Below are 71,855 nucleotides of genomic sequence, written 5' to 3' on the forward strand. Positions count from 1 at the left end.
CGGAGCTGCACGCGCGCCCCTCCACGGCATCGAGCTCTGCATCAACGAGCCTCCAATCATCCAAGCAGTAAGTAGATGTTGCGTTGAAAACACATGTTGCAAGTGTTTCTTATGGATGTTCTAAAAGTAGATCGAAATATGTTGCAATGGTTGTACACGTATGTTGCAAACGTCTGTTCTCAATGTTTCATCTGTTTTTCAGATGTATGTCGCAAGTGTTTATCTGGGTGTTGCATATGTTTCACACATATGTTGCAAGAGTTTTATCTAGATGTTGTGTTGCAATGGTTTTCAAGTATTTTCAGGTATTTTTGCAATTGTTTCAGACTTATGTTTCAAGTGTTTCATTTGTCTTCAAACATATGTTGCAAGTGTTATATATGTATGTTTCAAAAGTAGATTAGGTGTTGCACATGTTGCAATGTGACCCGCCTGTTGCAACTGTTGGAGGGGGCGTGAGGGGTCGGGCGGGGCGCAGACGCCGCGTGGGGTTGAGCGGGGGCACAAACGTCGTGTCAGGTCGGGCGGTACGTGGAGTTCAAGCGCGGGAACAGGGTGTAGCCGTGTAGGCGTGGCATCCGGATGTGGGCGCCTGTCCGAACGTCCGGGTGCTAGCACTGCTATATATTAAAGGAAAAAAGAGGACGCATGGCATTCTCTCTTGCTCGCCCCGTGTGCACACACAAGAAGGCCAAAAAATTTGCAGGCCAACTCACCTATCGCCGCAGCCGCCAGAGATGAAGCTGGTCACGGCGTTAGGATTTAGAGGTTTCCTTGCTCTCTGGGCTTGCTTTCGGGGAGGACGGCGGACCAACGGCGGTGGCCGGTGATCGAGACGGCAACGTAAGGCGGGACGGTGGGAATGGTCAGTTGGGCGGTGCCAAGAAGAAGCTGAGATTAGCGTGGCAGCAGTGGAAGGTGGCGGCGGAAGAGGCGGGGCACTCGCACTAGATCTAAAAAGCATTAGGTTTAGGTTAGGGTTGGTTGTGGTCGAGGACGGCGGCGGAGGCAACATGGATGTCGCCCGAGGTGGTGGCGGAGTGCGGGAGGAAGAAGAGGACGCGTGCGGGAGGAAGGAGGAGGTGTGCTAGCAGAGTTCTCTAGGCCTGCACATGTGGGCTGTATTAAAGTCCTAAAGTTAATTAAACTGAACCTTTATATATAATTAATTATAATATTAAAATTACCATTGGTATAAGTTTTTGGTAGTTTTAAATCTCTACAGCTAAAACACGTCGAAAACAATCGTTCACCACGAAGTAACCCCCGCCCGATTGTTCACCCGGCAGACTACTTCAATTCGAATTCTACCCCTCCCTCTCGGGGCTCGGTGTGGATTATCTAACTTGGTGTAGTAAAGTCACGGGTGACTTTTCATCACCTGGATGCCATCTATTTCTCATCTAACGGTTGGGAAGCTTCAGTTTAGTAGTGCTAGCCGGGATGCAAATAGCAGCCTAAAGTTCAGTTCCTAGACAGAGCAAGGATAGTTGGCAAATATTTCTTTTTTTCTGTACAACTTATCTTTTCTATATATAAATAAAAACATTTGCGTATGAGCTTGGCTAAAGATAAAATTTATACATTATAGTCCTCAAGAATATCTACAACTTTATAGTATATGACTTTTTCATTTAAATCATTTTGTTTGAATAAATTGACTCAAATTATCTACCGTTACACAGCACTTCTTCAAAAAAAAATATAATTTTTATATAATCTCGGACGAAGATAAAAATTATAAAATAATCTTACTTCTCAATAATATATATAACCTTTTAATTCATTGCTCGTCTAAACAATCGTTTAGCCCATTTACACACCATGTAAACGCTACACAGTGTACACCGTTTCCGTTTAATCAACCGTTTAACCCATTTAAATGACCGCTTTGCCCGTTTAATAGGCCATTTAGGCCGAATAATGGCTAAATGGCAAGTGATCAACTGTTTATCATTTAGGATAACACTGTGAAAAGTCAAATTCAAAATCCCTTGTACTCAAAATTATTTTTAAATTTTATTTCAAAAACTATAAATCATTTGAGCTCTATTTTAATCTCCTTTCAACTCATATCCACCAAATATATTCGTCCCGGACCCCTCACCCAGACATACATCTAGCACACTGTAGTGATAATATCATACTTTTAAAAAAAGTGTATAACCTCTGTAGAGTGTATAGTCTATTTGATAGCCGTGTCTACGGTCTTAGATGAGTTACGGTTTGGTTTCAACTAGTTGGGTTGTAGATGTTGTGTGAGCATATAAATTTTTATCTTTATTTCGGTGCCAAGATAGATTCAAATAGAAACATTGTTAACTAAAAGGACGTATATATTATTGAGAAATAAGATTATTTTATAAATTTCATCTTCATACAAGATTATTTAAAAAGTTATAATTTTTTGAAGTGCCATGTAATGGTAGATAATTTGAGGCAAATTTCACATAAAATGATTTGAAATGAAAAAGTCAGATACTATAGTTGTAGATATTTTTCAGGACTAGAATTTTCAAATAAATTTTATATTTATCCAAGCTCATATGTAAAAGTTTTGAAAAGATAAGCTGCACAGAAGAAAGTAAATTATGCCAGCTATCCCTGTTCCGTACGCATTTCCGTGAACCGGTCTTTGGATGGGCTGCTATTTGCATCCCGGCTAGCACTAATACAGTGAAGAGCTGTTTCTAAAAAAAAAAGTGAAGAGCTTTCCAATCGTGGGATGAGAAATAGATGGCATAGAAAGTCACCGGTGACTTTACTCCAGCGAGTGAGAGAATCCGCAACGCTCAGGGCTGGCCGCTCGCCGCACGCTCAGGGCTGCCTCCAATTAATTTCCCTCCTCGTCGCCACGACCTCCCCACGACGCACGCACGCGACTCCCCTCCGAGCGTCGGCGCGGGCGCGGCGCGGCTCTTCCTCACGTCACGGAGCGACGTCGTGGGCGTGCGCTCAGAAAGAGGCGGCGGCGAGGCGCGACAGCTGCCGGCATCCGGAACCGCGAGGCGACCTTCCTGGCAGGGGAGGCGGCGCGGCATCCCGGTGGCGGAGGCAGCGCGACGTCCCGGCGGCGCAGGCAGCGCGACGTTCCTCTCCTCCCCGGTGTACTCCGGTGCGACGCTCCTCTCCTCCAGTCTGACTCGATCCATAGCGGAGAACGCCAACGCTGATCCTGCGTTACATCCACGCGGACGACGGCGCCGCTCCTGCATCCTGCACCAACGCCGCTCCTGCGTCCTTCGTCTACATCAACGCCGACGCCGCTCCTGCTACACGCGGACGTTCACGGCCACTGGACAGCGAGCAACTCGGCATCAAGGTTTGAACCACCTCGACAACGATCTCTTCCCTTCTTCGCCCATCTAGATTTTAATCGTCACCCTATCCATCCTGATCTCTCCAAAGGGAGAAAATTGCAATTATAGGACTCCAAACAACACGCTTCGCAAATATAGGACTCTAATCGTCGACTTCGTTAAAATGACCCTTCAAACGTTGGCTTCTTGTTTTCCATGACACTAAGTGTATTTTACCTCTTTTTGAATCTTAATACATGTATTTTGTCCCTAAGATACCCCTTTTGCCCTTCTGCTGTCACGAACGTTTCATTCACGTTGGTTGGCTGGTGCAGGGCGCTTTTGGCTGGCTGGCCGCCATGTACGGTTAACGTGATAGTCATGCTTGTCAGTTAACGACATATGAACATTCAGATCGATTTCAGAAGGGAAAAGAAAAAAGTTTTGTTCTGCTGTTCAGTTTACGTGATAGGCATGCTTGTCATCAGTTATCATGTGGTTAGTCAGAATTCGTGAATCGCATCACGACCAAAATGTCACTCAGGTCAGGTGGAAGTATCACGTCTTCCTTGTCTGACAGCACGAATATGCTGCCGTGTCACGGAGCGTCGCGTTTTTCTTCTCTTCTGATTCTGAATCGCTGCTGTTTCATCTATGTGCCACTCGATCTAAGGTTACGGGCTCGCGAGTCCTCTCCGACGCCCGCACATCCCGCCCCCCGTACCCGCAAGGCCACGACGCCGCGACTGCGCCCTTCCGGTCCGCCATCCATGGCCCCGCGCCTCCGTTCTCGTCTTCTCCTCCTCCATGGCTGGTGCCGGCGGGCTCCTCCGCGAGTTCGCGTTGTCCTCCGCGCTCCGCCAACAGTGTCTTCTCCTCCATGGCAGAGCGTCGAGGAACGGCGGCGGCGTCGGGTCGGGGTTAGGGCGTACGAGAAGGGTAGACGAAACGATAGGAGGATAGAACGATCAATCGCGTGCAAAAGGGGCAGAAGGGCAAAAGAGTCACAAGAGAAGAGAAATACATGTATTTAGATTAAAAATAAATTGAAATACACCAAATGTCATGGAAAACAAGAAGGCAACATTTCAAGGGTCATTTTAACGAAGTCAATGTTTGGAGTCCTATAATTACGAAGCGCGTTGTTTGGTGTCCTATGATTGCAATTTTCTCCTCCAAAGGGCCGCGTGGTCTCGTAAGGAAGCAAGCTCTAACTGAGGTTTCACTTTGTTAGACCTTCAAATTTCTGACTGATGTGATATGGTTGCTATTACTTGTTCTGATTACTGTATAAATGTCTGAATCAATGCTGAAAAATCTGAATTTCTATCCTGTCTAAATCCTGTGTGAGCCCCATCGTAACACTCTGATTTGGTCTAAATCCTGAATAGTGGACTTTCCTAAACTGTGATTTGGTACATATTTTTATTCCAGATCTCATGACAATCTAGGTTGCTTTATATCAATATTGGGTACTCAACAAGAGAACACTTGCTTTAATTTGTCCTAAACTGATTTAGCCTTGTAAACCTGCAGGTGCTATCTATTGCAGTCTACAGTGATAAACGGATATACCACCAATCTTTACAATAGGGGTCAGTTTCACTTTGCTGTGTCTTCTCATATGCTTGCTAAATTGAGTGGTTCAGTTATTCTATATGTTTCTTTGCTGCCTATTTGAAATCACTGAATTTTCTGCAAGTTCATGTGTATTAGCCTTTATTGTAAGATTAAAACACCTTCTTCTCTGGTTCATGCTGAAACACCTTCTATATTTGAGTAGATCGAAGAATAATATATTGTTAGGTTGTGACCTTCTTCTCTGGTTCATGCTTCATTTGAACAGTACAATTTTTTTGACGAATCAACATGGGGTGGGGAGAAGACGCGCATTTGAACTTTGAATTAAATCAACGAACGGCCAAAGCAGGGAATATAAATTATAATTTTGTATCGGCGTAGTGTTGCATCTTGTTCCCCTTTTTGTGGCCTTTTTTAAGACTTTTGTTCAAGCAAAAAAGCCTGATTGTTGATTTATGATTTCTGTTTACTTTCATCGTTTGATCTGTTTGTACTCCATTGTCAGATGTCTTGTGATTGAGTTTCAGTATCCATGTCTGCAGGTTGTATTTTTTGCATTTTTCTGTGAATATTCTTTTTCAAGATGAATATCTTATCTATGCTATAACATCAAGGTATTTTTTTAAGTCTGCTTCTATGTAAAAGAAAATGCTCAGAATCATTTTTATTCTGTGTGCTTTTGTGCCTGAATTTTATACTGGAATATTACTGTCTCCAAGGAAATTACTGTCTCCAGGTATCCATTTGAATTACTGGCAGTTTGTAAACTGTATGTCACAATTGGGTTCTGATCTGATATTGTGGAGTTATTCCCTCTGGTTCACTTCTTTTAGGGGGTTGTGTTTGCTTTGCAAACAGGGGTTGTTTTGTAGTTTGGGGGCACACTTTTCGTCAAATGCTCCTGTTAGTAGCTTGTTGGTAGTGGGAACTGGGAGATAAATGCCAGTAGGCAAACTATATAAGAAAATGTACTCCATTCAGAAATATATGCTTCTATAACTTGCATATCAGTTTGACAACCAAGTTTGGCAAACTATAACTTGCTTCTGTAACTTGCATATCAGTTTGACTTTGTACTTCTCATTACTATTAGTTGTATTTCATTGTTGTTCTATTGGTTTATATACACCTTTTCTTCAGTACGATTAGCAACTGGAAGCCATTATCATCAGATTTAATTAAATTGTATAACCTTGGATTGAAATAATACGTACAATGTAGGCTCATACATTTAGATATTTTTTGCAAGCTATTTATGTAAGTGGTGGATGAGAGGGTCTATTCTATCAGTCATTGGTTCATTACTATTCATGGGCAGACAATATATTAGCCCAAAGAGCTGCACCTACAAATCATTGTTTTTTTTATGGGATTTCTTTTGCTGTTTGTGTTCAGGTGGATATTAGCTGAAGGAGCTGCACCAGATACAGGAGCACAAAAGACACTTGATCACCTGCACACTCAGGAAATCCAATTTGGGTCAGTATGCACATGTTCCTCTTGCCTCTCTACTCATATGAAAATATCAGATTTGGTGGGATAGTGGCATCTTGACGCTTGTGCACATGAGAATGTGTATGCATTCAGAGTTTACAATACACAGTTACCTAGCTGAACACATATTCACTTGATTTGAATACTGATTTTCATTATGTGGTTTAAGTGCTATAATTGCAATTTAATGTCATGTTAATGGGGCCTGCTTGCTCTGCTTTGGTAAGGCATTTGCAACCATTTAAAGCAATGTGCTGACGCAGACAACAATGTGCAACCATTTAAAACAATGATAACTCAAGTCAAGAAGGAGGCCCGAGGCTAATTCGGTTCGAGTCCCCGAGGTGGAGGCCCAAAGCAACTCAAGTTCGAGTCTACCTCGGAATCCAGGACCAGTCTGCCTTAAACTGGTCATCTAGGATCCATCCGGACTCCGTTTTCAATGATCCACATATGGATGGAAAGCTAATTTGGTAAGGAAGCCAATCCAAGTGGTTTCACATCAAAATCTGTTCGGAATCAACGGGAATCGTCGAAACAATTCAGCGTCCAGAATCTGCCAGGGTGCTGCGACACCGTTTTTTGGTCCGTTGGACCATGTATCAAGTTTGGGCCCAATAGGGGCATGTCCAGGGGTCTTGCATGACCCTAGAGTCTTCATAAACAGCCGCCGCCCCTCCATTAGGGTTCGGGTTTTGCTTAGATTATTCTGTCAAGAACAGTTTTGCCGTTCATCGGTTTGTGAGACCCCAACTTCGTGAGTTTAATCATTCATCTGCAATTTGGTTGCATTCTTTCTTGTTCTTGCTTGTGTTCTTCGTTGCACAGGCAGGGATTAGCCTTCTTGGCGAGGTCAACTTGGTCCATGACTCGGTTGATAACTAGAGGAGCTGTGGTGCTAAGATTGTAGGGTTCGATCTTTCGATCTAAAGCCGGATCGGTGTGTCATTCTCCGCCACAACGATAGTTATCACCACCTGACGGAAGATCGTGATCTTGTTCTCATCCAAGTGGTAATCAGAGCTAAGGTATACCATCAGGTTCACTTTTATTCCCTAGTTTGAGTGTTTCGCATTCGTCCAATAGTCCAGTGCCATACTTGTTTTTCCTGTCCTAGAACCTTCCGCGTCATAACCTTTGCATATTTCAGTTTCAGAGTCCGTCGTGTTGAGTTTGTGTCCTGGTCGAGATCTTGTTGCTGGTTAGGTCGTGTTAGAGCCCAGTTCGTGTGTTTTTCCCCATCGTTTTCATCAAATCTTGGCTGTTGTAACCAATTTTGCACACATTGTTCCCGTTTTGTCCTCTAATTCGGAGCCAATTCTTAAAACTGGTCTAGTTTTTGCATACGAACTCCGTTTTCGACGTTCCATATATGCAAATCGATCAGAAAATTTTTTTGCACACATTGTGATAGGGAAGGCAGAGTGTAGCCCTGTGTGTGACTTGGCAGTATGTGTGCACGGCGCGGGGCCTACCGACCACCAGGGCTGGCCCGCGGGACTCGGCCACGGCGAGGCTAAGGCGTTGCACGGCACCAAGCGACACGTGACAACGACACATGGACTGACCAGCGGCAGCCACCCGGCCACACCCTGAGCCCGTCACCGGCAGCACACTCGCGCGCGTGGTGACCGCGGCCTCAGGTTAAAAACTGGGAACGATGCCACACACGCTTTTTAAACCAGGCCAAAAACTACTCACTAATTCGACGAAGGCTCAACTAATTCCATGAACCTAAGGTCAACACTACCGCTAGCTAGCGACGCAATCGTCATGACTAGGGAGCAACCAGAGAGGGAGTGAGAGGAATGCCAACATGAGCTCGTCGCGCTGAACGTTAGATCGCGAATAGAGCGCCAACAACACGACTTTGACACGTTTTAACGAAGTTTGGGAAATTTTACGAAGGTATCGTGACACCCAACACCACTACCACTTAAGCCATGCTCAAGTACTTGCCTAGAGGCAACCAACAGTGCAAGAACATGAAGTCAGTGTTTAGACAATTTTGTTAGAATTTGAATGTCAAAACGACATTGTCTACTATCATTTTCAGATTTAGAAAAGGGCAAGGCCCAGTTAGGACTAACAACCATTTGCACTTTCGTCACAATTTTTAATATGTCTAAACCTTATTAATTTCATCCAATAAACATTTCATGCAATAGTCCATACTTTATACTAAACCATAGGAGCAAAACATTTAAGCACCCTTTTACTATTTTGCTCAATATAAATCACCAAAAATGGCATTTGAAACATAAGTTCAATTTCTCGTCGATTCAACGAAACGTTCTAGTTTGAACTTCGGATTTGATTTTTGAGCTCCCAAAAACCCTAGTTAACAATACTCACTTCCCAAAAATTAAAGTTGTATTCTTATCTACACTATTTGCTCACCATTTTTACAAAAACACTATACACAAGTTATATCTTGTTTTTGTTTGCAGAAATTGTTTCATGTGTGTTTTAACTTGTTAAAGTTCGAAAACTCGTTCAACTTGATTTCTCCGAGGCCTTAACCTAGGCGCTAAACAAGTTTGTAATACAAGAGGTGTTACACCCCTCCCCCGCTCCGCCGCTCCCCCGCACTCGTTCTCCTCCGCTTCGCTCCGCCCGCGTGCAAGCTCGCTGCTGCCCCCGCCCGCTCATGCTCCCTCCCTCCGTCCATCCCTCACCCCTCTGCAACCTCCATGCAACCCCGCACTCCCTAGCGACCCGTCTCCCGCTCCATCGACCGGAGACGAGGATGACGGTGGCGGCTCCGACGAGGTAGGTCGGTCCTTCTCCGGATCTGAGCCCTCCTCCTCCTCCTTCTCCTCCTCTGGGTCTGAGAGACACGACAGTGGCTAGGGTTCCGGCGAACTCTGGGGTCCTATTCCCTCCTCCCTCCGGCAAGCTCGAAGGTGATGTGTCAGGGGCTGTTTTGTACGCCTTTTTTGTTGTTTTTTTCGTGTTGCAATGGATTTTTTTGGATGTTGCAACAGATGATTTTCGAATGTTGCAATATGATTTTTGGGTCGTTGCGACAGATGTTTTTGCGATGTTGTAGTGCTACTGCTTGAGATGTTGCAGAAAATAATTTTTGATGTTGCAGCACATAATTTTCGATGTTACAGCACATAATTTTCGATATTGCAGTACATATTTTTTTGATGTTACAATGCATATTTTTGATGTTGCAGTACATATTTTGATGTTGCAGTACTACTGCTTGAGATATTGCAATACATAATTTTCAATGTTGCAGCACATAATTTTCGATGTTGCAGTACATATTTTTTTGATGTTGCAGTACATGTTTTTCGATGTTGCAGTACATATTTTTCAATGTTGCAGTACATAATTTTCGTTGTTGTAGTACATATTTTTTGATGTTATAGTACATGTTTTTCAATGTTGCACTATAAATTTTTGCGATGTTGCAGTATTTTATATCTCGATGTTGGATTACGTAGTTTTTCCATATGTTTACAATGTTGTACCTGAAATGTTTCGTACTTTTTTTTTGGGATAGGGGCGCGGTGGGAGAACAGGATACGTTGGGGAACGTAGGACAGAGGCGCAGTGGGGTGCGGTGTTTTCCGTTCTATACGTGGGGGGGAGGGGGGGGGGGCATGTGGGGTTGGGAAGGGTGCGTCCGGGCGCTAGAATCATGAAAAGCCCTTGGTAAGCAGCGGCTAAAACGTAATCGAAAACAATCACGGGCCATCTTGTCAAGTCCTTCGTCGAGACGCAGCGGGCCGCTAGGAGGATTCGGCCCAACAACAGCCTGCTCTCCTCTCTCTGTGCGGCGTGAATTTCTTGTAGTATAAGTAGGGGGAAAAAACGAGCTGAAGAAGTCCGAACAGGAGAGCGGAATCCGACTCCGAGTCGCGTCACAGCTCCTGCCTCTCCTGCGCTGCGCTACGCCTACATATATCAGGAAAGGAAACGAACCCGAATTACTGTACCACTATAGCGAATACTGTGCCACTTTTGCTGAGTGCTGCTACTCGCACATGGTGGCAGTTTTATTATAAAATAAAGAACCAGTTTAGGAGGAGCTGCAGTGGAACTTCTCCATCTTAAGTGGCTAAATTATTTTAGAGAGCCAGTTTAGATATCTAAATTTAAAGATACTCTTGGAGATGCTCTAATCAGGAGGTGTACTAGCCCTTTTCTTGGACAAGGAACCCATATTTTGTTGAAGGGCGTGGCTAGCGTCTGGGCATCTAGACGGACGCGCGCGTCCGGACGCGAGCTGCCCCAGTCCTTTCTCTCCGCGCGGGCAGGACCCGAGAGCCGGGACGAGGACGAGCACGCCCTTAGTCCGCGGGACCCAAGCACGCCATGCGCCCCGACCGCCGACACCCAACTCGTCGTGCCTGATCCCCCGATGCCCAGGCCGTGCCCCCATGACTCTCTGAACACACATCTAAAACATGAAACACTTGAATGCAACATACTTATGAAGCAGATAAAATATTTGAAACATACACTTAAAACATGTGTGTGATACATAAGCAACATACAAATAAAACACTTGCAACTTGCAATATGAAAACACTTACTGCAACATAAAACTGAAAAAACTGATACCATTGGAACATACTCTTGCAACATGTGTGAAACATATGCAACATACAAATCAAAAACACTTGCAAACATATGTCCGAAAACAGATAAAACATTTTGAACAAATACTTGCAACATGTCTCTGAAACACTTGCAACATCCGGATCTACTTTTGCAATATCCACATGAAACACTTACAACATACCTCTGAAACATCTGGAACACATGAAACATACGCTTGCAACATGTCAGGCGCGGCACTCTAGTGGACGACGACCACCATGTCAGGCGCGCTGAGGAACTCGATAACTGCCTCGATGGACAGATCGAGGCTAGGAGAGGTAGCGGAGCGAAGAGCACCATAGACTTGCCCCCCCCCCCCCGAGCTTCTTGTGCTATTGGGGCACGAGGAGCCTCGAGGCCAGCCGACACGAAGTACGCATGGCCGTGACACCCTCGCCATCTCCCGCTGCAGAAGGAGGTGATGAAGAGGACGCCAGTGCCGACGACGACAATGAGGGCGGGGGCAGGCGGGAGGTGCGATTCCAGCAGCAGAGCCTGGCGTCGCGAAGGCGGGAGAGGGCCATGAAGCAGAGGAAGCAGAGCGGAGCCTGCGGAGAAAGCGGAGCGGAGCCTGCAGCGAGCGCACGAGGAGACGGAGTGGGAGATATATTTTTTTATTTGGAAAGATGGCGATCATTGTCGTTTGTTGAAATCTTCATTCTTGTTCGTCCACTCTACCCTATCCTTCTTCATCTCCGGCGTGTCTCAATGGCAATTGATGTTATCTATGAAAGCCAAGCATTTGGACTCCAATCTTCCTTCTCTTTCCAGAAAAGCCCCTAATATAATAACAAACACAAGTTTACTTTGTGATTGATAAATAAGCAAGCAGCAGCAAAGAATGTAACGCTAACAGTTACGGGCCATCTTGTCAGGGCCTTGGTCGAGACGCGGCGGGCCGGTTGGTGGATTCGGCCCAACAACAGCCTGATCTAATTTGAAACAACTCGAGCGGAATCCGACTCCGCGTCGCGCGTCGCAGTTCCTGCCTCTCCTGCGCCAGCGCTACGCATACATATATCAGGAAAGGAAACGAACGCCGGCGAGGCGGCGACCAAGCAATTCGATCACAACTCGTCGGAAGAAAAAAGAAGGAAGGGAAGGCTGGTTGGAAGAACGAGCGGATCCGACCAGGAAACAAAGAAACCAGCAGGCTCCCGGCGCCGGCGCCGACGAGAGGTAGTAATAATGGAGGCGTGGCGGTTCGGCTTCGACCCGTCGTTGTTCCCGCCGGCGTACAAGTTCGACCCCACCGACACCGACATCGTGGTGCACTACCTCCTCCCGCGCGCCCTGGGCGTCCCCAACCCGCACGAGCACGCCTTCCTCGACGCCGACCCCTGCAGCTGCCCGCCGTGGGAGTTCATGCGCCGCAACGGCCACGCTGACAGCGACCACGCTTTCTTCTTCGCGCCCCCGCGCGCGCGCGGGAAGCGGGCCGTCTGCGTAGTCTCCCCAGGGGAGGAGGACGGCGTCGGCGTCAGGTGGGACGCGCAGAAGAGCACGGAGACCTCCATCGTCCTCGTGCGCGGCGGCGGCGGCGGCGGGCCGGGGGGCCGTGCGGCCGAGATGCCCATCAAGTACAAGCGCTGCAACCTGTCGTACTACCACGGCGACGAGCCCAGCACCAGCGGGTGGGTCATGCACGAGTACCAGATCACCGTGCCGCCGCGGCTCTCCAGCACCGTCCTGTCGCGCGTCAAGGTCACCGACAGGGGCAAGCACAAGCAGCGACTGAAGGACGCCGCCGCTGCCGCCGGCGGTAGCCCGCAGCAGGTTGTTGTTCCGGACCCAGACCAGCCCGGCCCGAGCAACTACGACGACTTCGTCCATGGCCATGGCCATGACGACGACGACGGAAATGCCCTTGGGTTGAGCGGCGGCGAGCAGTCGAGGTTGTCTACCTAGGGATGGTAATTGCAGTGTCATGGCGGAGATGGCTGCCTACTTCGTCGACGATGGCAACAACTAAATGAACGACGGCTCTTGCTACTACCATCAGTACCAGGACGACGGCAGCTGCGGCGACTACTGTTTCAACGTCGGAGACAGCAACGTTGACCATGAGTACCACGACGGCGGCAGCGAAGGTTGAGATGCATTCGAGCAATACTACCTAGGGGGTAGTGTATAAAGTGAAAGTGTACTTCTATTTGGTCTATGTTTGGCAGCAATTTGATTTTGTTACTTTTGTCTTTCTAAACATGAAGCATTGTTGGCATTGATTTATGTAACTATTCAGATTGGTTGGTTATTTACTTATTACACATTCTCTTGGTCCTTCTGAATTACAAAGCATTAAGAGAGCTGTTTTGATTACATTGAAGAAAAAGGCTTATTTCAATCTCGCATGAACAAGACCTTTTTCCCATGTGCTGCCGGCTAGAGGAAGCTAAATTTCCAGTTCCATTGCAACCATTTTATGCAATAATTTGGAATGTCAACAGAATGAGTGCATGCTACAGATGGACGGCTCTAAATTTACACAATCAAAATGATTGAGCTCGTGCTTAAGATAAATCTCAGAAAAAAACAATTCTTTTTATTTATCCAGAACAAATAAATAATTAAGTCTTTATGTACAAGTACAATAAACTGCGGAGTACCTTCTGCACACATATACACTCACTGATGAATCTCTGTTTTTTTGGGGAAGGGATTCATATCAATAGCCATATAATTTGAAATCTCCATATTCTCTTCTATGCTCGTACCAATATTTATTTTTCCTTTGCTTACTGCTATATGGTGTGGCTACTTACAAGGGTGGAACGTACCTAGTTCCTTGCCGTGGACCTTGATCGTGCTTCAGCTTGCTGACACATGCAGTCAGGCATGGGAAGGGTGTACATGGATTCCTGTGGTTTCCTTAATCCGAAACCTTTCATCTCACTATGCCGACGCATGTCCTCCATGTGGTGCTTGAATCGATCCCATCTACATACAAAATTAACTTAGATACTTCTCAATTAGATGATGAGTATGAAAAAGAAAGCATAAAATCTTGCATGTTCTGCCCATTGCAGGTGTTCACAACTAAAAGAGAGTAATCAGCTGCAGAAGATTTAAATGTATGTCAGCATACAGATAAAGCAATTTCTATGCTGTAATTAGATTAGAATGAACCGAGTTTCTTCAAGGCAATCATGTTTGGCGAAACGTTTATGAAACAAGGGTCATCTTGGACACAAAAATGGCTACATGTGAACCAATTTCAGGCCACAACACATTCGTTGATAGTTTATGAAACTTTACGAGGATAACCGAAAATATACCTGATATTTGGATTGTCAAAGAGTTGAACTAGCTTCCGTTTATCTGGTTTTATTGTTTTTGCATGTCCTCCATACATATAACGTCTATGCCCCATCAGAAAGTGAGGGAAATTGCTTCCTTGTGTCATCACAAACACTTCACTGTGAAGACAGACAGTATAGTCCAGTGCTGCTAGTCTTGATGAATGTCCCTACATATAGTGTCAGCAGGCAAACTTATCCTTTGATACCACCTGGCTTCCATTTCTTGATGCAATACAAACGGGATAGAGAAGGGAGGCACACTTTCTAATATTTATTAGAGGACTGGAATAATCAAGGGAAAATGTACCTTGAACTGTGCAAGCTCCTCAGGTGTAACTAGACTTTGTTTTGTTTGTAGAAATGGAAACAGCTGTCGAAGAGGAGTCATGTACTTTTCAGCGTTATATATTTTACCGGATGCAACATAAAGGGAAGTAGTGTTGTCAAATCCCATTCCTCGCAACATCATTCCAACCTTGTATAAACTGAACTAGTAAGAAAATAGAAGTTACATAATACCTTATAAAATGAAGCAAATACAGTTCCCCTAAATTTTAATCAGAGATAAAGTCCAATATTATAAACTTATGTGAGGATAATTATTCTATTCAAGGAGTAAGACAAGACAATCTACAAATGATCTGCCAATATGACCTGGCACTGCAGCACCTCAGAAACATGGCATGGGCTCTAAAAATGACGAAGCAATTCAGAAAAGGCAAGATTGCAAGGAACAAATGTTGCAACCTCCAAAGGTGTCAAAGGGCATCTCCCATTCCTTCGGTTAGCCTCAGGATTTATCACTCGACCAGGTCGGTGGAATTTCCCTCTCCAGCTCCTTTCGCGAGCATTTTCCATTGCATTGTCCTCCTTCAAACCACCATCATATTTGCAGCATGAAAAAGCTACCATGTCCTAAACATAGAACACAGTCATCACAACTTGAGAAAAGTAGAAATGATAGTCCACACAAGATAAACTTTAGTAAAACCTCTTCAAAGCGAAGATGCACTGAGACGTACTTCCCACCAGTTAAAAAACTCCTCTTGATCATTCGGTAAACCATATTATCTGCAAGAATTCTTATTGGTTCAGAAATTCTTAATGCCTCATAGTTTGTCAAACATCTCAATGCCTGGATATTCATAGGAACCGAATGGGCCAGTCTATTTGAGAAAGGGGCAATACGCACAGCCCTGTGTCATAGAACAAGAAATAAGCGAAGATATGGTACTATGGGATGCTCAGTGCAAAGATCTGACTCTACTTCGAGGCAAGGGGGAAAAAAAGGAAGGGAGCACGTACCCTAGCTCCAACAATTTTGGAAGCACCTGTTGTAGGTAGTAACTTGAGGGTGAGAAAGCTTTGGTTCTCATATTTGGTATTATGCTGATATTATGGTCAAATCGCAGAAAAACATCTTCAGGAAGATCTTTTACAACCGTTACATATTTTCTAAGTGACTTAATGAAGTGATCTTCGTCAAAGATATCACCAAATTTGCTGAAAACTTGAAAAGACATCCTCATGAAACAGCGAGAAGAAAACTAACATATATTTCAGGTATTACAGTTTAATTCTCAAACGGACAGAACATGTAGAATCAGCACATTAAAATGATTAAGGTAAAACTTTATATGCTAAAAGGAAAGGCAGCTGAGAGGATACATGGGAGCTTATAGGACCATATTCTTAACAATGACCAAAACTAAGTTGTCAAAATGCATAACTACGTAAGAGCAAATATAGCCTCAAAGGTAGCAGCAACAAGAAAAAAAAAAGGCTGGTGTGCACACAAAAAAGCCTGCGTGCAATATTAACTTATTCACTCCAGCCTCGTTATGAAAGATTAACCAGAAAAACACTTGCAAAAGGAGACTACTAACAGAAGTAAGTTTCCCAACTTAGTACAGTAAAGCACTAGTATTTTACAAAACTATTTTCCGAGAAAAAGAAAAGGAGGAAGGCATATACCATATTTCAGTTACTTGAAATACATCTCTGATTATTATGTAAACATAAACTTTTAGCTAGAATCACGCCAAACGCTATTCAAATGAAATGCTGGTGTCACAAGAGTTGCATTAAGAATTTTGGCCACAGCAATAGCATCACAAATCTGTATTAAGAAATCTCAATCAGATAACCACAAAAAATGCATGCTGAAAAGAGGAAACCTAACTTGAACTTGAGGTGCTATATCAAAAAAAAAAAAAAAATCCATCGATGAAGATTGGTAAGCACATAAAACTCCATTTGTTATTGAGACTTCCACAGAAGATAAGGTACATACATGCAATAAAATACAAACTATCATATTTATGGAAGAGTGAGGTTGAACACATGTATAGAACTGCCAATTTATGATTTGGACCACATAATCAACTATCAGCAAACTTGACACCTTGCTGATTATAAAAAAAACAAAGATATAACCAGGACATTCTTGGCTGAGATTGGATTCCTCTCTCTCAAAAAGCAGCCATCTAGTAAGTGCTAATTACCGGAGTACCGAACAATTATTTTAAACTGAGTAAGAGAGCTAATACGGCTCCTTGAAATCTCATTGTATTTTCACGATGGACTGTTAAAAAACATTTTAATACCAATGGATTTTAGCAGTGCATGCAAATAATGATAAAATGTAGCTTCTAGGTCAAAATGATAAAGTCAACCTATAAAATTGGACTATTCAAATCTAGTCGGAAATGACCGTAGCGTACAACTTACTGAAATGCGTTGTTGATTCAAGCCACCATTTGCCTCAACTATGAGGAATCCATTTGAAGGCGGTAACTCTGAAAAGCGTAAATCTGTGCCATCAATGTCAGCTACCAAGTTATGTTATCTTTCCCAGCTTATATTGACATAGAGGTAAACAAAGAATTGAGTTATGACTTGGATGTTTGTTATGCAAACTACACTCTTAAGGTTCTCTTACCTGAGTGTATCAACCCCTTGCTGATACAAGGTTCCCATTGCTTTCCAGACTTTTTGTAATGAGATGTCACTAACTGTGCAATGGCAAGATAAAAAAGAACTATGTCACATACATGTAAGATACCCTAATTTCTTAGCATAAAGAACAAGAGTTTCATGGTCCTTAAGATTAAAGAAATTAAAAGAGATTCACAGTTGAACTCCAAAGGTTTTTGAGATTATTAGCATAGTATAACTGATCAAGACAAGATCGGCATTGTAATGTTCAACCATGAGCCAAAGTCACAAAGATTTGTTTTGAGTCTTTCAAAGTTTAGAACATAAAAAAAACTAGCACATAGCCCTGAGTTTTTTTTTTTTTGAGGAATCACTACCAGTGAGAGTTCACATTAATAGATATGAAACCAGAGACACCACATCAACAGGATAAAATAAATCATATCGAACACACACACAAAAAACTGTTCTTTTAACTTCTATAGGATTATTCTTCTGCCTCATTTGAGGTCACACAAATAAGGCACCGGAATACTACATATTTCAGGGCAATGTTGTACCTGATAATGATATGTAACAGGATAAGCGGAAGGGTTTTTGATAACATGTAAGAAGTGGCATATAATGCGATAGCAGTAGCTAAGGTCCCTTGCTATGAAACATTGAAACCTTTTGTGGGAACAGGTGGTTGTGCTCTGCTCACTGCTTAGCCTTGTGATCACCAAAAATGTGTTTCACAAATTGTTTCAAATTTAAACTAAAGAACATGGAAATGGGATGTCGTCATGAAAACTGCCTCCACGAACTGTCTACGTGACTCTTTGGTACTGGTTAACATCCTCCTTTTGCAAAATTGTGCCTTCTTTTGATTACTTTATCCTCTCATCTAGCATCACCAAGTTGTAGCGTATACTCTATGCCTGTCATTTATGAAGGGTCATCACCTTTCTGCCATTCAAACATGAAACGAAAAGCAGCACATGCTACAATTTCGCAAGTAAATTACTACATTTAAGGTGGCAAAACATGCTTCTTTTGCCTCATGAAATGTGACTCACAGATTGTCCAAATCCCCTATTTTCTTGTAGAAGGAGCCTAATTTTGAGGGATTCAAGCCAAACTTTGTTGAATTCAAGTGACTGGAGCTGGAGGTAAATTTGTCGTCCTTTTAGCAAAAAGGGAAATGATTGGAAAAAAAATAAAAGGACAAGAAAAGAACACATACTAAGATCAATCTTATAGGATGACAATTTTGATCAAATCGAGCCCCTACATTGCAATTCTGAAACCATAGATGACACATTTAACCAAGCACGGAGGCAATCGTTCGTCCCCCTCTCGAGACAAACCAGGAACTTTGGCATGCAAGAACTCAATTCGCCCCCCAACGAAATCAAGCCACAAGGTCCCAGGGGGCCAAAAAATGCAAACTTAGGGACGCTCACCGGGTTCGGCCGCGAGGCGAAGGCGCGCATTTGCGGGAGGAGCCGTTCGAACACGAGGTGGCTGCGGTACACGGACCCGGGGGGCGCCGGTTGCGCACGCCGCCCCAGCGCACCCGCCACCACGCCGCTGGATCATGAGCATCGCTGCCGCCCATGGCGAGCATGAGCATCGCTGCCGCGTACGCCAGCGCGAGGAGCAGCACGGCGGCCCGCCGCCGGCGCCCGACCAGCACGCGGCCCAGACGCCGCGCAGCAGCAGGCTTCGCGCCAGCCGTCTCGGTGCCGCTCATTGACGCCGCCGCGGCCGCCACTTGCATGTCCTGGAGCGCTCCCGCGGGACCATGCGAGGCGAAGCTGCTAGCCGGTGTGGAGGAGGCGCGAGGTGCGAGGTGGTGGAAAGGCCGGAGAGGAAAGCGTGACCAGAAATGGCAAATGCGCAAATTAAATACGAGAGAGAGGTGTGGGGATGGGCTCGAATTGGAACCGAATGTGGATAGTGTTATTTATTACTCCTGTCTAAAATACGTGTATCTCATTTTTTGAAAAGTCAAAATATTTTACAATTTAGCTACATATATATAGAAATGTATTAATGTTCATGATGAATAATAACTGTCATTAATTAGGATGTATACTTGATTTTGAAGATAATATTTAGATTTTCTTATCGATGGTTTTATAGTAAAATAAAACTACTATACATGTAGGGATTTAAAATATGGTTGTATAGCAGCGGTAGATAATGACAACTAACATATATATTCATAAATATTTCAACAATCAAATATGTAAAAATAATAAAAATGTAGACAAATATTTCAATACCAATAAACATTTATCTATACATAAATTTAAATATATAAATAAACTAAATTACTTAAAATTAATATGATTAGTTATTATACTAAACGGCAATGTTGTGCTAAGGACGTCCGTTCAGACGGACGCTCCCGTTGATGGGCCACGACACCAGCGCAAACGACCCAACTCTCCACTTGTGTATCAGCTCGCCCCCACCATATCTGCTCGTGTCTTCCGTTCCTCTCCATCCACCGTACCACTGTCGCGTCCGCACCGCCGCGCGCATGCTCTAGCACTACCACACCGTCGCAGTGCTCTCCACCGTGCCTGACCAGCCGCCGCCCTCTCTCTCTCCACCATGCTCCAGCGCTGCCGCTTGCCATCCTTCCTCTCTGCCGGGCCATCTACCCGTCACGGTGTTCTCCACCGCGTCGGCCGCCTTCTCCACCGGTGTGCCCTTCTCCACCGGAGCTGCACGCGCGCCCCTCCACGGCATCGAGCTCTGCATCAACGAGCCTCCAATCATCCAAGCAGTAAGTAGATGTTGCGTTGAAAACACATGTTGCAAGTGTTTCTTATGGATGTTCTAAAAGTAGATCGAAATATGTTGCAATGGTTGTACACGTATGTTGCAAACGTCTGTTCTCAATGTTTCATCTGTTTTTCAGATGTATGTCGCAAGTGTTTATCTGGGTGTTGCATATGTTTCACACATATGTTGCAAGAGTTTTATCTAGATGTTGTGTTGCAATGGTTTTCAAGTATTTTCAGGTATTTTTGCAATTGTTTCAGACTTATGTTTCAAGTGTTTCATTTGTCTTCAAACATATGTTGCAAGTGTTATATATGTATGTTTCAAAAGTAGATTAGGTGTTGCACATGTTGCAATGTGACCCGCCTGTTGCAACTGTTGGAGGGGGCGTGAGGGGTCGGGCGGGGCGCAGACGCCGCGTGGGGTTGAGCGGGGGCACAAACGTCGTGTCAGGTCGGGCGGTACGTGGAGTTCAAGCGCGGGAACAGGGTGTAGCCGTGTAGGCGTGGCATCCGGATGTGGGCGCCTGTCCGAACGTCCGGGTGCTAGCACTGCTATATATTAAAGGAAAAAAGAGGACGCATGGCATTCTCTCTTGCTCGCCCCGTGTGCACACACAAGAAGGCCAAAAAATTTGCAGGCCAACTCACCTATCGCCGCAGCCGCCAGAGATGAAGCTGGTCACGGCGTTAGGATTTAGAGGTTTCCTTGCTCTCTGGGCTTGCTTTCGGGGAGGACGGCGGACCAACGGCGGTGGCCGGTGATCGAGACGGCAACGTAAGGCGGGACGGTGGGAATGGTCAGTTGGGCGGTGCCAAGAAGAAGCTGAGATTAGCGTGGCAGCAGTGGAAGGTGGCGGCGGAAGAGGCGGGGCACTCGCACTAGATCTAAAAAGCATTAGGTTTAGGTTAGGGTTGGTTGTGGTCGAGGACGGCGGCGGAGGCAACATGGATGTCGCCCGAGGTGGTGGCGGAGTGCGGGAGGAAGAAGAGGACGCGTGCGGGAGGAAGGAGGAGGTGTGCTAGCAGAGTTCTCTAGGCCTGCACATGTGGGCTGTATTAAAGTCCTAAAGTTAATTAAACTGAACCTTTATATATAATTAATTATAATATTAAAATTACCATTGGTATAAGTTTTTGGTAGTTTTAAATCTCTACAGCTAAAACACGTCGAAAACAATCGTTCACCACGAAGTAACCCCCGCCCGATTGTTCACCCGGCAGACTACTTCAATTCGAATTCTACCCCTCCCTCTCGGGGCTCGGTGTGGATTATCTAACTTGGTGTAGTAAAGTCACGGGTGACTTTTCATCACCTGGATGCCATCTATTTCTCATCTAACGGTTGGGAAGCTTCAGTTTAGTAGTGCTAGCCGGGATGCAAATAGCAGCCTAAAGTTCAGTTCCTAGACAGAGCAAGGATAGTTGGCAAATATTTCTTTTTTTCTGTACAACTTATCTTTTCTATATATAAATAAAAACATTTGCGTATGAGCTTGGCTAAAGATAAAATTTATACATTATAGTCCTCAAGAATATCTACAACTTTATAGTATATGACTTTTTCATTTAAATCATTTTGTTTGAATAAATTGACTCAAATTATCTACCGTTACACAGCACTTCTTCAAAAAAAAATATAATTTTTATATAATCTCGGACGAAGATAAAAATTATAAAATAATCTTACTTCTCAATAATATATATAACCTTTTAATTCATTGCTCGTCTAAACAATCGTTTAGCCCATTTACACACCATGTAAACGCTACACAGTGTACACCGTTTCCGTTTAATCAACCGTTTAACCCATTTAAATGACCGCTTTGCCCGTTTAATAGGCCATTTAGGCTGAATAATGGCTAAATGGCAAGTGATCAACTGTTTATCATTTAGGATAACACTGTGAAAAGTCAAATTCAAAATCCCTTGTACTCAAAATTATTTTTAAATTTTATTTCAAAAACTATAAATCATTTGAGCTCTATTTTAATCTCCTTTCAACTCATATCCACCAAATATATTCGTCCCGGACCCCTCACCCAGACATACATCTAGCACACTGTAGTGATAATATCATACTTTTAAAAAAAGTGTATAACCTCTGTAGAGTGTATAGTCTATTTGATAGCCGTGTCTACGGTCTTAGATGAGTTACGGTTTGGTTTCAACTAGTTGGGTTGTAGATGTTGTGTGAGCATATAAATTTTTATCTTTATTTCGGTGCCAAGATAGATTCAAATAGAAACATGTTAACTAAAAGGACGTATATATTATTGAGAAATAAGATTATTTTATAAATTTCATCTTCATACAAGATTATTTAAAAAGTTATAATTTTTTGAAGTGCCATGTAATGGTAGATAATTTGAGGCAAATTTCACATAAAATGATTTGAAATGAAAAAGTCAGATACTATAGTTGTAGATATTTTTCAGGACTAGAATTTTCAAATAAATTTTATATTTATCCAAGCTCATATGTAAAAGTTTTGAAAAGATAAGCTGCACAGAAGAAAGTAAATTATGCCAGCTATCCCTGTTCCGTACGCATTTCCGTGAACCGGTCTTTGGATGGGCTGCTATTTGCATCCCGGCTAGCACTAATACAGTGAAGAGCTGTTTCTAAAAAAAAAAGTGAAGAGCTTTCCAATCGTGGGATGAGAAATAGATGGCATAGAAAGTCACCGGTGACTTTACTCCAGCGAGTGAGAGAATCCGCAACGCTCAGGGCTGGCCGCTCGCCGCACGCTCAGGGCTGCCTCCAATTAATTTCCCTCCTCGTCGCCACGACCTCCCCACGACGCACGCACGCGACTCCCCTCCGAGCGTCGGCGCGGGCGCGGCGCGGCTCTTCCTCACGTCACGGAGCGACGTCGTGGGCGTGCGCTCAGAAAGAGGCGGCGGCGAGGCGCGACAGCTGCCGGCATCCGGAACCGCGAGGCGACCTTCCTGGCAGGGGAGGCGGCGCGGCATCCCGGTGGCGGAGGGCAGCGCGACGTCCCGGCGGCGCAGGCAGCGCGACGTTCCTCTCCTCCCCGGTGTACTCCGGTGCGACGCTCCTCTCCTCCAGTCTGACTCGATCCATAGCGGAGAACGCCAACGCTGATCCTGCGTTACATCCACGCGGACGACGGCGCCGCTCCTGCATCCTGCACCAACGCCGCTCCTGCGTCCTTCGTCTACATCACCGCCGACGCCGCTCCTGCTACACGCGGACGTTCACGGCCACTGGACAGCGAGCAACTCGGCATCAAGGTTTGAACCACCTCGACAACGATCTCTTCCCTTCTTCGCCCATCTAGATTTTAATCGTCACCCTATCCATCCTGATCTCTCCAAAGGGAGAAAATTGCAATTATAGGACTCCAAACAACACGCTTCGCAAATATAGGACTCTAATCGTCGACTTCGTTAAAATGACCCTTCAAACGTTGGCTTCTTGTTTTCCATGACACTAAGTGTATTTTACCTCTTTTTGAATCTTAATACATGTATTTTGTCCCTAAGATACCCCTTTTGCCCTTCTGCTGTCACGAACGTTTCATTCACGTTGGTTGGCTGGTGCAGGGCGCTTTTGGCTGGCTGGCCGCCATGTACGGTTAACGTGATAGTCATGCTTGTCAGTTAACGACATATGAACATTCAGATCGATTTCAGAAGGGAAAAGAAAAAAGTTTTGTTCTGCTGTTCAGTTTACGTGATAGGCATGCTTTGTCATCAGTTATCATGTGGTTAGTCAGAATTCGTGAATCGCATCACGACCAAAATGTCACTCAGGTCAGGTGGAAGTATCACGTCTTCCTTGTCTGACAGCACGAATATGCTGCCGTGTCACGGAGCGTCGCGTTTTTCTTCTCTTCTGATTCTGAATCGCTGCTGTTTCATCTATGTGCCACTCGATCTAAGGTTACGGGCTCGCGAGTCCTCTCCGACGCCCGCACATCCCGCCCCCCGTACCCGCAAGGCCACGACGCCGCGACTGCGCCCTTCCGGTCCGCCATCCATGGCCCCGCGCCTCCGTTCTCGTCTTCTCCTCCTCCATGGCTGGTGCCGGCGGGCTCCTCCGCGAGTTCGCGTTGTCCTCCGCGCTCCGCCAACAGTGTCTTCTCCTCCATGGCAGAGCGTCGAGGAACGGCGGCGGGCGTCGGGTCGGGGTTAGGGCGTACGAGAAGGGTAGACGAAACGATAGGAGGATAGAACGATCAATCGCGTGCAAAAGGGGCAGAAGGGCAAAAGAGTCACAAGAGACGAGAAATACATGTATTTAGATTAAAAATAAATTGAAATACACCAATGTCATGGAAAACAAGAAGGCAACATTCAAGGGTCATTTTAACGAAGTCAATGTTTGGAGTCCTATAATTACGAAGCGCGTTGTTTGGTGTCCTATGATTGCAATTTTCTCCTCCAAAGGGCCGCGTGGTCTCGTAAGGAAGCAAGCTCTAACTGAGGTTTCACTTTGTTAGACCTTCAAATTTCTGACTGATGTGATATGGTTGCTATTACTTGTTCTGATTACTGTATAAATGTCTGAATCAATGCTGAAAAATCTGAATTTCTATCCTGTCTAAATCCTGTGTGAGCCCCATCGTAACACTCTGATTTGGTCTAAATCCTGAATAGTGGACTTTCCTAAACTGTGATTTGGTACATATTTTTATTCCAGATCTCATGACAATCTAGGTTGCTTATATCAATATTGGGTACTCAACAAGAGAACACTTGCTTTAATTTGTCCTAAACTGATTTAGCCTTGTAAACCTGCAGGTGCTATCTATTGCAGTCTACAGTGATAAACGGATATACACCACCAATCTTTACAATAGGGGTCAGTTTCACTTTGCTGTGTCTTCTCATATGCTTGCTAAATTGAGTGGTTCAGTTATTCTATATGTTTCTTTGCTGCCTATTTGAAATCACTGAATTTTCTGCAAGTTCATGTGTATTAGCCTTTATTGTAAGATTAAAACACCTTCTTCTCTGGTTCATGCTGAAACACCTTCTATATTTGAGTAGATCGAAGAATAATATATTGTTAGGTTGTGACCTTCTTCTCTGGTTCATGCTTCATCTTGAACAGTACAATTTTTTTGACGAATCAACATGGGGTGGGAGAAGAGCGCATTTGGAAACTTTGAATTAAATCAACGAACGGCCAAGCAGGGAATATAAATTATAATTTTGTATCGCGTAGTGTTGCATCTTGTTCCCCTTTTTGTGGCCTTTTTTAAGACTTTTGTTCAAGCAAAAAAGCCTCTGATTGTTGATTTATGATTTCTGTTTACTTTCATCGTTTGATCTGTTTGTACTCCATTGTCAGCTGTCTTGTGATTGAGTTTCAGTATCCATGTCTCTGCAGGTGTATTTTTTGCATTTTTCTGTGAATATTCTTTTCAAGATGAATATCTTATCTATGCTATAACATCAAGGTATTTTTTTAAGTCTGCTTCTATGTAAAGAAAATGCTAGAATCATTTTTATTCTGTGTGCTTTTGTGCCTGAATTTTATACTGGAATATTACTGTTCCAAGGAAAATTACTGTCTCCAGGTATCCATTTGAATTACTGGCAGTTGTAAACTGTATGTCACAATTGGGTTCTGATCTGATATTGTGGAGTTATTCCCTCTGGTTCACTTCTTTTAGGGGGTTGTGTTTGCTTTGCAAACAGGGGTTGTTTTGTAGTTTGGGGGCACACTTTTCGTCAAATGCTCCTGTTAGTAGCTTGTTGGTAGTGGGAACTGGGAGATAAATGCCAGTAGGCAAACTATATAAGAAAATGTACTCCATTCAGAAATATATGCTTCTATAACTTGCATATCAGTTTGACAACCAAGTTTGGCAAACTATAACTTGCTTCTGTAACTTGCATATCAGTTTGACTTTGTACTTCTCATTACTATTAGTTGTATTTCATTGTTGTTCTATTGGTTTATATACACCTTTTCTTCAGTACGATTAGCAACTGGAAGCCATTATCATCAGATTTAATTAAATTGTATAACCTTGGATTGAAATAATACGTACAATGTAGGCTCATACATTTAGATATTTTTTGCAAGCTATTTATGTAAGTGGTGGATGAGAGGGTCTATTCTATCAGTCATTGGTTCATTACTATTCATGGGCAGACAATATATTAGCCCAAAGAGCTGCACCTACAAATCATTGTTTTTTTTATGGGATTTCTTTTGCTGTTTGTGTTCAGGTGGATATTAGCTGAAGGAGCTGCACCAGATACAGGAGCACAAAAGACACTTGATCACCTGCACACTCAGGAAATCCAATTTGGGTCAGTATGCACATGTTCCTCTTGCCTCTCTACTCATATGAAAATATCAGATTTGGTGGGATAGTGGCATCTTGACGCTTGTGCACATGAGAATGTGTATGCATTCAGAGTTTACAATACACAGTTACCTAGCTGAACACATATTCACTTGATTTGAATACTGATTTTCATTATGTGGTTTAAGTGCTATAATTGCAATTAATGTCATGTTAATGGGGCCTGCTTGCTCTGCTTTGGTAAGGCATTTGCAACCATTTAAAGCAATGTGCTGACGCAGACAACAATGTGCAACCATTTTAAAACAATGATAACTCAAGTCAAGAAGGAGGCCCGAGGCTAATTCGGTTCGAGTCCCCGAGGTGGAGGCCCAAAGCAACTCAAGTTCGAGTCTACCTCGGAATCCAGGACCAGTCTGCCTTAAACTGGTCATCTAGGATCCATCCGGACTCCGTTTTCAATGATCCACATATGGATGGAAAGCTAATTTGGTAAGGAAGCCAATCCAAGTGGTTTCACATCAAAATCTGTTCGGAATCAACGGGAATCGTCGAAACAATTCAGCGTCCAGAATCTGCCAGGGTGCTGCGACACCGTTTTTTGGTCCGTTGGACCATGTATCAAGTTTGGGCCCAATAGGGGCATGTCCAGGGGTCTTGCATGACCCTAGAGTCTTCATAAACAGCCGCCGCCCCTCCATTAGGGTTCGGGTTTTGCTTAGATTATTCTGTCAAGAACAGTTTTGCCGTTCATCGGTTTGTGAGACCCCAACTTCGTGAGTTTAATCATTCATCTGCAATTTGGTTGCATTCTTTCTTGTTCTTGCTTGTGTTCTTCGTTGCACAGGCAGGGATTAGCCTTCTTGGCGAGGTCAACTTGGTCCATGACTCGGTTGATAACTAGAGGAGCTGTGGTGCTAAGATTGTAGGGTTCGATCTTTCGATCTAAAGCCGGATCGGTGTGTCATTCTCCGCCACAACGATAGTTATCACCACCTGACGGAAGATCGTGATCTTGTTCTCATCCAAGTGGTAATCAGAGCTAAGGTATACCATCAGGTTCACTTTTATTCCCTAGTTTGAGTGTTTCGCATTCGTCCAATAGTCCAGTGCCATACTTGTTTTTCCTGTCCTAGAACCTTCCGCGTCATAACCTTTGCATATTTCAGTTTCAGAGTCCGTCGTGTTGAGTTTGTGTCCTGGTCGAGATCTTGTTGCTGGTTAGGTCGTGTTAGAGCCCAGTTCGTGTGTTTTTTCCCCATCGTTTTCATCAAATCTTGGCTGTTTGTAACCAATTTTGCACACATTGTGTCCCGTTTTGTCCTCTAATTCGGAGCCAATTCTTAAAACTGGTCTAGTTTTTGCATACGAACTCCGTTTTCGACGTTCCATATATGCAAATCGATTCAGAAAATTTTTTTGCACACATTGTGATAGGGAAGGCAGAGTGTAGCCCTGTGTGTGACTTGGCAGTATGTGTGCACGGCGCGGGGCCTACCGACCACCAGGGCTGGCCCGCGGGACTCGGCCACGGCGAGGCTAAGGCGTTGCACGGCACCAAGCGACACGTGACAACGACACATGGACTGACCAGCGGCAAGCCACCCGGCCACACCCTGAGCCCGTCAACCGGCAGCACACTCGCGCGCGTGGTGACCGCGGCCTCAGGTTAAAAACTGGGAACGATGCCACACACGCTTTTTAAACCAGGCCAAAAACTACTCACTAATTCGACGAAGGCTCAACTAATTCCATGAACCTAAGGTCAACACTACCGCTAGCTAGCGACGCAATCGTCATGACTAGGGAGCAACCAGAGAGGGAGTGAGAGGAATGCCAACATGAGCTCGTCGCGCTGAACGTTAGATCGCGAATAGAGCGCCAACAACACGACTTTGACACGTTTTAACGAAGTTTGGGAAATTTTACGAAGGTATCGTGACACCCAACACCACTACCACTTAAGCCATGCTCAAGTACTTGCCTAGAGGCAACCAACAGTGCAAGAACATGAAGTCAGTGTTTAGACAATTTGTTTAGAATTTGAATGTCAAAACGACATTGTCTACTATCATTTTCAGATTTAGAAAAGGGCAAGGCCCCAGTTAGGACTAACAACCATTTGCACTTTCGTCACAATTTTTAATATGTCTAAACCTTATTAATTTCATCCAATAAACATTTCATGCAATAGTCCATACTTTATACTAAACCATAGGAGCAAAACATTTAAGCACCCTTTTACTATTTTGCTCAATATAAATCACCAAAAATGGCATTTGAAACATAAGTTCAATTTCTCGTCGATTCAACGAAACGTTCTAGTTTGAACTTCGGATTTGATTTTTGAGCTCCCAAAAACCCTAGTTAACAATACTCACTTCCCAAAAATTAAAGTTGTATTCTTATCTACACTATTTGCTCACCATTTTTACAAAAACACTATACACAAGTTATATCTTGTTTTTGTTTGCAGAAATTGTTTCATGTGTGTTTAACTTGTTAAAGTTCGAAAACTCGTTCAACTTGATTTCTCCGAGGCCTTAACCTAGGCGCTAAACAAGTTTGTAATACAAGAGGTGTTACACCCCTCCCCCGCTCCGCCGCTCCCCCGCACTCGTTCTCCTCCGCTTCGCTCCGCCCGCGTGCAAGCTCGCTGCTGCCCCCCCCGCTCATGCTCCCTCCCTCCGTCCATCCCTCACCCCTCTGCAACCTCCATGCAACCCCGCACTCCCTAGCGACCCGTCTCCCGCTCCATCGACCGGAGACGAGGATGACGGTGGCGGCTCCGACGAGGTAGGTCGGTCCTTCTCCGGATCTGAGCCCTCCTCCTCCTCCTTCTCCTCCTCTGGGTCTGAGAGACACGACAGTGGCTAGGGTTCCGGCGAACTCTGGGGTCCTATTCCCTCCTCCCTTCGGCAAGCTCGAAGGTGATGTGTCAGGGGCTGTTTTGTACGCCTTTTTTTGTTGTTTTTTTCGTGTTGCAATGGATTTTTTTGGATGTTGCAACAGATGATTTTCGAATGTTGCAATATGATTTTTGGGTCGTTGCGACAGATGTTTTTGCGATGTTGTAGGCTACTGCTTGAGATGTTGCAGAAAATAATTTTTGATGTTGCAGCACATAATTTTCGATGTTACAGCACATAATTTTTCGATATTGCAGTACATATTTTTTTGATGTTACAATGCATTTTTGATGTTGCAGTACATATTTTGATGTTGCAGTACTACTGCTTGAGATATTGCAATACATAATTTTCAATGTTGCAGCACATAATTTTCGATGTTGCAGTACTTTTTTTTGATGTTGCAGTACATGTTTTCGATGTTGCAGTACATATTTTTCAATGTTGCAGTACATAATTTTCGTGTTGTAGTACATATTTTTTGATGTTATAGTACATGTTTTTCAATGTTGCACTATAAATTTTTGCGATGTTGCAGTATTTTATATCTCGATGTTGGATTACGTAGTTTTTCCATATGTTTACAATGTTGTACCTGAAATGTTTCGTACTTTTTTTTGGGATAGGGGCGCGGTGGGAGAACAGGATACGTTGGGGAACGTAGGACAGAGGCGCAGTGGGGTGCGGTGTTTTCCGTTCTATACGTGGGGGGGAGGGGGGGGGGCATGTGGGGTTGGGAAGGGTGCGTCCGGGCGCTAGAATCATGAAAAGCCCTTGGTAAGCAGCGCGCTAAAACGTAATCGAAAACAATCACGGGCCATCTTGTCAAGTCCTTCGTCGAGACGCAGCGGGCCGCTAGGAGGATTCGGCCCAACAACAGCCTGCTCTCCTCTCTCTGTGCGGCGTGAATTTCTTGTAGTATAAGTAGGGGGAAAAAACGAGCTGAAGAAGTCCGAACAGGAGAGCGGAATCCGACTCCGAGTCGCGTCACAGCTCCTGCCTCTCCTGCGCTGCGCTACGCCTACATATATCAGAAAGGAACGAACCCGAATTACTGTACCACTATAGCGAATACTGTGCCACTTTTGCTGAGTGCTGCTACTCGCACATGGTGGCAGTTTTATTATAAAATAAAGAACCAGTTTAGGAGGAGCTGCAGTGGAACTTCTCCATCTTAAGTGGCTAAATTATTTTAGAGAGCCAGTTTAGATATCTAAATTTAAAGATACTCTTGGAGATGCTCTAATCAGGAGGTGTACTAGCCCTTTTCTTGGACAAGGAACCCATATTTTGTTGAAGGGCGTGGCTAGCGTCTGGGCATCTAGACGGACGCGCCGTCCGGACGCGAGCTGCCCGTCCTTTCTCTCCGCGCGGGCAGACCCGAGAGCCGGACGAGGACGAGCACGCCCCTTAGTCCGCGGGACCCAAGCACGCCATGCGCTCCCGACCGCCGACACCCAACTCTGCCTGTCCCGATCCCCCTGCCCCCATGCCCCCATCTCTGAACATCTAAAACATGAAACACTTGAATGCAACATACTTATGAAGCAGATAAAATATTTGAAACATACACTTAAAACATGTGTGTGATACATAAGCAACATACAAATAAAACACTTGCAACTTGCAATATGAAAACACTTACTGCAACATAAAACTGAAAAAACTGATACCATTGGAACATACTCTTGCAACATGTGTGAAACATATGCAACATACAAATCAAAAACACTTGCAAACATATGTCCGAAAACAGATAAACATTTTGAACAAATACTTGCAACATGTCTCTGAAACACTTGCAACATCCGGATCTACTTTTGCAATATCCACATGAAACACTTACAACATACCTCTGAAACATCTGGAACACATGAAACATACGCTTGCAACATGTCAGGCGCGGCACTCTAGTGGACGACGACCACCATGTCAGGCCGCTGAGGAACTCGATAACTGCCTCGATGGACAGATCGAGGCTAGGAGAGGTAGCGGAGCGAAGAGCACCATAGACTTGCCCCCCCCCCCCCCCCCCGAGCTTCTTGTGCTATTGGGGCACGAGGAGCCTCGAGGCCAGCCGACACGAAGTACGCATGGCCGTGACACTCGCCTCGCCATCTCCCGCTGCAGAAGGAGGTGATGAAGAGGACGCCAGTGCCGACGACGACAATGAGGGCGGGGGCAGGCGGAGGTGCGATCCAGCAGCAGAGCCTGGCGTCGCGAAGGCGGGAGAGGGCCATGAAGCAGAGAAGCAGAGCGGAGCCTGCGGAGAAAGCGGAGCGGAGCCTGCAGCGAGCGCACGAGGAGACGGAGTGGGAGATATATTTTTTTTATTTGGAAAGATGGCGATCATTGTCGTTTGTTGAAATCTTCATTCTTGTTCGTCCACTCTACCCTATCCTTCTTCATCTCCGGCGTGTCTCAATGGCAATTGATGTTATCTATGAAAGCCCATTTGGACTCCAATCTTCCTTCTCTTTCCAGAAAAGCCCCTAATATATAACAAACACAAGTTTACTTTGTGATTGATAAATAAGCAAGCAGCAGCAAAGAATGTAACGCTAACAGTTACGGGCCATCTTGTCAGGGCCTTGGTCGAGACGCGGCGGGCCGGTTGGTGGATTCGGCCCAACAACAGCCTGATCTAATTTGAAACAACTCGAGCGGAATCCGACTCCGCGTCGCGCGTCGCAGTTCCTGCCTCTCCTGCGCCAGCGCTACGCATACATATATCAGGAAAGGAAACGAACGCCGGCGAGGCGGCGACCAAGCAATTCGATCACAACTCGTCGGAAGAAAAAAGAAGGAAGGGAAGGCTGGTTGGAAGAACGAGCGGATCCGACCAGGAAACAAAGAAACCAGCAGGCTCCCGGCGCCGGCGCCGACGAGAGGTAGTAATAATGGAGGCGTGGCGGTTCGGCTTCGACCCGTCGTTGTTCCCGCCGGCGTACAAGTTCGACCCCACCGACACCGACATCGTGGTGCACTACCTCCTCCCGCGCGCCCTGGGCGTCCCCAACCCGCACGAGCACGCCTTCCTCGACGCCGACCCCTGCAGCTGCCCGCCGTGGGAGTTCATGCGCCGCAACGGCCACGCTGACAGCGACCACGCTTTCTTCTTCGCGCCCCCGCGCGCGCGGGAAGCGGGCCGTCTGCGTAGTCTCCCCAGGGGAGGAGGACGGCGTCGGCGTCAGGTGGGACCGCAGAAGAGCACGGAGACCTCCATCGTCCTCGTGCGCGGCGGCGGCGGCGGCGGGCCGGGGGGCCGTGCGGCCGAGATGCCCATCAAGTACAAGCGCTGCAACCTGTCGTACTACCACGGCGACGAGCCCAGCACCAGCGGGTGGGTCATGCACGAGTACCAGATCACCGTGCCGCCGCGGCTCTCCAGCACCGTCCTGTCGCGCGTCAAGGTCACCGACAGGGGCAAGCACAAGCAGCGACTGAAGGACGCCGCCGCTGCCGCCGGCGGTAGCCCGCAGCAGGTTGTTGTTCCGGACCCAGACCAGCCCGGCCCGAGCAACTACGACGACTTCGTCCATGGCCATGGCCATGACGACGACGACGGAAATGCCCTTGGGTTGAGCGGCGGCGAGCAGTCTGAGGTTGTCTACCTAGGGATGGTAATTGCAGTGTCATGGCGGAGATGGCTGCCTACTTCGTCGACGATGGCAACAGCTAAATGAACGACGGCTCTTGCTACTACCATCAGTACCAGGACGACGGCAGCTGCGGCGACTACTGTTTCAACGTCGGAGACAGCAACGTTGACCATGAGTACCACGACGGCGGCAGCGAAGGTTGAGATGCATTCGAGCAATACTACCTAGGGGGTAGTGTATAAAGTGAAAGTGTACTTCTATTTGGTCTATGTTTGGCAGCAATTTGATTTTGTTACTTTTGTCTTCTAAACATGAAGCATTGTTGGCATTGATTTATGTAACTATTCAGATTGGTTGGTTATTTACTTATTACACATTCTCTTGTCCTTCTGAATTACAAAGCATTAAGAGAGCTGTTTTGATTACATTGAAGAAAAAAGGCTTATTTCAATCTCGCATGAACAAGACCTTTTTCCCATGTGCTGCCGGCTAGAGGAAGCTAATTTCCAGTTCCATTGCAACCATTTTATGCAATAATTTGGAATGTCAACAGAATGAGTGCATGCTACAGATGGACGGCTCTAAATTTACACAATCAAAATGATGAGCTCGTGCTTAAGATAAATCTCAGAAAAAAACAATTCTTTTTATTTATCCAGAACAAATAAATAATTAAGTCTTTATGTACAAGTACAATAAACTGCGGAGTACCTTCTGCACACATATACACTCACTGATGAATCTCTGTTTTTTTGGGGAAGGGATTCATATCAATAGCCATATAATTTGAAATCTCCATATTCTCTTCTATGCTCGTACCAATATTTATTTTTCCTTTGCTTACTGCTATATGGTGTGGCTACTTACAAGGGTGGGAACGTACCTAGTTCCTTGCCGTGGACCTTGATCGTGCTTCAGCTTGCTGACACATGCAGTCAGGCATGGGAAGGGTGTACATGGATTCCTGTGGTTTCCTTAATCCGAAACCTTTCATCTCACTATGCCGACGCATGTCCTCCATGTGGTGCTTGAATCGATCCCATCTACATACAAAATTAACTTAGATACTTCTCAATTAGATGATGAGTATGAAAAAGAAAGCATAAAATCTTGCATGTTCTGCCCATTGCAGGTGTTCACAACTAAAAGAGAGTAATCAGCTGCAGAAGATTTAAATGTATGTCAGCATACAGATAAAGCAATTTCTATGCTGTAATTAGATTAGAATGAACCGAGTTTCTTCAAGGCAATCATGTTTGGCGAAACGTTTATGAAACAAGGGTCATCTTGGGACACAAAATGGCTACATGTGAACCAATTTCAGGCCACAACACATTCGTTGATAGTTTATGAAACTTTACGAGGATAACCGAAAATATACCTGATATTTGGATTGTCAAAGAGTTGAACTAGCTTCCGTTTATCTGGTTTTATTGTTTTTGCATGTCCTCCATACATATAACGTCTATGCCCCATCAGAAAGTGAGGGAAATTGCTTCCTTGTGTCATCACAAACACTTCACTGTGAAGACAGACAGTATAGTCCAGTGCTGCTAGTCTTGATGAATGTCCCTACATATAGTGTCAGCAGGCAAACTTATCCTTTGATACCACCTGGCTTCCATTTCTTGATGCAATACAAACGGGATAGAGAAGGGAGGCACACTTTCTAATATTTATTAGAGGGACTGGAATAATCAAGGGAAATGTACCTTGAACTGTGCAAGCTCCTCAGGTGTAAACTAGACTTTGTTTTGTTTGTAGAAATGGAAACAGCTGTCGAAGAGGAGTCATGTACTTTTCAGCGTTATATATTTTACCGGATGCAACATAAAGGGAAGTAGTGTTGTCAAATCCCATTCCTCGCAACATCATTCCAACCTTGTATAAACTGAACTAGTAAGAAAATAGAAGTTACATAATACCTTATAAAATGAAGCAAATACAGTTCCCCTAAATTTTAATCAGAGATAAAGTCCAATATTATAACTTATGTGAGGATAATTATTCTATTCAAGGAGTAAGACAAGACAATCTACAAATGATCTGCCAATATGACCTGGCACTGCAGCACCTCAGAAACATGGCATGGGCTCTAAAAATGACGAAGCAATTCAGAAAGGCAAGATTGCAAGGAACAAATGTTGCAACCTCCAAGGTGTCAAAGGGCATCTCCCATTCCTTCGGTTAGCCTCAGGATTTATCACTCGACCAGGTCGGTGGAATTTCCCTCTCCAGCTCCTTTCGCGAGCATTTTCCATTGCATTGTCCTCCTTCAAACCACCATCATATTTGCAGCATGAAAAAGCTACCATGTCCTAAACATAGAACACAGTCATCACAACTTGAGAAAAGTAGAAATGATAGTCCACACAAGATAAACTTTAGTAAAACCTCTTCAAAGCGAAGATGCACTGAGACGTACTTCCCACCAGTTAAAAAACTCCTCTTGATCATTCGGTAAACCATATTATCTGCAAGAATTCTTATTGGTTCAGAAATTCTTAATGCCTCATAGTTTGTCAAACATCTCAATGCCTGGATATTCATAGGAACCGAATGGGCCAGTCTATTTGAGAAAGGGGCAATACGCACAGCCCTGTGTCATAGAACAAGAAATAGCGAAGATATGGTACTATGGGATGCTCAGTGCAAAGATCTGACTCTACTTCGAGGCAAGGGGGAAAAAAAGGAAGGGAGCACGTACCCTAGCTCCAACAATTTGGAAGCACCTGTTGTAGGTAGTAACTTGAGGGTGAGAAAGCTTTGGTTCTCATATTTGGTATTATGCTGATATTATGGTCAAATCGCAGAAAAACATCTTCAGGAAGATCTTTTACAACCGTTACATATTTTCTAAGTGACTTAATGAAGTGATCTTCGTCAAAGATATCACCAAATTTGCTGAAAACTTGAAAAGACATCCTCATGAACAGCGAGAAGAAAACTAACATATATTTCAGGTATTACAGTTTAATTCTCAAACGGACAGAACATGTAGAATCAGCACATTAAAATGATTAAGGTAAAACTTTATATGCTAAAAGGAAAGGCAGCTGAGAGGATACATGGGAGCTTATAGGACCATATTCTTAACAATGACCAAAACTAAGTTGTCAAAATGCATAACTACGTAAGAGCAAATATAGCCTCAAAGGTAGCAGCAACAAGAAAAAAAAAGGCTGGTGTGCACACAAAAAAGCCTGCGTGCAATATTAACTTATTCACTCCAGCCTCGTTATGAAAGATTAACCAGAAAAACACTTGCAAAAGGAGACTACTAACAGAAGTAAGTTTCCCAACTTAGTACAGTAAAGCACTAGTATTTTACAAACTATTTTCCGAGAAAAAGAAAGGAGGAAGGCATATACCATATTTCAGTTACTTGAAATACATCTCTGATTATTATGTAAACATAAACTTTTAGCTAGAATCACGCCAAACGCTATTCAAATGAAATGCTGGTGTCACAAGAGTTGCATTAAGAATTTTGGCCACAGCAATAGCATCACAAATCTGTATTAAGAAATCTCAATCAGATAACCACAAAAAATGCATGCTGAAAAGAGGAAACCTAACTTGAACTTGAGGTGCTATATCAAAAAAAAAAAAAAATCCATCGATGAAGATTGGTAAGCACATAAAACTCCATTTGTTATTGAGACTTCCACAGAAGATAAGGTACATACATGCAATAAAATACAAACTATCATATTTATGGAAGAGTGAGGTTGAACACATGTATAGAACTGCCAATTTATGATTTGGACCACATAATCAACTATCAGCAAACTTGACACCTTGCTGATTATAAAAAAAACAAAGATATAACCAGGACATTCTTGGCTGAGATTGGATTCCTCTCTCTCAAAAAGCAGCCATCTAGTAAGTGCTAATTACCGGAGTACCGAACAATTATTTTAAACTGAGTAAGAGAGCTAATACGGCTCCTTGAAATCTCATTGTATTTTCACGATGGACTGTTAAAAAACATTTTAATACCAATGGATTTTAGCAGTGCATGCAAATAATGATAAAATGTAGCTTCTAGGTCAAAATGATAAAGTCAACCTATAAAATTGGACTATTCAAATCTAGTCGGAAATGACCGTAGCGTACAACTTACTGAAATGCGTTGTTGATTCAAGCCACCATTTGCCTCAACTATGAGGAATCCATTTGAAGGCGGTAACTCTGAAAAGCGTAAATCTGTGCCATCAATGTCAGCTACCAAGTTATGTTATCTTTCCCAGCTTATATTGACATAGAGGTAAACAAAGAATTGAGTTATGACTTGGATGTTTGTTATGCAAACTACACTCTTAAGGTTCTCTTACCTGAGTGTATCAACCCCTTGCTGATACAAGGTTCCCATTGCTTTCCAGACTTTTTGTAATGAGATGTCACTAACTGTGCAATGGCAAGATAAAAAAGAACTATGTCACATACATGTAAGATACCCTAATTTCTTAGCATAAAGAACAAGAGTTTCATGGTCCTTAAGATTAAAGAAATTAAAGAGATTCACAGTTGAACTCCAAAGGTTTTTGAGATTATTAGCATAGTATAACTGATCAAGACAAGATCGGCATTGTAATGTTCAACCATGAGCCAAAGTCACAAAGATTTGTTTTGAGTCTTTCAAAGTTTAGAACATAAAAAAAACTAGCACATAGCCCTGAGTTTTTTTTTTTTGAGGAATCACTACCAGTGAGAGTTCACATTAATAGATATGAAACCAGAGACACCACATCAACAGGATAAAATAAATCATATCGAACACACACACAAAAAACTGTTCTTTTAACTTCTATAGGATTATTCTTCTGCCTCATTTGAGGTCACACAAATAAGGCACCGGAATACTACATATTTCAGGGCAATGTTGTACCTGATAATGATATGTAACAGGATAAGCGGAAGGGTTTTTGATAACATGTAAGAAGTGGCATATAATGCGATAGCAGTAGCTAAGGTCCCTTGCTATGAAACATTGAAACCTTTTGTGGGAACAGGTGGTTGTGCTCTGCTCACTGCTTAGCCTTGTGATCACCAAAAATGTGTTTCACAAATTGTTTCAAATTTAAACTAAAGAACATGGAAATGGGATGTCGTCATGAAAACTGCCTCCACGAACTGTCTACGTGACTCTTTGGTACTGGTTAACATCCTCCTTTTGCAAAATTGTGCCTTCTTTTGATTACTTTATCCTCTCATCTAGCATCACCAAGTTGTAGCGTATACTCTATGCCTGTCATTTATGAAGGGTCATCACCTTTCTGCCATTCAAACATGAAACGAAAAGCAGCACATGCTACAATTTCGCAAGTAAATTACTACATTTAAGGTGGCAAAACATGCTTCTTTTGCCTCATGAAATGTGACTCACAGATTGTCCAAATCCCCTATTTTCTTGTAGAAGGAGCCTAATTTTGAGGGATTCAAGCCAAACTTTGTTGAATTCAAGTGACTGGAGCTGGAGGTAAATTTGTCGTCCTTTTAGCAAAAAGGGAAATGATTGGAAAAAAAATAAAAGGACAAGAAAAGAACACATACTAAGATCAATCTTATAGGATGACAATTTTGATCAAATCGAGCCCCTACATTGCAATTCTGAAACCATAGATGACACATTTAACCAAGCACGGAGGCAATCGTTCGTCCCCCTCTCGAGACAAACCAGGAACTTTGGCATGCAAGAACTCAATTCGCCCCCCAACGAAATCAAGCCACAAGGTCCCAGGGGGCCAAAAAATGCAAACTTAGGGACGCTCACCGGGTTCGGCCGCGAGGCGAAGGCGCGCATTTGCGGGAGGAGCCGTTCGAACACGAGGTGGCTGCGGTACACGGACCCGGGGGGCGCCGGTTGCGCACGCCGCCCCAGCGCACCCGCCACCACGCCGCTGGATCATGAGCATCGCTGCCGCCCATGGCGAGCATGAGCATCGCTGCCGCGTACGCCAGCGCGAGGAGCAGCACGGCGGCCCGCCGCCGGCGCCCGACCAGCACGCGGCCCAGACGCCGCGCAGCAGCAGGCTTCGCGCCAGCCGTCTCGGTGCCGCTCATTGACGCCGCCGCGGCCGCCACTTGCATGTCCTGGAGCGCTCCCGCGGGACCATGCGAGGCGAAGCTGCTAGCCGGTGTGGAGGAGGCGCGAGGTGCGAGGTGGTGGAAAGGCCGGAGAGGAAAGCGTGACCAGAAATGGCAAATGCGCAAATTAAATACGAGAGAGAGGTGTGGGGATGGGCTCGAATTGGAACCGAATGTGGATAGTGTTATTTATTACTCCTGTCTAAAATACGTGTATCTCATTTTTTGAAAAGTCAAAATATTTTACAATTTAGCTACATATATATAGAAATGTATTAATGTTCATGATGAATAATAACTGTCATTAATTAGGATGTATACTTGATTTTGAAGATAATATTTAGATTTTCTTATCGATGGTTTTATAGTAAAATAAAACTACTATACATGTAGGGATTTAAAATATGGTTGTATAGCAGCGGTAGATAATGACAACTAACATATATATTCATAAATATTTCAACAATCAAATATGTAAAAATAATAAAAATGTAGACAAATATTTCAATACCAATAAACATTTATCTATACATAAATTTAAATATATAAATAAACTAAATTACTTAAAATTAATATGATTAGTTATTATACTAAACGGCAATGTTGTGCTAAGGACGTCCGTTCAGACGGACGCTCCCGTTGATGGGCCACGACACCAGCGCAAACGACCCAACTCTCCACTTGTGTATCAGCTCGCCCCCACCATATCTGCTCGTGTCTTCCGTTCCTCTCCATCCACCATACCACTGTCGCGTCCGCACCGCCGCGCGCATGCTCTAGCACTACCACACCGTCGCGGTGCTCTCCACCGTGCCTGACCAGCCGCCGCCCTCTCTCTCTCCACCATGCTCCAGCGCTGCCGCTTGCCATCCTTCCTCTCTGCCGGGCCATCTACCCGTCACGGTGTTCTCCACCGCGTCGGCCGCCTTCTCCACCGGTGTGCCCTTCTCCACCGGAGCTGCACGCGCGCCCCTCCACGGCATCGAGCTCTGCATCAACGAGCCTCCAATCATCCAAGCAGTAAGTAGATGTTGCGTTGAAAACACATGTTGCAAGTGTTTCTTATGGATGTTCTAAAAGTAGATCGAAATATGTTGCAATGGTTGTACACGTATGTTGCAAACGTCTGTTCTCAATGTTTCATCTGTTTTTCAGATGTATGTCGCAAGTGTTTATCTGGGTGTTGCATATGTTTCACACATATGTTGCAAGAGTTTTATCTAGATGTTGTGTTGCAATGGTTTTCAAGTATTTTCAGGTATTTTTGCAATTGTTTCAGACTTATGTTTCAAGTGTTTCATTTGTCTTCAAACATATGTTGCAAGTGTTATATATGTATGTTTCAAAAGTAGATTAGGTGTTGCACATGTTGCAATGTGACCCGCCTGTTGCAACTGTTGGAGGGGGCGTGAGGGGTCGGGCGGGGCGCAGACGCCGCGTGGGGTTGAGCGGGGGCACAAACGTCGTGTCAGGTCGGGCGGTACGTGGAGTTCAAGCGCGGGAACAGGGTGTAGCCGTGTAGGCGTGGCATCCGGATGTGGGCGCCTGTCCGAACGTCCGGGTGCTAGCACTGCTATATATTAAAGGAAAAAAGAGGACGCATGGCATTCTCTCTTGCTCGCCCCGTGTGCACACACAAGAAGGCCAAAAAATTTGCAGGCCAACTCACCTATCGCCGCAGCCGCCAGAGATGAAGCTGGTCACGGCGTTAGGATTTAGAGGTTTCCTTGCTCTCTGGGCTTGCTTTCGGGGAGGACGGCGGACCAACGGCGGTGGCCGGTGATCGAGACGGCAACGTAAGGCGGGACGGTGGGAATGGTCAGTTGGGCGGTGCCAAGAAGAAGCTGAGATTAGCGTGGCAGCAGTGGAAGGTGGCGGCGGAAGAGGCGGGGCACTCGCACTAGATCTAAAAAGCATTAGGTTTAGGTTAGGGTTGGTTGTGGTCGAGGACGGCGGCGGAGGCAACATGGATGTCGCCCGAGGTGGTGGCGGAGTGCGGGAGGAAGAAGAGGACGCGTGCGGGAGGAAGGAGGAGGTGTGCTAGCAGAGTTCTCTAGGCCTGCACATGTGGGCTGTATTAAAGTCCTAAAGTTAATTAAACTGAACCTTTATATATAATTAATTATAATATTAAAATTACCATTGGTATAAGTTTTTGGTAGTTTTAAATCTCTACAGCTAAAACACGTCGAAAACAATCGTTCACCACGAAGTAACCCCCGCCCGATTGTTCACCCGGCAGACTACTTCAATTCGAATTCTACCCCTCCCTCTCGGGGCTCGGTGTGGATTATCTAACTTGGTGTAGTAAAGTCACGGGTGACTTTTCATCACCTGGATGCCATCTATTTCTCATCTAACGGTTGGGAAGCTTCAGTTTAGTAGTGCTAGCCGGGATGCAAATAGCAGCCTAAAGTTCAGTTCCTAGACAGAGCAAGGATAGTTGGCAAATATTTCTTTTTTTCTGTACAACTTATCTTTTCTATATATAAATAAAAACATTTGCGTATGAGCTTGGCTAAAGATAAAATTTATACATTATAGTCCTCAAGAATATCTACAACTTTATAGTATATGACTTTTTCATTTAAATCATTTTGTTTGAATAAATTGACTCAAATTATCTACCGTTACACAGCACTTCTTCAAAAAAAAATATAATTTTTATATAATCTCGGACGAAGATAAAAATTATAAAATAATCTTACTTCTCAATAATATATATAACCTTTTAATTCATTGCTCGTCTAAACAATCGTTTAGCCCATTTACACACCATGTAAACGCTACACAGTGTACACCGTTTCCGTTTAATCAACCGTTTAACCCATTTAAATGACCGCTTTGCCCGTTTAATAGGCCATTTAGGCCTGAATAATGGCTAAATGGCAAGTGATCAACTGTTTATCATTTAGGATAACACTGTGAAAAGTCAAATTCAAAATCCCTTGTACTCAAAATTATTTTTAAATTTTATTTCAAAAACTATAAATCATTTGAGCTCTATTTTAATCTCCTTTCAACTCATATCCACCAAATATATTCGTCCCGGACCCCTCACCCAGACATACATCTAGCACACTGTAGTGATAATATCATACTTTTAAAAAAAGTGTATAACCTCTGTAGAGTGTATAGTCTATTTGATAGCCGTGTCTACGGTCTTAGATGAGTTACGGTTTGGTTTCAACTAGTTGGGTTGTAGATGTTGTGTGAGCATATAAATTTTTATCTTTATTTCGGTGCCAAGATAGATTCAAATAGAAACATTGTTAACTAAAAGGACGTATATATTATTGAGAAATAAGATTATTTTATAAATTTCATCTTCATACAAGATTATTTAAAAAGTTATAATTTTTTGAAGTGCCATGTAATGGTAGATAATTTGAGGCAAATTTCACATAAAATGATTTGAAATGAAAAAGTCAGATACTATAGTTGTAGATATTTTTCAGGACTAGAATTTTCAAATAAATTTTATATTTATCCAAGCTCATATGTAAAAGTTTTGAAAAGATAAGCTGCACAGAAGAAAGTAAATTATGCCAGCTATCCCTGTTCCGTACGCATTTCCGTGAACCGGTCTTTGGATGGGCTGCTATTTGCATCCCGGCTAGCACTAATACAGTGAAGAGCTGTTTCTAAAAAAAAAAGTGAAGAGCTTTCCAATCGTGGGATGAGAAATAGATGGCATAGAAAGTCACCGGTGACTTTACTCCAGCGAGTGAGAGAATCCGCAACGCTCAGGGCTGGCCGCTCGCCGCACGCTCAGGGCTGCCTCCAATTAATTTCCCTCCTCGTCGCCACGACCTCCCCACGACGCACGCACGCGACTCCCCTCCGAGCGTCGGCGCGGGCGCGGCGCGGCTCTTCCTCACGTCACGGAGCGACGTCGTGGGCGTGCGCTCAGAAAGAGGCGGCGGCGAGGCGCGACAGCTGCCGGCATCCGGAACCGCGAGGCGACCTTCCTGGCAGGGGAGGCGGCGCGGCATCCCGGTGGCGGAGGCAGCGCGACGTCCCGGCGGCGCAGGCAGCGCGACGTTCCTCTCCTCCCCGGTGTACTCCGGTGCGACGCTCCTCTCCTCCAGTCTGACTCGATCCATAGCGGAGAACGCCAACGCTGATCCTGCGTTACATCCACGCGGACGACGGCGCCGCTCCTGCATCCTGCACCAACGCCGCTCCTGCGTCCTTCGTCTACATCAACGCCGACGCCGCTCCTGCTACACGCGGACGTTCACGGCCACTGGACAGCGAGCAACTCGGCATCAAGGTTTGAACCACCTCGACAACGATCTCTTCCCTTCTTCGCCCATCTAGATTTTAATCGTCACCCTATCCATCCTGATCTCTCCAAAGGGAGAAAATTGCAATTATAGGACTCCAAACAACACGCTTCGCAAATATAGGACTCTAATCGTCGACTTCGTTAAAATGACCCTTCAAACGTTGGCTTCTTGTTTTCCATGACACTAAGTGTATTTTACCTCTTTTTGAATCTTAATACATGTATTTTGTCCCTAAGATACCCCTTTTGCCCTTCTGCTGTCACGAACGTTTCATTCACGTTGGTTGGCTGGTGCAGGGCGCTTTTGGCTGGCTGGCCGCCATGTACGGTTAACGTGATAGTCATGCTTGTCAGTTAACGACATATGAACATTCAGATCGATTTCAGAAGGGAAAAGAAAAAAGTTTTGTTCTGCTGTTCAGTTTACGTGATAGGCATGCTTGTCATCAGTTATCATGTGGTTAGTCAGAATTCGTGAATCGCATCACGACCAAAATGTCACTCAGGTCAGGTGGAAGTATCACGTCTTCCTTGTCTGACAGCACGAATATGCTGCCGTGTCACGGAGCGTCGCGTTTTTCTTCTCTTCTGATTCTGAATCGCTGCTGTTTCATCTATGTGCCACTCGATCTAAGGTTACGGGCTCGCGAGTCCTCTCCGACGCCCGCACATCCCGCCCCCCGTACCCGCAAGGCCACGACGCCGCGACTGCGCCCTTCCGGTCCGCCATCCATGGCCCCGCGCCTCCGTTCTCGTCTTCTCCTCCTCCATGGCTGGTGCCGGCGGGCTCCTCCGCGAGTTCGCGTTGTCCTCCGCGCTCCGCCAACAGTGTCTTCTCCTCCATGGCAGAGCGTCGAGGAACGGCGGCGGCGTCGGGTCGGGGTTAGGGCGTACGAGAAGGGTAGACGAAACGATAGGAGGATAGAACGATCAATCGCGTGCAAAAGGGGCAGAAGGGCAAAAGAGTCACAAGAGAAGAGAAATACATGTATTTAGATTAAAAATAAATTGAAATACACCAAATGTCATGGAAAACAAGAAGGCAACATTTCAAGGGTCATTTTAACGAAGTCAATGTTTGGAGTCCTATAATTACGAAGCGCGTTGTTTGGTGTCCTATGATTGCAATTTTCTCCTCCAAAGGGCCGCGTGGTCTCGTAAGGAAGCAAGCTCTAACTGAGGTTTCACTTTGTTAGACCTTCAAATTTCTGACTGATGTGATATGGTTGCTATTACTTGTTCTGATTACTGTATAAATGTCTGAATCAATGCTGAAAAATCTGAATTTCTATCCTGTCTAAATCCTGTGTGAGCCCCATCGTAACACTCTGATTTGGTCTAAATCCTGAATAGTGGACTTTCCTAAACTGTGATTTGGTACATATTTTTATTCCAGATCTCATGACAATCTAGGTTGCTTTATATCAATATTGGGTACTCAACAAGAGAACACTTGCTTTAATTTGTCCTAAACTGATTTAGCCTTGTAAACCTGCAGGTGCTATCTATTGCAGTCTACAGTGATAAACGGATATACCACCAATCTTTACAATAGGGGTCAGTTTCACTTTGCTGTGTCTTCTCATATGCTTGCTAAATTGAGTGGTTCAGTTATTCTATATGTTTCTTTGCTGCCTATTTGAAATCACTGAATTTTCTGCAAGTTCATGTGTATTAGCCTTTATTGTAAGATTAAAACACCTTCTTCTCTGGTTCATGCTGAAACACCTTCTATATTTGAGTAGATCGAAGAATAATATATTGTTAGGTTGTGACCTTCTTCTCTGGTTCATGCTTCATTTGAACAGTACAATTTTTTTGACGAATCAACATGGGGTGGGGAGAAGACGCGCATTTGAACTTTGAATTAAATCAACGAACGGCCAAAGCAGGGAATATAAATTATAATTTTGTATCGGCGTAGTGTTGCATCTTGTTCCCCTTTTTGTGGCCTTTTTTAAGACTTTTGTTCAAGCAAAAAAGCCTGATTGTTGATTTATGATTTCTGTTTACTTTCATCGTTTGATCTGTTTGTACTCCATTGTCAGATGTCTTGTGATTGAGTTTCAGTATCCATGTCTGCAGGTTGTATTTTTTGCATTTTTCTGTGAATATTCTTTTTCAAGATGAATATCTTATCTATGCTATAACATCAAGGTATTTTTTTAAGTCTGCTTCTATGTAAAAGAAAATGCTCAGAATCATTTTTATTCTGTGTGCTTTTGTGCCTGAATTTTATACTGGAATATTACTGTCTCCAAGGAAATTACTGTCTCCAGGTATCCATTTGAATTACTGGCAGTTTGTAAACTGTATGTCACAATTGGGTTCTGATCTGATATTGTGGAGTTATTCCCTCTGGTTCACTTCTTTTAGGGGGTTGTGTTTGCTTTGCAAACAGGGGTTGTTTTGTAGTTTGGGGGCACACTTTTCGTCAAATGCTCCTGTTAGTAGCTTGTTGGTAGTGGGAACTGGGAGATAAATGCCAGTAGGCAAACTATATAAGAAAATGTACTCCATTCAGAAATATATGCTTCTATAACTTGCATATCAGTTTGACAACCAAGTTTGGCAAACTATAACTTGCTTCTGTAACTTGCATATCAGTTTGACTTTGTACTTCTCATTACTATTAGTTGTATTTCATTGTTGTTCTATTGGTTTATATACACCTTTTCTTCAGTACGATTAGCAACTGGAAGCCATTATCATCAGATTTAATTAAATTGTATAACCTTGGATTGAAATAATACGTACAATGTAGGCTCATACATTTAGATATTTTTTGCAAGCTATTTATGTAAGTGGTGGATGAGAGGGTCTATTCTATCAGTCATTGGTTCATTACTATTCATGGGCAGACAATATATTAGCCCAAAGAGCTGCACCTACAAATCATTGTTTTTTTTATGGGATTTCTTTTGCTGTTTGTGTTCAGGTGGATATTAGCTGAAGGAGCTGCACCAGATACAGGAGCACAAAAGACACTTGATCACCTGCACACTCAGGAAATCCAATTTGGGTCAGTATGCACATGTTCCTCTTGCCTCTCTACTCATATGAAAATATCAGATTTGGTGGGATAGTGGCATCTTGACGCTTGTGCACATGAGAATGTGTATGCATTCAGAGTTTACAATACACAGTTACCTAGCTGAACACATATTCACTTGATTTGAATACTGATTTTCATTATGTGGTTTAAGTGCTATAATTGCAATTTAATGTCATGTTAATGGGGCCTGCTTGCTCTGCTTTGGTAAGGCATTTGCAACCATTTAAAGCAATGTGCTGACGCAGACAACAATGTGCAACCATTTAAAACAATGATATTTTAGCTATTATATAATTTTGGCCTTGGTATATAGTTCCAGCAGCCCTTTTCTTATATGCTTGATAAATTGAGTGACAGTGATTGCATATGTTTCTTTGCACTGCTTCTCAAGAGGGTCATTTCTATTTACCGCTCAACAGAGGGCTCCTGTTTGAACTTAACGGAAATGTGTTAACCTTGCAGCTGGAAACTTTCACTGTTTTTCTTAGGAGTTAACCAGCAGCGAGTTGTGTCCTTCTCATAAGGTACTCTTTATGTAAGAACAAAAAACATGTTAGGAGTCAACCACTGGGGTGAAGTTTAATAACTTTGTGTGTTCAGGTCATATGCAAATCAATCCCTTCTCACTTTGTTTCTTTTTGTGTTCCCCTACGTATCTTCCTCAAGGGCCATCTAGCATTGATGTGTAGTCTGATAATTGTAATATCATTACTCATGTCCACACCAATCACATGGAGCATATTCCATGGTCTCACCTATATTTGAAGATTGCAGCAGTATTCCAACAATAATGATGTGCCTTCGATCTAAATTTTCATTTCACCTACTCGATCACTTGTCTGCAGCTGTAACTTGGTTCCATTTTCAGGTAAACAGCACAACAGACCAACTAGGGTGCAGGACCTCAGTTCCATTCAGCACGACGGCACCAGTAGTGCAACAGGTGAACATGTAAGTGGTTAATCCTCTAGCCCGTGTCTTCTTTGTTCAGTCTCTTTGTTCAGTAGCAGCAGATTTGTTGGCATACGATGAGATTATGTTCTCGGTTGATACCGAGGACAGGGTCTCTTCTTTGTGGATGGTCCTGGCGGGACCGGAAAGACTTATCTGTACAGAGCACTTCTCGCTACTATACGCAGTCAGAAAAAGATTGTTGTGGCAACAGCTACATTTGGTGTCGCAGCCTCAATAATGCCTAGTGGTAGAACCGCCCAGTCGCGCTTCAAGATTCCCCTCACCATTGATAATGGGGCCTTTTGCACCTTCATGAAACAGAGTGGTACTACCCAGCTGCTTTGAGCATCATCTCTCATTATTTTGGACGAGGCTAGCATGACAAAGAGGCAGTCTGTCGAGGCGCTAGACAACAGTCTCCGTGATATAATGGACCGACCAAAACTGCCGTTCGGAGGGAAGACCGTGGTGTTCGGTGAAGATTTCAGATAGGTTCTTCCCGTTGTTCGGAGAGGGTCGAGGGCTCATGTGGTCGGTGCCTCGATGCGTATGTCGTACCTTTGGGATTCCATGCGACATCTAAAACTGGTGCGCAACATGAGGGCAAAGAGCGACCCATGGTTTGCAGAATACTTGTTGCGCGTCGGTGGAGGATATGAGGAGGTGAAAATTGATGATGAAATCTATCTTTCTCATGATATATGCATACCGCACACCGAGGAAGATAGTGACTTTGATACTCTAATTGATTGCATATTCCCTAACCTCAATGCGAATATGTCAAGCAAAGATTATATCACCTCTCGAGCGATCTTATCTACGCGAAACGACTAGGTTCATATGATTAATATGAAGATGATAGGTCATTTCCACGGGGATAAGATGGTGTACCATAGCTTTGAGTGTGCGATGGATGATCCACACAACTACTACCCTGAGGAATTTCTTAACACTTTGACACCCAATGGTCTACCTCCACATGTGTTGAAGCTGAAGATTGGTTGTTGGGTCATATTGCTTAGGAACATTGAAGCTGCGAACGGACTTTGTAATGGTACTAGGCTTATCATATGGGGGTTCCAAAAGAATATCATAGATGCAGAAATTATGTTGGGACAACACGTTGGAAAGCGGGTTTTTTCTACCTCGCATACCCTTACGCCCGTCAGAAGACGAGATGTTCCCTTTCTAATTTAAGCGAAAGCAGTTCCCTATTTGACTTAGCTTCCCGACGACCGTTAACAAGGCACAGGGGCAAACCATCCCTAACGTCGGGGTATACTTGTCGAAACCAGTGTTCTCGCACGGCCAATTGTATGTGGCGCTATCAAGAGCTACGACAAGATCGAACATCGGGATCCTAGCCGTGCCGGCTGTTGAGAAGGGCGTGAACAAGGGGAAGGGAAAGGGAAGGGGAAGAAGAAACCGACAAGGATATATTCACAAAGAATATCGTATATAAAGAGGTTCTAACTCCATGAAAGATGTAATGCATCACACGTCGATACGTAATTTAACTTTAAAAATTAACAAACAACTTATATGCAGGATACTTCTAAATACAGCTTGAACCATCTGCATGCTTCAGCTGCACAAAGTCAGACGCCGCATCTTGGACTTGAAAATCTTCTGGATCATCTTTGATTGGTGACCAGCTGTAGCTTGGTGTCCGTGCAAAGCATGTTCTTTTGGTCGAACTATTGAGAGATTTTTCAGTTTCACATTCAATTTTGGAGTTATATTTTAATTATCTATCTTTTCTGAAGACTTATGTAATATTGATGTCCAAACATCATGATTGCAGTATCAGTATAACATACGCTCATACATATGTTATCGTGGTATATGTGTTCTCGTTGCAACGCACGGGTATTTACCTAGTTATCATAAAAATAAGTTTTAAAATATCCTTCAACCTTTATGATTAGGCATATTAGCCATAGAGATAACACGTACTTAAATAGTTTAAACCGAGTTATACTAAAATAATTGTCATTTACATTGTATACTAAAGTATTTATACCACCCAAATATGCAGAGGGTTTGCATGCAAACTTGTAACCTTGGGCAAGCTGGCGGTCTTGGCCGGTAACAAGCACGGCGACAGGGCAGTTCGCCCATGATTATAGCAAGAGATCTTTCTTCATTTTTCACATGGTACCCCTTGTCAGGACTATAGAGCTATATTTATTTAGATTGAATTAGACAATAAATTACTTAAAATTTTAGTTTACAGTTTGATTAGTTAGACCCTCAGATAATCCAATTTTCTATTCTAAAATTGGGTGCAACTTCAATACTCATCTGCTAACAAATCGTTAGCGACTATTACACGCACACTCTCGGAGGTGAAGCTTATAAATAATCTGTTCCTCCCCCTCGGCATAAAGAAAAACCCAACGCGGCCGGCTCATGAGCGACTTGACAACATTCTCTATCCTTGAAGAGACATTCAAAACTAAGGGGCTGTTTGGCACAGCTCCTTGCAGCTCCGGCTCCTCCACTATACAACACAGTGATGCTACAGGAAAATGAGAGGAGGAACTGGAGCCACCCGGAGCTGCACCAAAGGGGGCCTAAGAAAACTTGAGGCTACTAAGAACATCACCTCCTCTAATAGGTGCCCAATTCCCAGACCGATGGTTGTCTGTAGCCCTGAAGACAGGCCCCGCATGAAATGCGTTCAGCAGTTATCCACCTTCCCCCTTCCCGTCATTACCACATCTCCATCACTGTCTCGATGAAGAACCAGGCATGAATATTCTGTTCCTAATTAAAACTATATTAACAATTTGATGGTAGAAAACTTTGTTTGTTAGGAAAGATCAATAGTAATATAATATTATCAATTGTCTAACAGCTCCCCACTGCACCCTGCTCTCTTCTAGGAATTCAATAGAATCACTCCATCGGAGAATCAAGAAGCAGAGTTAGAGAATAAGTGGAGCTCTCCGAAACGGGGCCTTAGACACTAGTAGAGAAATGGGTTGTAGTCCCGGTTGGAAACTGGCTTTAGTCTCGGTTTCCCAACCGGGACTACGAATCCGGGACTAAATGTCCTGACCTTTAGTCCGAGGTCACATAATCGGGACTAGAGGATGGAAACCGGGACTACGAATCCGGGACTAAATGTCCTGGCCTTTAGTCCCGGGTCACATAACCGGGATTAAAGGTCCATCCTCAAGAGAAAAATAAATGAAATTGTAGGGAGACCTCTCTTGCGATGTGTGAGATTCGAACCCAGGACATCTTTCCTCGCGCATAAACTCCTTACCAATTCAGCTGTACACCACATGTGACAGGGTCCTGGACACTCTCCTTTTGAATTGACCTGTGGGGTACCTTTAGTCCCGGGTGGGAGACCTTTAATCCGGGTTGATGACACCAACCGGGACTAAAATGTCACCCTTTAGTCCCGGTTGATATTACCAACCGGGACTAAAGGTTGAATGACCTTTAGTCCGGGTTGGTAACACCAACCGGGACTAAAGGTAGCCTGCTTTGAAAGCGTGCCAGGACAGGGGCCTTTAGTCCCTGTTGACAGCTCCAACCGGGACTAATTCTTCCTTTACTCCCAGACGCAAAAAATACCGAGACTAAAGCCCAAAATCGAAGCGGATGAAATGTCATTTCTCTACTAGTGAGATTTGATGAACTTTATTTTTAATTAAGGATCAGTTTGGTAGAGCTTTCTTTGCGTCTTGAGCTTCACTTTTTGCAATGGAACGATTCTGATGGGGAGCTGGTGAGAATCAATTCTGAAGTGATTATAGTAGCGATTGAACGGGAGTAGTGGGGATTGGTGGAGAACATGGTTTTTTTTAGCTCCCAACTCGTAGTGCAAATGGAGAAGTGATTCTCGCCGGCTCCCCACTAGAGTTCAGTTACATTATAAGTGTTTGGTAGGAATCCACATACCCGCCCGAAGAAACTAGGAGTGGAGCTCTTGCCAAACTGCCCCTAAATTATAAGGACCATAATAAATGCTTTCTAAAATAAAAGACTAATCTTGTACAAAAAATTCACCAAAGAATGACTCAATTTAAATAGGTGACTGTTGTATATATACGTTGTGAGGTTAGAAAATATACAAAGCTAGCTATACATATGGGGCAAGTTGTGACAGGCATAGATTTGGACCCTCGATCAACGGCTAGGCTAGGACATGAGTGGTGCAAATAATGCCAATAAAGTTTTGCAACTCCCAAGCTAAGCGATAGATGATAAACCAATGGACTAAAGAAGAAGGGCACTCCCTTTATTCTAAATTATAGGCTTTTCTAGATATATTACCTTTATTATGCATCTAGACAAATTTTTAGGATCATACCTAGATACGTACCGAAAGTAATATATCTAGAAAACCAAAATGTTTTATAATTTAGGATCATATAGTCATTTAAAGGAAGGTGGATAAAAAAACTAAGATAAAATTTTTGGCTCTCTAATGTTAGGTATAGATAGACATCTGAATTAGGTAGCAGAAAAAAAATAGAGGTGGATAAAAAATGAATAAAATTTTGTCTATTTAACGTTGGGTATAGATAGACATCTGAATTAGGTAGCACAAAAAGTAGATTTATTTTTATTATTTGTGGATAAAAAATGAAATAAGTTCTGTCTATTTATTAGTGTTAGGAATTTAGGTATAGATAGACATCTGAATTAGGTAGCAGAAAAAACAGATTTATTTTTATTTGTGTATGATCGTAGGTAGCAGCAAAAAGCCAAACACACGATGTAGTGTGTGAACGCCTCGAAACCTATAGACTTTAATGAACAATAGTTTAGTTGCTCTCCACGTTTACCACGTGGCAAGTTAAGGATTATCGTAATTGTTTATCATTTGGTCTGTTTTCATTTTAGCGGACAAGGTGGTACTAAACAGAACTCTGCTTAATTCATCATCCACCCAAGCGGTGCACGTTTGGTCCACTCAGGCCCAATCGTTAGGCAGAGGCGCAATCGTTAGGCGGAGGCAGGTCTATGAGCCGATCCTACAGTTTCACTTGAGCTGAAAATTCGGGGCCCCAAAATGTTCGGGTGTGCCTGTCAGTGGCAGGCGCAGTCTCGCCCAATAGCAGAGGGCCCAGACTCGAGACTCAAGAAGCGGAATATTCTGGATTTTTTTTCTACCGTTTTCATTTGAAACTAAGAACTGCAGGATTTAGGTTAAAAAAAAGAACAACAGGATTTTCAACTTTTAAATAAATGATATAAAATGCAGCCTCTATATCCACATGGAATATATATAGCAAAAATGTACACGAGCTCTTAGACTCAGCCTCAAACCTAAGGAGCATAAAACAACATCTAAACTTGCCTATCATCGTCCAACTGCGACATCTAAACTTGCGGTCGACTTTGCATGAAGATGGACCTATGAGGCGATGCCTCCAAGGAGAAAAATGACGAGTGTCGCCTTCAAGAAGGAAAAATGACGCCTAGGTGTCGCTGTTGCCGAGAACGACAATCCCTGTCAAGACTTCCGCTAGCACCCCCACATCATCGGAACCACTATCTACAAAAACAGTCCACCACCAACACATCAGGAGTCATGCACGCCTCAAGTAAATGTCCTAGCCACCCTTGAGGCCGGTGGCTCTGTGGGGAGCACGAGGCCGGCGCGGTGGCTCTATGGGGCGCGTGCGTTGGCGCGACGACAGTGGCTTGGCGGTCGCCCGGGGCCGACGCGCGGGGTGCACGCATGGCTAGAGGGGGAGACATCCAAGCTCGGGTGTTTCGCGTGCAGAGAAGAGAAAAAATTAGAACAAACCATTTTTTGGGCGCAAACTCAATTAAGCGACAAGTCGCCTGCGACCCATCTCTTCCACCTCGCGTTGCCTCCTCTCCTCGCCCACTCGCGCTCCCAACGCCCTCGTTCGCTTCCGCGGCCCGCGCGATGCACACGCCCGCGCCCGACCGTGCCCTAGCCTTCTTCTTCCCCAACTCCGCCTATGGTTCTGGTGACCAGCGCCGCTCTTTCTTCAACAATTCTGACGGGCATAGAAGGGGCCGGCCGGGGGGAGGCAGGGCGGCTAGACGGTGGGGAAGGAGGCCGGGCGGTTCGGAGCCTTGGCGGCGGTGGAGGCGACCGGGCCATGGCGGGGTGGGGGCATCTCGACATCACCGGCGAGCATGGCAATGGCGGAGCTTCGGCGAGAGGGGGGAGGGGAAGAAGGCAGCCGCCGCGGGCGCTAGGGTTCGCTAGAGCTCTGGCGTGCTATGGCAACAATGAGCTGTTTTTCAACTCCCCCGTGCACGCCTCCAACGGGTAAGTAGCCCCTGTCCATAGATTTCTCAAGTGCTCCCCACTAGGGGCACCTGAGTTGTCTGGTGGCTAAAAGGCACGGTGCACATGCCGCTTTCTCCGGTAGGTGCTCAAATAGCTGCCGAGCACGTTTCTCAAACTTTTTTTTTCAAATGGCTTCATATCGCCCAACGTGACAACAACTTCTTTACCACTGAGTTAGCATTTTCAAATAAGCATTTTTAAAGGTTTTTTCTTGCTCCATTCAACGCCACTCGATCTACATACAACGTGAGTTAGATCTCACATAGTGGCACCAAATAACCGTTTAGCTCACAAGAAAGACATAGTACGCTTATTTATTCTAAACGTAGCTCTTCTCAACTTTTGATCAGTGAAATGAAATGCCCTACAAATATAACTTTGCTTTGCGCATTCCATTCCATCTCCATGTCGATAATGCCACACAAGCATCCAACCTCCATCTTCATCAAATGATGAACAATGGTCATCCATATATGTAGCAAACCACGATACCTTGACCATTCCCCATAGCATGAAGCTCCTCCATCATTCTTCCACCAAGCCACTTGATCATCAACACAAATTAACACTTAGCTTGATCTTCCATGAATGATATTCTCAACTTCATAGTTTCACATGGCCTTATTGGTTCATCGATCAGAGCCTTGCTTGATCTTCACCGTCGTCTCGGTCCATTGGCACCAAGCCCTCTACTCAAGCTTCACTGCCTCGACGGTCCACCGCACCCAAGCCTCTAGCTCGCCCTTCACTCTCACAACTCAGTCCTTCATAGCCAAACCTCGCCTTGATCTTCTCCACCTAGCCATATGAGACTATGTCATACCTCGTATTTAACAAGCTCCTTTATCTTACTAGTTGAGCACTTTCATCACATGCACAAGCCATCTCTCCACCATGGCTATCATGTTTTACTCAACCTAGTGTTGTGTGTGGTCTAAATACCTATCATCTCACATGAAACACATTAGTCCACCTAAGTTTGACACTTAATTACCAAAACTAGACTGTGACTTTCAGTGGGAGAGGATAGACTTAAGTGTGGGAGGGAGAGGTGGCGGAGGTGTGAAGGAGAGAGAGCAGGTGACTCGGGTAATTAGTTAGGGTTTTTAATGAACCGGGTGGGTAATTCCATAGGCAGCCCGTGTAGGATACCTACCTCTAAAAAAATAGATTTTTAGAGGCAGACATATTTTTCAGTCTCCTATAAAACCTGTTGCCTTCTAAAATTATTTATAGAGGTGCTAGGATGAGAGTACCGCCTATTAAAATAAAACTTTGTCTCCTACAATCATTATTGTAGTAGTGTCATGTCGTGCATACATTTTGCCATTCATGATTTTTGTCAGTTTGAACGGCTCCTCTCCTATGTCCACACCCTAGCTCCATCCATTTTTTAGTCACTCCTTTTGTTTTGACCAATTAAAGCTTCAAACCTGAAAGCAAAATAATGCAGTGTTTTGCTACTAACTGTCCACCTACAAAATGCGTGATAGCTAAGTGGTGTGGCTGGTGGTGGTTGTGCCCACCATTCAGGGTTTGAACCCTAGTATTGCACCCAAACGAAGCCCCCTCGTTGTGCTCACTGGCTAGTAGTCACAGTGCATCGTCGGCCTAGGTTATGGTGCGCTGCGCCAGCCTGGGTAACCGTGTATGCCAGGCCAAGTTCAGTTTGGTCCTATAAAACGGCATGGGCCAAGGTTCGGGTTTTTTTTTGTTACCGGGGTTATATGGTCCCTTACCCCACCAGTCATGTTTTTTTTACTAATCGACCACCTCCATGAATTAATTTTTTTAACAAATAGAATTGGCAAAGCCCCAACTAAGATTAAATAATTAAGGAAAAAGTGTTACAAGAAGAAACTGAGAAGAGGGAGAGGAAGAGGAAGTTAAGGTAAAAAAGAGGAAGATTGAATTTAAGTGCATCCTTGAACAGCGTTAGGTTTAGATGAACCGTCATAGGGCTAACAAAAAGTAGCCACCGGGCAGGAATTTTGTAACATAGGTGTAAGATATTTTTTCTTTTCATTTTTTCCAATATGTTTTTTATCCCATTCTTTCTAACTAATTACTTTTATTGGAATTTATTTTACATTCATACATGCCTGAACATGTTTTCAAACTTGATTCAACACCCACGGGGTAAATCCTAGTTACAGATGAATCAAAAAATTAAGCCACATCAGCGTCTATAATAAGCTAACATTTCGACTCAATTATGAATGTGTTAGAATGACATTTGGCTTGTATAAATCAATATAGATTGTGGTCAAATATATGAAATTGGAAGCTCAATCATTATGGCTTAAAACATGATCCAAACTCATTTTCATGGGGGTGAGAAGAGTTTTTGTGCTTGCTTTCTACTCTCATGAAAACAATGCATTTTCATGGCAATTTTGTACTCCCACAATCTTTTTTTATTGCAGTGCAAATTTACTTTTAGGCCTTGTTTGGATGTGCATGTATTCATCTCAATCCACATGTGTCGAACTCTAATCCACTTCAACACATGTGGATTGAAGTGAATACACATGCATCCAAACAAGGCCTTATGTGGGTTTTGACTCTCACAAATTATTTTGTGACAACATGTCTAATAAAAATAAGAATGTTTGCTAATATAATATATAAGGTCGTCTCACAATGTTTGCTTATATATTGCAAGTTCTGTAGTCTTGTGTCGGAGTTTCAACTGATAACTTTGTTTTCTTTCCATGAGCATACAAACTTTGGGGAGGATCCAAATATATGAGCGACTTTATTAATTTGACTTGTAATTCCAAACGTACACGTAACTATACTGAAAGCAGGCATAGATGTATGGCAAGAAAGTAGTGTTAAGCTCAGTCTTGTATTATACACTTGTTACAGGATAAAATTTCGAATACCATGTCAAATTGTAGACATATAATCTCATTTGGTCGTAGGAACAAGTTGGATGTGGTAACCCTGAGGAATCATCATCTCTCCAACACGTGTTACTCCTCCTCCTTTTATCTCAATCCATCTGGAGACAACAGAACTCCACATCAACGGGCTGCATGCATCACAAATAGTCGACTAGAGAGAGAGAGAGAGAGAGCGACGCAGACACACAAACTCTGTACCTGTACTTTGGCACTAAGACCTGGAGGAAGAGGGAAATAAAAAGCTTGCTAAATTCTGCCCCCACACAAAGCCTCATGCCACCTCCAAATGGCATGAGATTCCTCAGCTGGATGATTCCAAGTTTAGTACTGAGACCAATATTTATTTTTTCTGATACAGTGAAAACTTCAAACTTGCGAGCGAAATAATGAAGTGTTTTTTTTGTTACTAACCGTCCACCTCCATGGATTGAATTTGAGTGGATCTTCGAACAGTGTTGGGTTCAGATGAGACGCCATAGGGCTTATCATGACTAGCCACCCGGCAGGGATTGTGTAGCCTGTATATAAGAAATGAATTATCAAATCACCGGTGGGCTACATTATATGAATCCAAACAAATAACTTTCCACTGAACATCTGCTAGCTGTGTATAATATACAGGGGCTTTTCATATAGTTGTGGACAATGCAAAAATGTACCATTCACTTGCACATCTGTGAGAGTTTTCCTGAAAATTCCAGGTGAGGGGCTACTCATCCAATTAATCTCATTCATAACCTTCAGGGGGGAACAAACTCAATCACGTTAATTAAAGGAGAAGTGTTGAAAACCATCACGTAGAACTTGTAATGCTGAGTTGCTGACAAGTGCGGAAAAGTATCATGGAGAGCTTCACATAGCACTCTTACTGTACATTTTGAGTTCAAGTAACCTGTGTAGTGAATGTCAAGGACCTGTAATCCTCCCATGTGAACCCTGAATTTGGGTCTTCTCGTTTCTTCACTATTACTTCATGCTCCTCCTATAGAAAAGGTACATATACATTCAACAGGTATATAAATAGCATATGCGGTTCTGTGCTTATATTTTTTTCCGAGGAGACGACAGTGAACGTTCGAATGAACGTAGAAGAAATAACCTTGATCATTGCAATAACTTTAGGGTTATCACTGAGCAACTTAAGGCCTAGGGTGAGGGTTCCTGATATTGGCGCAAAGCTGGCAATCAACAGGCCAGCGATTACGTCGATACCAAAAGCTTCATCTATCATGGGCTTTTCACTCTGTAGTTCTTCAACAAGTAGGTCAAGAAGATCACCGTGTTTCTTCTCAGGTGTACTTAGTCTATCTCTCAGCAAATCACTCAATTTTTTAAGCACACTTCTCCTTCCCTGTGAGAAAAAAACTCCTTATATATTAGTGTTCCGGATCAACTGGTATTGCAAATATAGTTCTGACTGAACATAGTTGAAATATATGTAGTACCTTCATACACTTGTGAAACGATGTCCCAGGAAAGTATATAGGGAAGGAGACGATCCCCTTGAAGAAGGCTTCCAAATTCTGTCTCAACTCTGTTGACTCCTCAGGACCGATGCCGATCATTTTCTTGGCGATCAGATTAAATATCATCTGCCCAATTACAGTAGCAATAGCAAAACACCATTGTGGAGTTACAAAAACCCTCGATTATAAATACCCGGACAATGGCTTGCACCACCACCCATTGCACTTATATCTGCTATGGCATCGTTCACCTCGATGCTAGGCTTGGCGGCCCACGTCGCGAAGCCCTGCTCCATGGTGTCCTCCAACTCTTGGATGAGCGCTTCCTTGAGGTTTTCAAGGCCAAAGAGCTTGGATGTGAAGCTGCGGATGAACTTGTGGGCAGCGCCGGTGAATGCGATGATGCTCTTCTTGCCTATTATGCTCATTCCTTCGTCCGGGTACCAAATTCTGAACAACTTGCCCTCTTGCTGGAAGATGAACCGGTTGAACTCCGGATCAAGGGAAACGATGAGAGGATGCCCCACAAGGCTGGTCTTGAACACGGGGCCGTACCTAACGGCAGCAACAAACAAAATGATGAGCGTTTCTACACGACGTGCATATATATGATACAATCTGAGCGTGTTTAACTTTTATATACAGTTGAGGACTCTTGAGGTTGTACATTTCTTGGGACGCTAACATGCATGAGATTGTGAAGAATTTGGAATGAAATTAAGTAGAGATGACGTGGATAGCTTGCATTAAGAGGTTGCAAGTTAGTGGCAATGACATGCCTATTAATAGAAGATAATGTGGATGGTTAGTTAGAGATGATGTGAATGTCTTGCATGTTGACATAAAACTTTTAGATAGATACCTCTTCAGCCGTTGGCGGTGGTAGCTTGGCATGTCGATAGACTGGCTTGCTTTCATGAATTGGAGGGTCTCGCCAATAATGGGGAAGCCCATGGAGCCAGGAGGAAGTCTCCCCTTGCATGGGGGACACACCCATTTGTAGGCCGAGTGAAGTAACCATCCAATCACAACCGTAACACAACAGAGAACCAGCAAACCTGCCTCCATTTCTATGTCCGACTAGAATGGATTTCTTCTGGAGACTTAAAGTCTTCAAGCTTCCATGTTTTGCATCTAGAGGGGAGATCTCTAGCACCTTATATAGGCGACAGGTGTGGTGTGTAGTGTCACCATACTATATACTTCTGGAGTTGACCCAGGATTTGATTTTGTGAAAGTGGAAACTGTGCATGCCACGCTGCTAATCTTCCATATACATTATGTATCGTTCAAGTCAGAACCATGTATGTCGGCTGCCGCGTTGCTGATTTTTTAGTTTGCATGCCTGGCGCGTTGCTCATTACCAAATTCTGAACAACTTGCCCTCTTGCTGGAAGATGAACCTGTCGGATCGAACTCCGGATCAATGGAAATAATGACAGGCTGCCCCACTAGGCAGGTCTTGAACACGGGACCATACCCTACCTATGTAGCACCAGCATGCAGCAACAAACAAACTGAGCGTCTCTGTATGTCCACATATGAACAGTGAAGTCTTTACATGATGATGAAGTGTTCTACACTCGAGGTTTAATTTCGGTATATTTAATTTTGCAAACCTAACATGAGCTTAAAGTGAGATTGTAAGTGCAAACATGCACTACTACAGATATCATTTGTAGGGGCGGCTCATGGGCATTTGTAGGGACGGTTTGGCCAGCCGCCCCTACTAAAACGTGGCTACAAATCGCCGATTTATAGGGGCGATTTCTAGACCGCACCTACATATCGATTTGTAGAGGTGACTGGTGTTATCAGCCGCCCCTACAAAATATATTTGTAGGGGCGGCTGTAGTACCAGCCGCCCCTATAATACCTGTTTGTAGGGGCGGTTCAGTCTAGAACCGTCCCTACAGTATATTTTTCGGCCAAAAACAATTCAAATTCAACCAGAACATATATTTTTTATGCACAACTCTATCATGACTTATCTTCTTCTGCGATTGTACTGAAACTCAATGACAATACATATTTATTTATACCAGATTATAACAAATATTCCATAACTTTCAGGTGGACATTTTAGTCCAGATAAATGAAACAACAAATTTCATCTATTAAACTTTTCAGTAATCATAATAACATTTCATGGTGACTATGATTTTTATGTGAAAGACCACAGCATAATAAAATCAATGGCGCTCAGATCTAGCAATCGAACATCACAAAATCAGAAGCTTCTAATAATCCTTCCACTTGCAGAGTTGCAGTCACACATCAGGTCAATGTAGCACTAAAGCAGACTAAAAACGGAATTCGTAATTCAGCAGGTCACACATGACATATCTATTTAAGGGCAGCAGCAGTAATAATTCAGCTTAAACTAGAGATCGGATGCATACTGGAGCTAGAGATCGATGAAAGTAATATCTTACAATACAATTAGCACAATGCTAACATGAATACATTTCGTACATGTGACCATGACATGGCAAAGTTTAGATGGCTTACATCTTGTGTTATCAACTCTGCCACGTGGATCTGATCTGTAATGCCACCCTCCAATACAGTCTGCAGATTATTGTCACCGGTATTTTTAAATTAGTTCGTTTAAGCTCCCAAGCATCAAAACAATATATGATAATTTCCTTATTGATAAATGTATCACGGTACCTGCCCCCCCCCCCCCCCCCCACCACCACCACCAAAAAAAAAGCAAAAGGTATACAAAAGCTTAAAGTCATTTCTATGAAATAGGTACATATCAGACTAGCAATATCAGCAATGCCTTTCTACCATAGCACTGCTATTCTATACATGATATGAATACGCCTTTATAAGAAACATAACTACAGATGATGTCTATTAATCAATTACTACCATAGTTAAACAGGTGGAAGAAACAGGCTGCTTTTTTTCTCCATAATTTATATGGGTCCGAGAGGAACTTTCTTTTCATTTTGGCCTGATACTTCTCAAGAATGATTCTTTCATTCACCAAGCATCTCAGGCAATTTAAGAAAGTGATGGCCTAAGGATCCGCCTTTGATTGCATTCAAAAAATATTACCAGATAATAATACAATGCTCTTCAGCATAGTACATTGAATAAGACTTTGATACATTAATCAGAATTTTTGGAATTCTATATAAGGTCATCATGAGTCAAAAATTGTTGTTAATGTTTGAGAACAATTGAAGGAATTGTTTTAGTTATCAAGCTAACAGTAAGTACAAAATAGAGTAGCAAATGGTTACTGAACTCTACTAACATAGGACACATTTATATTCAAATAGTGCAAGCCTTTTCATTCACATAAAAACACCAAGCAAAAATAGTGAACTGAAGCCTTTTCATTCACATAATAACACCAGAGCTGCAGGACATGGTTAAGATGAGAAGAGCATGCAAATATGTGTGGTATGAATAAACAGTCGCAGCTGATTAGCGCTAAGTCTGTCGCTGTTTCACGATCTCTCCATGAAATTATTGTTTCTAACAAAGAAAATGGATTAGAAAGTTTCGAAAAGATATAAATTAGCTCAAAAATAGAATGATACTGTGTTAGTTCACCTTCTTGTTTTCTGTAAATATCGTCAGATGTGATGTTGTGCATAAGTAGCGTCTCATTGTCCTCTTCATCTAAAACAGTCAAACCGAGTTCTTTTGAACCCTGGAACCAACCCAAGAATAAATCATATAACGTCCAAAAAGTAAGCCCATAGATTAGAAATCATAATACAATGACGAGTATCATAATTCGAGTATCAGGGCAGGTATCGTCTAACCCCAACCAATTAGAGCACTCAAGTCTGGATAGATTGTGCATCCTACAGATCTATCATTTACGCATCGATCCATTGTGAAAAGAGAAATATTAATAGAGCATTCTTTCACAACCGAATCGAACATATCCACCAACGTAGGAATCAAACACGACCCAACAACGTATGAAGGGCACATGAGTGGGGCTCACTGATGGTGGGGATGGTGGTGACGATCTCGCCAAGCTTGAGCTTGTAGAGGATGGTGGTTTTACCGGCGGCGTCGAGGCCGACCATGAGGATCCACATCTCCTTCTTGGCGAAGAGCTGGTTGAAGAGCTTCCTGAATGTGAGCCCCATCTTTCCCTCCGCGACAGCCCCCCTTCCTTCACCACCTGCACAATCATCACCCCGTTCATTCATTCATTCATTCCCCGCTCAGATCTCTCCCCACAAACCCTAGCCACACAATGGATCGCGAGACACCCCAGCGCGTCCAGGCGGATGGCGCCACAGATCTGAACCGACCCGATCCAGCCCCGACCGCGCGGGTCGGTCAGGCAGATCACGCGCTCGCTGGCCCCCCGGAGAGGAGGAGATCGGGGGCAGAGAGATCTGAGAGCGTGAGGGGGCTCAGATCTGGATCCGTCGAGGACAGGGAGGGAGAGGGGGAGGGAAGGGTGGATCGGGGGGGGGGGGGGAGGCTCACCTACGCTGTTTGCTGAATGCGAAATCCGGAGGAGGAGGAATTGGGGATCGGGGGCGAAGGAGACCTAAAGACGGGAGGGGGAGATATTAACCCCGTGCTTCGTGGGTGGGAGGCACACCGGCGGCCACCGGTGAGGCATGAGCCAGCGGCGAGGGACTGGTCGACACAGAATGACGCGATGGGGGGAGGAGGAGGTTGAGAAAGGCGGCCACAGCCGCCGCCGCCCTGTCTGCGTCGAGGGAGAGAGGGAGCGAAGAGGAGAGAGACTAAGAGAGGAGGAGAGAGAATTTTCCTGAAGGTGGCCGCTATATATACAACGGACATTTGTAGCGGCGGCTGTTTATTCAGCCGCCCCTACAAATAGACACAGCAAAGGCGGCTGGTAATACCAGCCGCCCCTACAAATCGACCTATTTGTAGGGGCGGCTCGTATCACCAGCCACCTCTGCTGTGCCATGTGTAGGGGCGGCTGGTCTCATGGGTCCCGAGCGCGTCCACTGTAGGCGCGGCTCCATCACCAGCCGCCCCTACAAAAAAAAATTGTCCCGTTGCTACAAACGTTTTTTAGTAGTGAGGGGCTGTTTTGCTGCTTTATGATGTTTTACATCTGTAGATGGCTTCCATTTGTAATTTTTTGTGCACAATAATATCATTGATTTTTTTTCACTCCTGTGAAATGGTTTTTGGATGGAAAGTTTCTACCTCCAGTTGCTAGCAGTGTCCCGCTCGTAGCCATCTGGGACCCTGCGCCATCCTACGCCGCTACGCTGTTGTAGCTCCCTGGTGAAGAGTGTACAATTAGTTGTTTGGATGAGTTACCAATGGCCAAATAATAGTAATTGTACACGCCGTTGGTAGGTGCTCGGTTTTGTGTAATTTCACGATGAGTTGGAACCAAACTTTTTTAGTTCTGGACGTTGACCCTGGGTTTCATTTCGTGCAAGATGGAACTGTGCGTATCACGCTGTTAATATTCTAGTACATTATATTTCATACGAGTCAGAACTGTGCATGTGACGTTGGTAAAATTTTCTAGTTTGCATGCACGGCGCGTAGCGCATTATTATCTTTAGGATTTAGAATAAGATTTAGTGCAGTGTTCGCTCTCTCCGATTGCACTTGCTGTTAAGAAAATCAGAACTAAAGCTCATATCTCTTTTTAATAGAAAAAAAAACTAAACAGAAGGATTCCGGCCTGGTGGCAGTAACATGTACAATTCCATCGCATCGCGGAGTCAGCAATATTATAATTCTGAAGCAACACGTACATTCCCATTGCATCGATCATTAGAAAGCAAAATCACATCGAAGAAATCATAAGCACATGTTACTGCTGCTGCCTCCGGCCGCATGATCAGGATTTCCAAACAATAAGAAAATAAAAAAAATCCTTTCCCTAGTTTGATGCTCCCTATATATAGTGTTTTTTTTTTCACGATGAGTTGGAACCAAACTCTGTACTTCTGGACGTTGAGTCCTTGACCCTAGATTCCATTTTGTGCAAGTTGGAACAGTGCATGTCACGCCATGTTACTTTTCTATAAGTATGCATGCCCCACCAAGAATATTACTCCTTGGGGTCTCTAAATCTTGCGAGACCACCCTCCAACCGTGTCTGCGGAGTGGCCACCAGTGCTGTACGAGCGACGTGTGGCCCGCTACAATAAAAAGGATTTTAGATGTGATTATTAGAAGTGGACAAAGAGTGGAATGGTCTCCAAAAATATCTACTGATTTTCAAAGACAATAATACTATCTTCGGAGACATTTCACCTCTCAAAATCGTATTAACAGAGATGAGGCTCTTAAGAGGTCTGCCTCTAAAAACACAGCCTATTTTCAGAGGCATCTCTGTTAACACAGAAAAAACCCGCAACCAGAGCCCACAATCCATCTCGACGCACTTTCTATCATAGACTACATAACACAAGGAAAACCTAACTTCTCATTTTGCTCCCTCCCATACCCAGATCAGCAATGAATTTCTTTTGCTTCCTTTGGATGGCCTCATCTTACAATTACTAATTAGAGGCCCCAATAAAGCCTCCACGTTAGAAGCAAATTGACTTAGGCTCTCGAGCACAAGCGCCAAAAACCGACTGCGGCCATACACCCATACAAATAAAACTGAAACATGTAGTTCTGTTTTTTTATAAAAGAAAGAAGCAAAAAATTAAGCCAAAATGGAATTAAAAAAATGCCTCTCTCGAGCCCCTCCTGAAACATTTCTTCTCTTGTGCAGAAATTAGAAGACCTCCTCTCTTTCTCTTGGGCCTAAACCACCTCCTCTCTCCTTTCTGCAAACCCAGCACGGCCCTGGCCAGCCCAACGCCCTTCCCTTCTGGCCCGTCGACCACCTCTGGCCCAGGCTCTTCCCTTCCTCGAGCCTAGCTTTTTTTAGCCACTCCTCGAGCCCAGCTCGTCCCCCTCCTGGCCCTTCACGCTAATGCGGCCTAGCCGGCCAAAGGTATTGATAGGGATTTTGTTTTACCAATAAAGATGCAATAGAGTGCGTGATTAGGTTTAGGATAGATAGCCGTACTATTAAGAGAGATCGTCTCATGGTTAATACAGTTATCTAATGCCACTATGTGAATTGACTCCAAGCATCTGCATTAGGACCTAGTGAGTGCTAACATTCCTTGAAAATCTATTTGTGAAATGCTAACTCATGTACACACATGTTGGAAATATTGTGGAGTTAACACATTTGCACAAGGGATGAAGAAAGGAAGTGAAGGGGTTCACTGCCTTGCACTGGACGCTGTTGTCGCTAACTCCTCGTGCAAAAATAAATGGCCCACAGAAATATTAATCTTCATGGGCCTAAACAATGGGCTTAGTCCACTACAAGCCTGCTTGCTACGTGGGCTACAACAGGCCATATTTCGACTTTATGACGTCTATAATAGCTGCCAACTCAACGCCACGTCAACATCCACGTGGCATGGCACAAAAGCTCGTGACAAAAAAATGAATGTCATAAGCCTTTGTGACTTAAAAACCATTGTCAAAAACTTGTGATGTAAAATATACAGACGCCATGTAATCAATTTGTAAGGATGGTTTTTTGATGTTTGGATTTTCGTCAACTGGAGGTCACAATTCTTAAGTTGTGACATTAATTCTATATATTTTGACACAAATAGAATGTCAAAAAACCACACGTTTCTTGCAGTGTTTGCATGTCGTTGTGTTCTAAGATGCATGATAATATCTGTTACTTTGTGTGTTTTATTTAAGATGCCTGATGGTATTGTGTTTGTTGCCTCAAATAAAACACCTCCAAATCAAAATGTGCTGGATGATGCTTGATAGGTGATAGTTAAGTTTGTATTTGATTCTAGATTGATTGGGTGAACAATCAAATTTGTTGTAAAAGTGAAGGAATAATGAGTCCGGTCAGACGTGTTGGCTTGTGTCAAATCTGGTGGCAAGGCCTGTCGGGAAGCGAAGAAATCGACATGACACAACGCGATGGGTGAAGAAAAGCAAATTTATTAAAATAGGAAAGATTTGCTAACTAACCGGTGAAGATATATATGCTTTCTGGAAATGGAGTGTCTGGCATGATAATAGCACGGGCAGCCGTGCATTAGCTGGCCCCCTTTATTTAGACATACACACAAATTTAGGGAAAAAAAGCATACAATATGTTCTCGAACACGATATACGGCAAGAAAGTGTTAAGCTCACACTCTCTTGTTACACTAGTTATTGGATGGATCAAAGTTCGAATGCACAGCGGAAATTATAGATAAATTATTGCATTATTAGGTCCTACGAACAAGTTGGATATGATAGCCGTGAGGAACCACCATCTCCCCAACGCGTGATACTTCTCCTCCTTTTATCTCAATCCATCTGCAAACAACCAAATTCCATATCATCAGCGGGCTGCATGAATAGCTTGGGTCGACTCATGTCACCATATCCGCATACACACACAACAAATAATACATTACCTGTAGTTTGGCACTAAAACGTGGAGGAAAAGTGAAATGAAAAGCTTGGCAAACTCTGCCCCAAGACAAAGCCTTGTGCCTCCTCCAAATGGCATCAAATTCCTCTGCTGAATGCTTTGTTTTTCCTTGTCCTGTGTCTGCCGAGACAGAGCGCAATGTGTCATAGTATCTATATGCAACAAGCGTAATAAAAACCAAAGATTTATTTTGACCAATCATATAATGTTAAAGCTTCAAGCTTGCAAGCAAAATAATTCTGAGTTTTGCTACTACTAACCGTCCACCTCCATGGATTGAATTTGAGTGGATCCTCAAACAGCGTTGGGTTTAGATGACCCACCATGGGGCTAATCATAACTAGCCACCCGGCAGGGATTGTATAGCCTGCATGATTAATGACTTATCATCATATGACCGATCCATGTAACTATGTGTTCTCATCATATATATAGTTAGTTATTAGTGGACAAAATGTACCATTCACTTGCACATCTGTCAGAGTTTTCCTGAAAATTCCAGGTGCAATATTACTGATCCGTGTAATCTCATTCATAACCTTCAGGAGCAACAAACACAATAATCATGTCAAAGGACAACTGCTGAAAAGCATGCAACGCGTAGTGTACGTTTTGGGAGTTCAGTCACCTGAGAAGTGAATGTCATGGACTTGTACTCCTGCCATGTGAACCCAGAATTCATGTCTTCTCGTTTCTTCAGTATTGCTTCGTGCTCCTCCTGGAAAAAGGGAGAAGTTCAACAACTTTATACTAGAATATATGATTCTGTATCCATATTATCTTGTAGATGAGATGATAGACATATTTTAATGACACAGAAAAAATTACCACCTTGAGAGTTTTGACAACTTCGGGGTTGTCTTTGAGCAACTTAAGACCCACGGTGAGGGTTCCTGATATCGTTACAAAGCTGCCAAACAAGAGACCAGATAGTGCGTCTATAGCAAAAACCTCATCTATCAGTGGCTTTTCACTTCGTAGTTCTTCAACAAGGAGGTCAAGAAGGTCGCCGTGTTTCTTCTCAGGTGTACTTAGCCTATGTTTCAGGAGTTGAGTCAATTTTTCTTCCACATTTCTCTTCCCCTGTGACCAAAAGTCATCTTGATTTCTGTTTCAGAATTTCTATTACACACTCTGACTACTAAACAAAGTTCAGATATATGTAGTGTACCTTCATGCACTTGTAAAATGTTGTCCCAGGAAAGTATATGGGGAAACATAGCACCCCATTGAAGAAGTCATCGTAATACTTCCTCAACTCTTTTGACTCCTCCGGAGCGATGCCGATGATCTTCTTGGCCACAAGAACAAATATCAACTGTGTTGTATGTGTTCAAACCATGGTATCAAATTAAACATCATTGTCGAGTTGTTACATTACAGACCATCGATTATACTTGGACAATGACATATGCACTTACATCTGCGATGGCATTGTTCACCTCAACGCTAGGCTTGGCTGCCCACGCTGCGAAGTGCTGCTTCATGGCATCCTCTAGCTCTTGGATGAGCGATTCCTTGAGGTTTTCAGGGCCAAAAAGCTTGGACGCAAAACTGCGGATGAACTTGTGGACGGGACCTGTGAATATGGTGATGCTCTTCTTGCCGAATATGGTGTTTGCTGTCTGCGGGTACCAAATTCTGAACAACTTGCCCTCTTGCTGGAAGATGAACCGGTTCAACTCTGGATCAAGGGAAACCACGATAGGCTGCCCCGCCAGGCAGGTCTTGAACATGGGGCCGTACCTGTATATATATTTGTAGCAACGGCAGCAACAAACAATATTTTTTCACTCTTTTTTTTTTTTGCAAAACTATTTTTTTTTTGCAAAACTAACATTAGCTCGTTAGATGAGCCTAATTAGTGTGAGTACGTAAGTACAAACAGTAACACTACAGCGCAAAGCCCTAAACTATTTTTTCATACGGTCAAAATCGATTTTCAAGGACAGTTTAAATACCATTGCTACGATATTGCTTATAAAAACGAGATATTTACATATATATAGATTCAGTGGCGGAGCTCTCGGTAGGGCTAGGTGTGGCAGCCTCCCTACCTCAAATCTGCCATGCTCTTCATTATCCTGGTTGGTTCACATGTCATCTCTCAATGGCTATCCAATTAATCAAGGCAGAAAGCTCAGATGATTCTACTGTGCCACACCTTGATTTCTATTTGTCCTCCGCCACTGTATAGATTGTTTTAGAACTGTCCCTGGAAATACTTTTAAATATCACAAAATTTTAAATTAAGCCTAATTTTACTTTGCCCGAGCGAGCAGCCACCGCACGGTGACTCGCTCGTCGCAAGTCTTGCTTTTTTTCAAGCTAATTCCACATTTGAAACAATGACCTCTTGGCTCATGCAAGCCCCATGCTACCACACCATACAGTCACTTGGGTCATAAACAAGATGCTATCTTTTTTTATTAATTGTTATGAATCTTGTATTTAAAATTTTAGGACCTAAACAACCTCAAATAAAAAAAGTTTCAACTACAAATTTTAGATCTCATAAAGTACTAAAAGTTAGTGTTGGAGAGTTTTCATCAAGGTGTCTGAAAATTTGAATTTCAAACTCTAAAATATTATAATGGATACTCAGACCTCTAGATGATCTAAAGTAAAGAAGTCATCAACTACAAAGTTTCAGATCCTATCGAGCTATACAGTTTTGATACAATATTGTCTTCATCCTAATTTTTTTGAAAAATGTATGAATTTATTTGCCCAGCTGCTATTTTCATAGGTTGTTGACCAACCAATTTTCAGGGAAAGTTGGCATAATAAATCACCTTAGAAAAATGTAATTTCTAGGATGGTTATTTCCATGGGTATATTTTTAGGGCAGTTAAGTCAACCGCTGCTGAAAATCTATTTCTAAGGGTAGATCAGTAGTTATACAGCGCAGCAAGACATTTGTAGAGACGGTTTACTATATGAATCATCCTAAAATAAAGGGAGGTGACTTTAAAAATCGTTTGTGCAGTCGTGTAATAAGGCCTGCAGGCGGAGTGAATGAAACTAAAAAAGTCTGAGTTCCTCAGTTCACCTCTTCAGTCGTTGGCGGAAGAAGCTGGGGATGTCGATAGAAGGGCTAACTTTCATGTATTGGAGGGTCTCGCCAATAATGGGGAAGCCCATGGAGCCAGGAGGGAGCCTCCCCTTGCATGGTGGACACACCCATCTGTAAGCCCAGTGAAGTAACCATCCAATCACCACCGTAACACAACATAGAACTGCGTATGATCGATTGGCCAGCAAACCTCCTTCCATCCCTAGTACTGCGACTAGAACTAGAACGGGTTTCTTCCAGGCTAGCTAAAAACTAAGGTTTTGAAGCTAGTCAGTTTGTCTTGCATGTAAATGGGTGGCCCCTAGCAGCTTATATAGGGCGCGGGAGAAGTCTCTGTTGCGTACACTAAGGTTTTGACTAAAGCAAGTCAGTATTAATTTGGCCCGGTACTGGCCGCCCTACTGGGTTTTGTTTATTTCATGCTGAGTTGGAATCAAACTTTGTACTTCTCGACGTTGACCCGGGATTCCCCTTCGTGCAAGCTGGAACTCTGCATGCCACGTTTGCTTATTTTCTTCATTTCGTGCAAGTTGGAACTGTGCAATGCCACGTTTGCTTATTTTCTTCATTTCGTGCAAGCTGGAAAACTCTGCATGCCACGTTTTTGCTTATTTTCTTCATTTCGTGCAAGTTGGGGACTGTGCAATGCATGCACGTTACTAATTTCCTAGTTTGCACGCGTGGCGCATTTAGTTATTTTAGTGTTTGAATCTTCGATTGCTCATGATTTCAGCAAATAAATCAGAACTAAGCATCTCATTTCAAAACGAAAAATGAAAGAACAGCAACCCTAAACAGAAGGAACCCGTGATAGTAGCATGCACAAAATCTCATTGCATCACGCAGAGTGCGTAATATAATGGAATCCCTATTGCGTAGAATACAATCCCATTGCACTGGTTAGCAAGCAAAATCACATGTACTCCGCTGCCTCTAAATGATTGGCATTTTGGAACCATATCAGTGCATAAAAAAATTTTGATTTTCTTGACACCTTTAGGGATCCTTCAGTTAATTCCCTCTCCAAGATGAATAGAGGGGATGATAGATTTTGACTTGTAGAGGATTTAATCTCCTTCAATCATTTTCGATTGTATTCAATCTCGCCCTCCATTTCCCACCAAATCAAACAAGGTCTTACTGTACATATTCAAGGACCTCACACTATGCCTAAATTTCATCACAGATGGGCTATAACCCGTCTTAAAGACACTTAAGCAACTGTCTCTGATAATATACATCACAGACAGTGCACTAATCAGCTTATGATGTCACAGTCCATCACAGACTCCAACACTTAGACATTTGTTTCACCTGACTGTGTGGTAGAGTTAAGGCCAATCTTTGACGACCAAAATTATATCACGCTCAGGGATTTATAGCGGCCTCTTTTGTGTTTTGTTTAGTTCATATACTGACCGCTTCAAGGTCCATCTGTGGGCATTTCTCTATTTCAGATATAGCTTTTTTAGATCCCTATTTGTGATGACCGCTCAATGAATAAAGCCGCTTGATCAGAGACGCGAATTCTTTATTCACATTTCTAATCAAGCAGTATCAAAAGCGCCATTATTTATAACAATCAATTTACAGGTAGTTCAACCTCCATCAATGCCAGTTCACTATATATATGCATCACAAGCAATACCATTACAGGCAGTAATTATATCTCACATATATATACATCATATCACAGGAGATCATTAGATCAAGCCACTTACACTAACACAGAAAACATTTGTACTGACGGCACTTTTTGGATTTCCACCGGTGGTTTTGTGAACCATCAGTGCGAAAAGGCCAGTGAAAATTAATGTACATTTATATAGGAAATGCATACAAATATATTTGCACTGACTTTTGTTTGTCCATGTGAGAACTGCCCCAAAGTGACCTACTGCCTATGCAATGAACTCTTTTGTTTGAAAATCCTGCGGGAAAGCAAGGAACATCACCCAACAGGTTCTTGTAGAAGGGCACAATCTAAGGTTGTTGGCACGATCATGACCCACAAGCATAACTTCTCTACCATTTGACAACAAAAAAGGGCTAAGATTCACCATTGACTGCCTACTAATCACCGATCTGAATTGCAACAAACAATGACCCAGCGGAGACAGACAAGCAGATACTATTTAGACATATGACACACTCCCTCGAAGTAATCCACAACAATATCCATTGCATCAGCTGGTGTTGTTGCGGCAAAGGATATAGGTAGCGATAGCACACTCATATTGACGGCGAGGTGGGTTCCTGGCGATGACCACGCGTCAACCTCAAACCTGGGTGGCACGTAAGGCTCTGGGTTCGCTGTGAAGTTGGCCATTCGAGCAATGGATTCTAGCTAAGACGGAGGAAATTGTATTGGAACCTGGCAGATATTGGGGTTTTCTGCTTGCACCGGGGAAGTCAGAGACTCAGCATGGCCAGTTAAACGAGCATATCAGGATCAAA

The 71,855-nt window shown here is 43.6% G+C and overlaps 4 protein-coding genes and 2 pseudogenes across 4 annotated transcripts; 2 read left to right on the top strand and 4 right to left on the bottom strand.

Annotated features, from left to right (window-relative positions):
• The first annotated feature begins 12,182 nt into the window (after positions 1–12,182).
• Positions 12,183–12,902, top strand: LOC136488310 (NAC domain-containing protein 58-like). The gene has a single exon (XM_066485291.1). It carries the CDS (start codon positions 12,183–12,185, stop codon positions 12,900–12,902), a length of 720 nt encoding a protein of 239 aa, XP_066341388.1.
• A 710-nt stretch (positions 12,903–13,612) lies between these two features.
• LOC136489918 (O-fucosyltransferase 9-like) lies at positions 13,613–19,008 on the bottom strand (annotated as a pseudogene).
• A 13,097-nt stretch (positions 19,009–32,105) lies between these two features.
• Positions 32,106–33,010, top strand: LOC136488311 (NAC domain-containing protein 23-like). Its single transcript, XM_066485292.1, has 2 exons — positions 32,106–32,828; positions 32,918–33,010. The coding sequence occupies exons 1-2, from the start codon at positions 32,106–32,108 to the stop codon at positions 33,008–33,010; spliced, it is 816 nt and encodes a 271-aa protein (XP_066341389.1).
• Positions 33,011–33,687: 677 nt separating this feature from the next.
• LOC136489919 (O-fucosyltransferase 9-like) lies at positions 33,688–38,913 on the bottom strand (annotated as a pseudogene).
• Positions 38,914–56,405: 17,492 nt separating this feature from the next.
• LOC136488312 (cytochrome P450 87A3-like) lies at positions 56,406–58,935 on the bottom strand. Its single transcript, XM_066485293.1, has 9 exons — positions 58,730–58,935; positions 58,092–58,422; positions 57,847–57,993; positions 57,501–57,752; positions 57,294–57,383; positions 57,061–57,139; positions 56,774–56,919; positions 56,600–56,706; positions 56,406–56,499 (listed from the first exon to the last, which is right to left on the bottom strand). Exons 1-9 carry the CDS (start codon positions 58,933–58,935, stop codon positions 56,406–56,408), a joined length of 1,452 nt encoding a protein of 483 aa, XP_066341390.1.
• A 7,178-nt stretch (positions 58,936–66,113) lies between these two features.
• LOC136485007 (cytochrome P450 87A3-like) lies at positions 66,114–69,598 on the bottom strand. Its single transcript, XM_066481959.1, has 9 exons — positions 69,376–69,598; positions 67,744–68,090; positions 67,494–67,640; positions 67,154–67,405; positions 66,951–67,040; positions 66,783–66,861; positions 66,583–66,689; positions 66,306–66,442; positions 66,114–66,204 (listed from the first exon to the last, which is right to left on the bottom strand). Exons 1-9 carry the CDS (start codon positions 69,596–69,598, stop codon positions 66,114–66,116), a joined length of 1,473 nt encoding a protein of 490 aa, XP_066338056.1.
• Positions 69,599–71,855: the final 2,257 nt, after the last annotated feature.

Source organism: Miscanthus floridulus, chromosome 10 (genome assembly GCF_019320115.1).
Source record: "Miscanthus floridulus cultivar M001 chromosome 10, ASM1932011v1, whole genome shotgun sequence".
Lineage (NCBI taxonomy): Eukaryota > Viridiplantae > Streptophyta > Magnoliopsida > Poales > Poaceae > Miscanthus > Miscanthus floridulus.

What these genes read in the sequence shown, in the direction of transcription:
- LOC136488310 (XM_066485291.1), top strand. Translation starts at nt 12,183, where the DNA reads ATGGAGGCGTGGCGGTTCGGCTTCGACCCGTCGTTGTTCCCGCCGGCG.
- LOC136488311 (XM_066485292.1), top strand. Translation starts at nt 32,106, where the DNA reads ATGGAGGCGTGGCGGTTCGGCTTCGACCCGTCGTTGTTCCCGCCGGCG. An exon ending in AGGTTGTCTACCTAGGGATG is followed by an intron (nt 32,829 to 32,917) that starts GTAATTGCAGTG and finishes TACTACCATCAG; the next exon opens with TACCAGGACGACGGCAGCTG.
- LOC136488312 (XM_066485293.1), bottom strand. Translation starts at nt 58,935, where the DNA reads ATGGAGGCAGGTTTGCTGGTTCTCTGTTGTGTTACGGTTGTGATTGGA. An exon ending in CACCGCCAACGGCTGAAGAG is followed by an intron (nt 58,423 to 58,729) that starts GTATCTATCTAA and finishes TGCTGCCGTTAG; the next exon opens with GTACGGCCCCGTGTTCAAGA. An exon ending in AAGTTATTGCAATGATCAAG is followed by an intron (nt 57,384 to 57,500) that starts GTTATTTCTTCT and finishes CCTTTTCTATAG; the next exon opens with GAGGAGCATGAAGTAATAGT.
- LOC136485007 (XM_066481959.1), bottom strand. Translation starts at nt 69,598, where the DNA reads ATGGAAGGAGGTTTGCTGGCCAATCGATCATACGCAGTTCTATGTTGT. An exon ending in AAGTTGTCAAAACTCTCAAG is followed by an intron (nt 67,041 to 67,153) that starts GTGGTAATTTTT and finishes CCCTTTTTCCAG; the next exon opens with GAGGAGCACGAAGCAATACT. An exon ending in GACAGATGTGCAAGTGAATG is followed by an intron (nt 66,690 to 66,782) that starts GTACATTTTGTC and finishes TTAATCATGCAG; the next exon opens with GCTATACAATCCCTGCCGGG.